Source organism: Gekko japonicus, unplaced genomic scaffold (genome assembly GCF_001447785.1).
Source record: "Gekko japonicus isolate JY-2015 unplaced genomic scaffold, Gekko_japonicus_V1.1 scaffold1167, whole genome shotgun sequence".
NCBI lineage: Eukaryota > Metazoa > Chordata > Lepidosauria > Squamata > Gekkonidae > Gekko > Gekko japonicus.
The window spans coordinates 263738-322023 of NW_015165272.1; the positions used below are offsets into that span (position 1 = coordinate 263738).

The following is a 58286-nucleotide window of genomic DNA, read 5'->3' on the forward strand; positions in this document are numbered from 1 at the left end:
GACCATTGGTCCATCTAGCTCAGTATAGTCTTCTCTGATTGGCAGCTATTCTCCAAATCTGCAGGCAGAAAAGTTCTTTTGCCATCTAGAGCCACAGATCCTCTGGGTGGAGCTGCCTGAACTTGGGACTTTTTCAATTGAAAGCAGATGTTCCATCGATGAGCTGCCCATCTTGAGCTATGGCCCCTTCCTTATATAATGATCTAGGGTTGCTAACTGTGGATTGGGAAATTTGTGGAGATTTGGGGCTAGAACCTGGGGAGAGGCAGAGTTTGGGGAGGGGAGGGAGCTCAGCAGGGATGCCCTATACCCCAATGGGACAGTTGCCATACGGTGCTCACCGAATCTGCTTTTCCCTCTTTCCCATACTAACCTGCCAAGGGATTGCTTATTTAGCAGGCCCACCACAGCCAATCTCCCTGTTATTTCCCTGACAGCAGTGCAAGGTAGGTGAAAACACCCCGCCCCCCACCCATGCCAACTGGAAGAGGGGTGAAAAATTCCAAAGCCTGCAGTACCTACGGATCAGGAGGGTGGGTCAAGCATGCAGGATAGAGGCTTGGCCGGGGGTGGAGCCAGCCTATATACTGGCTGGCTCCACCCCTGGCCCTAATGCCATAACACTCGCATCATGTCTCTGCCTTCTTCGGGGGGAGGCAAAGGGGGCCCTTGCCCGCAAGTGCCATCGGTGCTGTGGGGCAGCAGGAACCCAAAAGTCTACTGATTTGGGAGCCTTGCGAATCCAGCACCTTTTATGTGGATGGTGTCACCCCCTGCCTACACACATTTTAGTTGTGATTTAGTTAAATTCATTTTTAAAAACTTACACAATATGAGGGTGTTAGAAACAGAGCGGCTAAAATGATGGCCACAATACAACATAGATTTAACCTATTGGAATATCATGTTGAGAGTATAAAGTAGGCATATGTTGTATATAAATGTTTTTATACTTCCTTGGAGGGAGATCTGTGGCTCCAAATATATGAGGGTTTACAGCATCGTGGCCTCCATGCTGTAAGAACCTTTTTTTCCCTTTTCCAACAGAAGACATACCGGGCTATGTATGATTACATGGCGGCAGATGCAGATGAAGTCTCCTTCAAAGATGGTGATACAATCATGAATGTCCAGGCCATTGATGAAGGGTGGATGTATGGGACTGTGCAGAGAACAGGCAAAACAGGCATGCTGCCAGCCAACTATGTTGAAGCAGTGTAAGCCAAGAAGAGGAGGCTTTCCATAAAACATATCTACATGGACAATAAGAAGGCACTTCCAAAGCTCTCCTGAGTGCCTTATTGTTTTCCTTTGTGGATATGTACAAGGCATTGCCTATCAGGGAAAGATTTCAGCAAACATCTCTGGAAGATCTGAATGATTAAGATTCTAGTCAGATAACCACCTGGAAGTGTGATCCTAGTGACACCACTACAGAGCCTTGAATATCTGGACTTGCATATTCAACCCCCCTAAGTTTTCTTGTTTGAGTCACAGTTCCAAGAAGCTATCCTTTCTTCTCTGGAATCAAGCTGAATTTCCACACTCTTCATTTTTAAAAATGGAACATCTGTGTTGACTTTAATGGTTTTCTGATCAAGAGATGTAGTGTTCTCCTGTGGTATTATAAAAATAGGTGATTGTATTTATTTCCATCTTAAGTAAGCAACTATGTAAAGCTAACACCTCAAACCAGCAATTGAAACAAAAAGAACTTGAAAAGGCCTCTCCTCTTGTCTGCTTGCAGAACGCTGATGCATGCATTTTTCATCTGAGTGTTCTTGGGTCACAGTGCTGTTACTCCTTCTAAGTTGGTGACTAATAAATTTCACATTCAGCAACCTGATTATTGGCTTTATTTGTGTTAGCAGTAGGACAAACAAACAAAAGATGCAAACAGCAAAGCCTCACAATCAAGGGCTGAATCCTGCCGATCTGTTCCACCAACAATGGCAGTTTCCCTCAATGCAAGAAGCCTTCCCCTGATGCAGTTGGCTTGTCCCTAATCCCAAGAGCCTCTTTCATCAACAGGAAGTTCCTTGCACCAGAGGAAATAGGCACCATTGACAGAATGGATCCATGGGATTCAATCTTACTACGAAGAACGAAGAAGGTGGGCTTCTCTCACTTATAGCCAACGGCCCGCCCTGCCTCCAGTCATGGTATACAAATTCTAATGTTTTAAGTATTCCCATTAAAAGCCTGGTATTTTTAGCAGATTCATGGAACTTCACTTTCAATCTTCAGCTGATTTTACCGATGAGACAATACAGGAATATTCAACTTGTTGGACTTACTGAAGTGAACTCATTGACTGGGAACAGAAGCCCTGAATGTTTCAACAAAATAACGAATCATAAATCATTACAACTCTTTGAGGCATCTGTAGCAGAAATAAAATAGTTTTACAAACATCCACCACATCCTATAGAAGCTAGAGTAACAACCCAATTAATAGTATCAAAAGCCACATCAGGGTCTAATACAATCATGTACAATTTTCCCCTGTTTATCTCTACATGACGATCATAGACCAAACCATACTCACATTAAGCACCAGAATGAGCAGTGTTAAAGGAACTCTAGAGCACCCATATGCACTGGAATTTTCAGAATGGACCATCTACTCAATTCAAGAAGAGCACTAGGAAAGCTGGCAACAGAGAGAATTCTGTGGTGGGAGGTGTTTTTTTTTTTTTAAGAATGGGACAAAATGGTATCTTGATTAGCTCAGCTCAGTAGAAGACCTGCTGACTGGCTTTTGTTAGGCCAGTTCCTTGTCCACCCCAAACCTATTTACCTGCCTCTCACTTTGCGCACTATCATCTCCCAAGTATTCTTTTCCACATTATTTTCTGGTTAAGATTCTGTGACCATACTCAACTCCAAAGCACACAACTGTAGTGTGATCTTTGAGCCTTCACATCCTCTCCATCATCTATATCCACTCATTAAAAAAACCCCTAGTTCTTTAATTCTGTATCTCCTCTCAAAATGTTTACCTCAGCACAATCACCTGTATGCTTGACTGCTATAACTTCAGCCAGAGACTATTCAAAGTAGTTGTGTATTTCGTCTTCAGATCACTCCAGAAACGTTTGTCCTTCTGCCACCATCTCAGTTCTCTCTTTAAGCCGAGCTGCATCCAATACTGCATGTGAACTTCAAACTTTATTTTGAGGTGACCCATTTCTCTTTCTGTTTCATCTCTCCTCATATAACCTTACTGGACAATCCTTATGCCCTTCCCCTCCCATCTGCCCACAACACTCGCTGTATGAAATTTGTCAAACCATTTCCCATTCTTCAGTAAACCTACCCAGAAACGTAACCTAGCCTTACTTTAGGGGTTCTACTAAGAGCACCAAACCCCAGGATCACATTCTGTAATTTGTTCTCAAATTGACAGTGTCGACTGACTAATCAGCCACTCAGTTAAGAACACTCCATCCCCTTAAAAGGTGCCATTAATCAAGTAGAAATGTAATATTTTAAATAACACTTACAAAAATTATGTGACAGGTGCCAACAGTTTTCCTTTTCATATACTAAGGAATGGTTCGTCAGTGGCTACGTATCTTAAATCAAGCCATTTTTTTTTCTTCAGAACTGTTTTATTCACCCACAACATTAATATGTCATATAATTAAGCAGCTTTGATTTCTTAAATCTATTCCTAAATCACTTCTGTTTTTAAATTGGCCACTTCTACCCAGTACAGAACAATGACCAAGTGATTTAGGGCTTAACCCACTGCCAGTACAACAAAATCGGTAAACAGTAGTAGCAATCTTTGCAAGCATTTGAAATCTCAGCATTTGTTTCATTTCTACCGTCTCCCAGATCCTTGTCTAAGACTGACTCAGGGGGTCCCCAAACTTTTTGATCCTTTGGGAACCTCTGGAATTCTACAATGAGTGGTGGGTGAAGATACAAAATGGCTGTTGCAGGAGGCAGAGCCAACCACATGGAGCAAGCCCATGTGCAGGGGAAAGAAGGGCAATTTAAAAAATACAATGGGAAACAGTTGTGAGAAAGAATAAGGCCAACACTGTGATGGCAGCAGCCACTGAAATAAAATTACTTCAATTTGCATAGCCAATCAGATCTTCAGTGCCCAATCAGAAGCCCTGCTGGGCAAGAGCTCATGTGGCCCCACCCACTTTCTAAAATCACGTGGTGGGCACTAGAAAAGGTGTTAGCAAGCACCATGGTTCCCATGGGTGCCGTGCTGAGGACCCCTTGCTCTAATTAATACACCCAACTGGTACTCAATTATTTCAGCATCAGGACCAGAAACGTGAATGAAGATGTGTACAATGTTAGTACATAGATTGTTCAGAATCTTATGCCACATTACAAGTTTCTGTGTATGCATGTTAATATATTTACCAAGATCTCAGAGACTTTGTTCAAGGTTTAAATGAAAAACGCAACTCAAAATGATAAGAATCACATTTATTTATGACATTTACACACCTTTTCTTCCACTGAGGTCCCAAAGTGGCTTATATCGTTCTCTACTCCTCCATTTTATTCTCACAGAGCCCCCATGTGGTAGCTTAGGCTGAGAGATGGTTATTGGTTCAAGATCACCCAGCAAGCTTCCATAGCAGCTTGGAGATTTAAACCTGGGTCTGCCAGATCTTAGTTGGACACACTGTAACCCCTATGTCATACCAGTTCCCACACATGGAATAGTTCATAGTCCCCCCCCCCCCGCAGTAGAGTTTATTGCTAGATCATTTGTTGCATTTCTTCCTACTTGTTAACCTCCAGTGGTCCAGTAGAGCTTTTGTTTTCCTGGTGGACTCCTGTTTGTTCAACCAACAGTGGCCCACATCACTACGGAACAGATTTACATTCCAGAAATTGGAATGGGCTTACCTTGAATTAGGAGGCACCACCAACTCTTTCAAGAGGTGGCAAGCAGCTACAGTGAACAGTTGCAGGTTCCAGCTAGTCTACTCTTCTGGTTTTGCTAGTGGCAGTCTTTTCTGTGCTTGCAAGCCATGGTTGTTTGTTTTTACACACACACACACACACACACACACACACACGAAACCTATAGATTACTCAAGATAGGGTCAGCCTTTAATTTGAACTTCCCTCTACCCTTTTGCTTCGCTTGGGAGAAGACTATTGGGCTAAGTTTGTTTTTCTTCTTTTTTGGCCTTGTGATCCCACTGCTTTCTGTTTGCTCAAGTTTTACAGTGATAGTGTGGGAGCTAGGCCCAAACTATTAATAGTAGGATAGGGGGAAGTGTTTGTTCAATGCAGACAGTAGAATATATTAAGTCAATCCCCATGAGAGAACCAAACACAAGTCTGTCATTTGAAATTGCAACATTCATGATGGAATAAATGTTGTTCTTTAGGGTGCCACTGGACTTCTGGTTATGAGAATTAGTAGTCTCCTTTTGAAAGTTTTCTGTCTTCAGTAGTTTGCTATGCAACATGGTGGGGGGACTGCACTGGGAATATATTTGATATGTGGGTACATGGGGTGTTTTTTAACCCAGACTTTGTGCAAGCAGAAATCATATGCTACTTATGTGCAAGTCTGTTTCTCCACAATACACTGGAGGTATATTTAGCTTCCTGTTTCCCTTGTACACAACTTCATAAAATGATATACCAGTTATCATTCTTCAAATTTAACTTTACTTACTCACTGGTCTAACTCCCTCTAAAATGTATTTTCGTCATTCTCAATTAGTGCCAGAGCATCATTTTGTGTTCAGACAATAAGTGACTAAGTGCAGCCTGAGGTCACAGCCAAATAATCTATATCTGTATATGGGAGACTCATCCCATTGCCTGACAAGTAAACTACTTATAGCCTCTTGAAGACATGAAATATGCTATAGCAGAAGAGTCTCATCCACATGCAAACTTTTAGACTCACTGCCTCACAGCACAATAAAGACAAAATCCACTCAAATATGATTACAAATTAAAGAACTGTTCATTGTTTTATTTTTATATATATATATATATATAACATTCATAACAGCTGAATCGATCCCATTATCATCTCTGTTCATGCTGGTAAAACACTGTGTGCAGTATACAAACAAGATTTCTCACACCCAAGATGACAGTTCATTTTACATAGAGATAATTTATAATATCTGCAATTGTTAGATCTATATACAATGTACAAAGTTATTATGTCCAACCTATTTGTCGCCAGAGGAAGGGAGAGAACAGAGAGGTTGGCAGGCGAGGGGAAGAGTTCTTTTGCATATAAAATTCCAAGGACATGTGCTTGGATCCTGAGAATACTGCATCAATTGCGTAATAATATACTTTCCCTTTCTGTATACAAGGAATGCATGCAAAAACAGAACAGTGTAAAATTACTGATGACAAAAACATTTGGAAATATGGTTGCCCAAATTAAGCACTGCACGTCTTAATATGAAAGGCACCCTAGAAGGCCAGTGTTGGCCAAAGTACCAGCATCTGGGAGATCTTATTACTTTTGGCAAGTCAGAGTTAACACTTCAAGAGCAATGAGATCTGATCTTTTACACAGGAGTAAAAAAATACACATCTGAAAAAATATAGTTAAGGTACTACATATGTTAAGTTTCACAGTTTTTGCTATTGCACATCTTAACAAAATTATTTCAGAATCTGTGCACTGGAGCAAAAAACTCTAAATAATAAACATGAAGAACTAAAAATTTTTTTTACACCTTGATGCTTTAATATTTACAAAACCCCCATCTCACTAAAGTAACCCATAAGAGTTCAACTCAAAAATGCAGGATTTTAGATAAAAGTGTCCTGTAATTTAAGCCTATTCCTCAAATAATTAGCTTTTACGTACAAATTATTAAACCGTGCTTTCATGGGGTGGTGATTTCCAACGGGATTGCAGATTTTTCATAATACAGTTTGTCATGTTATACAGTTTCTCTTGCATTTCAAAAAGTTCACTGCCTGAATAGCTGTGAAGATTTTCTGAAGTAATCTGAGCAGCAAGCACATTGATCTGGGATAAGAGGTCTGAAGGCGACTGTGCATCTTCATTGGTGGTCATGGGCTCACTCAAGTCTACGAAGAAGAGAAAATTGCATCTATATGAGAAACAAAACCACGGTGTGTTCCAGCAGCAACACAGTTGCTGTCCTCTTGCATACAACTTTCGCCCATCACGGTGGTGGACAGTGCTGCCAAGTCACAGCAGACCTATTGCAACCCCGTAGAGTTTTCAAGGCAAGAGATATTCAGAGGTGGTTTACCACTGCCTGCCTCTGCATCGCAACCCTGGACTTCCTTGGTGGTCTCATAGCCAAATACTAACCAGCTAAGCTTCCGAGCTCGAACAGGCTAGACGGGGCTACTGTATTCATCATGCCAATCCCAAGAGGGTAGGAATCACTAGCTTATTGTGTAATGGTTTAAACAACATGGCTGGAAGAGGCATGTGGAACAGCTGCAGAAAAGGCAGCTGGGGGCAATGCATGCAGCAGGCTTGTGTTGGGATAAAATTATTTAGGTATATATTAACAATAGTAGGTTGGATCCAACAAAGTGTGAACTTTCTCTTCCTTACCTAACCAGCCTCCAAAGCACCCTGCTCCCAAGTTGTTCCTGAGGGTCAGGGCATTTGGGGGAACAAAGTGGGCTGTAGAATATGGGTGTGCGTTCAAATCTACCTGAGCTGAAAATATACCAGAAAATATTTCAGCTTCCCAAATGTAGCCGGGTTTTCTTGGGAAAATTGAAAAAAAACATTCCCCTCAAATCCCGGATATATTTGGGAATTACTGGGTAGATCTGAAAAGAGCAGAGTGCTCCCGCCTCTCAGCTGTTTATCAGGTTTCTACTGCAGTCTCTTTAGTTTAATGGCACCGCAGAAGACAGTCTGAGGAATCAGCTGTGCCAGCAAGGAGTAGACTGCTCCCGGTGACTCGGCTTAAGGCAGGCTTCCTGTGCACTGAGCTACGGGAGAAGCTTGCCCACCCAGGATCTGTGCGCCGCGGAGAGTGACCGGATTCCCATGGCACAGCAGATCCTGGAGCTGGCTTCTCCTGGAGAAGCCAAGCCAGCTCCAGGATAGTACTGGCTTTTTTTTTTTAACCAATATTTTTCTTCTTGGGTCTACTGACCCCCCAGACCTGAACAGAAAATACCCGTTTTTTAAAAAAATGGCACACCCCTGCTGTAGAACACAGAGTACAGCAAGAAAGGGAATAGTCAGAACTCCCTCCATTCTGCCGAAAGCTCTTGCTCAGTTCATGGAAGAGCTCACACAAGAAAGTGGTTTTCCTTTGGGCTGCATCCCCCAGAAATCCATCCCATAAGTTTATTCCATTCACAGTCACCTGAATCCAATCCAGTTTTATGAACTGCCTTACAACACAGATTCACAAGGCGAAGTTAATAAAAGCATCCAAACATACACACATCAACAAGAGTTACATGAGTAAAATAAAGTGTCCTAATACCTGGCGAAATAAGCATCTGAAAAGAGGCCAGGGATGATGACAACAAATGAAGACTTTCCCAGAGCTCTGCCGATTTTACAATGGGATAGAACCTAAGGAGGGCCTCACTGGCTCCACTGGGGACATTGGTGGGTAGGCCACAGAGGAGAAGGTGCTCAAGGGTCAGAACATGCTGGGCTTAACAGGCCAAAACCAGAGCCTTGAACTGGACTCAAAATCCCAGCAAGCATCCAATACAGATGCCTCAGAACAGGATACCATTCTTATAAGCTCACTCCTGTCAAACATGCAGTACCATTCTGCATCCACCAACACTTCCAGCTGCCAAAAATTTAACACCCCACAGAGTGCTTGACATTTGGCTGTACATATTACACTGTTTTCAAAAGTCCTTGCATAGACACCCTGTAACAACACTTAATATTTACCTGCTGCAACTTTCTCGTCATCTGAAGGAAAGGGTTTTTCATCTGTGTCACTGACTGGTTTCTCTGTGTCGTCCAGGTCAACTATTTCCTCAAATCCACGATATTTTAGCAGCTAATTTTAAAGACAAACAGTGTTTTTCTATTTCATTGTAACTTTTGCTGTTGGAATCTACCTCTAATATTACAGAGGATACATTTTAAATGCTCAAATTAAATAGCAAAAGACACTGCTGAGATGCAAATACTCTCCAGTCTTGAGTACTTATGCATTAATATCATTATATTAATTTCAAATTCCATCTGGTTCTAGTAGAACTTAAAACTCAAATCTAGCAGTAGTGTCTGCCTCCTCCCCCAAAATTTCGTTAAAAGATTTTTCTAAAGTTACAACACTACAAATAAGCTTACCTGTTGTTCATGATATCCTTTAAGAGCTCTTCTCACATTGGAGACCTTGGGAGAACGGATGGGAAGTGTTTTGATCTCGGCTGCTGTCAGAGAACTCAAGTCACCCACAGTTCGGATGTTCTTTGCTCGAATGAGCTGCCCCAACCCTCTCGCCCTTAAATGAGATAAAAGGAGAAGAGGGGGAAACGTTAGATGGGCTTTCCCCTCCTACCTTCTTTAGGCACTTAAAAATATTATGTAACAAGGTATGTGTAAGAATATAGTCTGATTCTTTGCTAAAAATGCTCACACCAGACTTTGCAGCTAATGAGCACTCTGCCGTCCTAAAAAGTCCCCCGCCACCTTTGGGAAATAAGAGGATTTAGAGGTGACACTGACCAACATGTAAATCAATGCCTGCTATTATCATGTACCACACACTGTGCTACAGAAGTTGGTGGGACTTCATCGTTGCAAGACTGCAGCCTAACACTAGTCAGAAATACCACGTCATTCCCCAAAGAAACAGGTTTTTGTTCCAAATAGTTTTTTGCCCATTAGAAAAACCAGAGGTCATTTCGGGGGGGATCGCAGTTCCCCCGGGTGAGGTACGGGGGGCGGGGCACATGATGAAGCCCCGCCCCCTGCTTCCGGCCACCCCACTTCCGGCCCTCATTCAGCCAGGAGGAGGCAGGAGAAGAGGGAGGGTAAGTTGCTTCCTCCCTGCCTCTCCCCACCCCTGCCTGCCTGGGGCCAGGGAGGGCCTTCGTGGGGCTTCCTTGCACTCCCGCCGGCCTTGCAGGTCCACCACCGGGCCCCTCATGGGGCTCGGCAGTGGAGCTGCAAGGTCGGCGGTGGCCGGGACCGTTGGGGGCGGGGTGTGTGGCCTTATGACACATCTCCAGAGATGTCAGGGGGTGTGGCCTTATGACACACTTCCGGTGATGTCAGGGGGTGTGGCATATGCTAATGAGTTATGCTAATGAGTTCCCCTAGCTCTTTTTCTATGAAACGACCCCTGAGAAAAACAATGCTCCCTACACCTGAGCTTAATTGGTTGGAGTTTCACAGCTCTCAGAAAAGAGAAACTGAACAGATTTCTCATTTGTACACAATTCTTCCCTGCTATGGAAAATGCCTGCGTGAGTATCTTCAGCTGGCCACTAAGCTCTCAGGTCAATTCTCTCTTAGGCGTGGAAATTATCACAGGTGGAGGGTTGGTTTTTTTTGGAAGGCTTGGACAGGGATTCCAAGCAATGTAAACCGAATCATGCCAAAGGAAGGGAAATTCCCTCCTTTCCACTGCAGCCTTCTGTGCCCTCAAAATTGTGCTTCTGTAAGTCAGTGGAACCCCAGGAACAGTGCAGAGGTTAAAGCGGCTGTAGAGACACCAGCAGAAATTGCCCTCACCATAGGAAATGCCCTTCAATTGGTGGTTTGGCAGTCATGCCAACACAAAGGCAATTTAGGATCCAAGCCTTGTTTTGCAACATTAGGAGGAGGAGATGAGCTTCCACAATCAGGACCACTATTCAGTATGGGGAATGTATGTCTTCTTTCTGCAGAGAGAAATAGGGATGTGCATTTCGGGATCCCGAACCGAAAAAAAGCCGAAAATAACGTTTTTCGGCTTTTTTCGGCTTTTGCAATCCCAAAATGGCTTCCTATGCATTTTTCCGAATCCCGAAAAAAAAAATCCCGAAAAATTCGGGTCCATTATAACCAATGGGGCCATTGAAGTCAATGGCAAAAAACCTCTTGAAACTTTGCGGGGGGCTGGGGGGGAGGGGGTAGAGCCTCCAAATTTGGACCGTGGCTGCTCAAGCCTCTCCCCGAAAGACCCCCAAAGTTTCGAGAAGATTGGTCCAGGGGGTCCGATTCCAGGGGCATCCAAAGAGGGTGCCCCCAGTCCCCCCAGATCAGCTTGCTGTATTCCCGGTTTGCCGCCGAAATTCGGCGGCAATGCATTTCAATGGGATTTTAACCTTCTGCTTTCCTTTTTGCAGACCCCTAGGGGGGGTTAGAGGGAGAGGCTCCAAACTTGGAGGGTGGTTACTGGAACCTCTCCCCAACATGCCCACCAAATATCAAGAAGATTGGACCAGGGGGTCCAATTCTATGGGCCCCCAAACAGGTTGCCCCCATCCCTCCATTGTTCTCTATGGTGGGAAAAAAAGTATTTTTTTTCCCACCATAGAGAACAATGGAGGGATGGGGGCAACCTGTTTGGGGGCCCATAGAATTGGACCCCCTGGTCCAATCTTCTTGATATTTGGTGGGCATGTTGGGGAGAGGTTCCAGTAACCACCCTCCAAGTTTGGAGCCTCTCCCTCTAACCCCCCCCAGGGGTCTGCAAAAAGGAAAGCAGAAGGTTAAAATCCCATTGAAATGCATTGCCGCCGAATTTCGGCGGCAAACCGGGAATACAGCAAGCTGATCTGGGGGGACTGGGGGCACCCTCTTTGGATGCCCCTGGAATCGGACCCCCTGGACCAATCTTCTCGAAACTTTGGGGGTCTTTCAGGGAGAGGCTTGAGCAGCCACGGTCCAAATTTGGAGGCTCTACCCCCTCCCCCCCAGCCCCCCGCAAAGTTTCAAGAGGTTTTTTGCCATTGACTTCAATGGCCCCATTGGTTATAATGGACGCGAATTTTTCGGGTTTTCCGAAAATTTTCGGATATCTATGGTTTACCGGTATAGAAATTCGGGTTTTTTCGGGTTTCCCGAAAAAATTCGGGTTCAATAAACCCGAATCCGAATATATTTTTTTTGCACACCCCTAGAGAGAAACAGTGTGCCCTAAAACACAGACAGCAGAATGAAATGTTGGAACCTACCTGAAGGTTTCTTCCTTTCAGTGAGGCGAAGTCATCCAGATTGGTTAGGTCGGGGCTATGCAAATTTTGGCAAGTCTCTCTTGGTTGGATCAGCTGATCCCACCAGTCTTAGTATAGGCCAGCTCTGAAAGTCTTTCAACATGTCTCTGTGCTCTCCTCTTTGGTCGGGAAGTGGATGACTTCACCCCACTGAAGAGAAGAAACCTTCAGGTAGGTTCCAGTGTTTCATTCTCCTTCAGTAGGGGACGTCATCCAGATTGGTTATGTGCCAAAGTGATCACCCAGGGATGGGTCATTCATTTGCCTTCTACTCCACAGCTTGTTGCAACACCCTTCCACTGAAGGACACTTCTGCAGAGTCTACCTGGTCAATCCGGTAGTGCTTGATGAAGATGGAGAATATTGACCACGTGGCAGCCCTACAAATCTCTTCCATCAGAGCCCTCATAGCAAAGGCTGCTGAAGAGGCTACTTTGGTGGAATGAGCAGTGACATTCCTAGAGACTGGAAGACCTTGCAGTTCATACACCCTAATGATGCATGATCTGAACAAAAAGGCAATAGACACTCTTCTCCCCAGTGACGGGTTGTTGTGTGGCATGAACACGGGATCAGAAAGCCTAAAATTCTTTGTTCTGTCCAGGTAGATATGCAGGGCTCTGTGCATGTCTAACTTGTGCCAAGCCTTCCCCTTAGGATATTTTGGCTTGAGACAAAAGGAAGGCAAAACCAGCTGTTGATTGATGTGGTATGGAGAAATGACCTTTGGTAAAAAAGAAGGATCCGTCCTCAAAATCACCAAGTCCTTACGAAAAATGCATAGTTCTTTCCTTATAGATAAGGCTGCTAACTCTGACACCCTTCGCACTGAAGTGCTGTTAGGAAGGCCAAGACAGAAATTTTAATTCAACAGTTTTCAGGGGCTCAAATGGTACCTTTGTAAGAGCTTGCAGGATCTTGCTCCATGTTGGGAATCTGTGTTTTACCAGTGAAGCCAATTGCGTTGCGCCCTTCAAGAAATGCCTGACATGCTTGTTTTTGATAGGTTTCTCAGTCTCCTGTGGCCCAGCACTGTTGCCAGAGCTGTGACTTGTCGTTTTAGGGTGTCTGGCCTCAGCCCTTATTTCCAGCCCTCATGCAGAAACACGATCACATCTTTATACGCAGAATTTACTGGTTCCAAACTCCTAGACTTTGCCCAATTTTAAAAGGTCCTCCATATGCAGCTATAAATTCGCCTCACAGCAGGTCTCCTCATCTGCACCATGATAGCTATTATCTCCAAAGAGAAACCTGATTTTTCTAGAACTTCCCGCTCAATTTCCACGCCGTCAGCTGTACCCAGCCTCGGCAGTGAACTGGACCTTGTACTAGCAAGTCCTGAACAACCATGAGTTTCCACAGGGAATCCACCAACAACCAGGGTTATCAGGTCTGGCAACCAGGGTTGTCTGGACCAGAAGGGAGCAATGAAGATCACCTCTACCTGTTCCCTCCTTATCCTGCTAATGATCTTGGAAATCAGTGTGGTTGGCGGAAAGGCATATAGGAGCCCCTTCAGCCACCTGTGGTACAGAGCACCGTCCCCTTCGAGATAACCTTATGGTTATCTTGACAGGAACCTGGTTGTTGTGGGAAGACACCAATAGGTCAATTTTCGGCATCCCGAACTGCCTGGTCAGCTGTTGAAAGACTTCCTGACTTCCATCCCGCTGGATCCAGGTCCCTTCTGCTCAACCAGTCTGCCTGTAAGTTGATCATACTCTTTAGGTATGCTTTTATTGGCATCAGGTACCTCTCTGCCCACTATAGCAAGAACTCAGCCTCATGTCTTGATCTCATGCCCCCTTGCCTGTTGAAGTTCACCATTTTTTTTTTGGTGCGCTAATACTTTTTTTGCCTTAAAGATGATCTTGGAAGGCCAAGTAAGGCTAGTCTGATAACTCTCAGATCCAGCCAATTTATGCTGACTGACTTCCGCCTGAGTCCACTTGCCTTGGACAACCTGTGCTTGACAATGGGCACCCCAGCCTCTTGTGCTGGCATTGGTCGTTACTGTCAGGTGGGACTGTAGTAGGAAGGTCACACCCTTCTTTAGATTCACTGGAGTAGTCCACCACCCCAGGGATACTTTTAACTTCCTGCCAAGGTGACCTGTTTGTGTGTCTTTCTTCTTTATATCTTTCTGGTAAGGAAGCAACTTCCACTGCATCTGTCTGGAATGGAACCTGAAACTAAATCTATTAGAGAAATAATCACGCCTAGGACAATAGATAAATGCATGAAGTTGATCAATCTCTATTTCTGGACCCTTTTTTACTATTTGTGTAATCCTCTTTTGTTTTTTCCCCTTGGTAGGAACATCATAGCCGACTCCATGTGAATTCTGGCCCCAAGATCAACTAAGCATCTGGATTCAGTGATCTGACTTTTCTGAATGTTTATCAGGAACCATGTACTGCAAACACCTCCATGGTGGTCCTGGTGTCCTTGTTTGCTGTGTTGGCATCTCTTGCCCTGATGAACTTTGCTGGAATCTGGATCAGTATCCTGAAGAGCAGGAGCCTCTGAAACCCTTGTTCTCCCTGCCTCGCATTGGTGCCCTTTACTTAGTAAAGGAATGAAATTATGTCACTCTACCATCCTTATCCTTGACGTTGATGGCATGGCCTTCCTATTCTCTTTGGTCTCTAAAATAACTTTTTCTAGGTCCCTATCACCAAACAGAAGTTCTCCGGAAAAACTTCTCAGCCAAAAGACTGGACTTAGAGAGTCAACTTGTTAACTGGCAGAGCGCCGCTCCTGTGCGCTCCTGCTCCAACTGAACCCTGCCCCTAGCCAATCTGGATGTCTTCCCCCACTGAAGGAGAATGTACCAACAGTCTACTTTCCATCCTCTTATGAAAACTGCAAGGCTAGACTCAAAATTCCATCTAGATAATACACCAAGAAAACTCTGGTGGGTTTTTTCTTCTTCTGTAAGTGTTCCGCAACAGAAGACATCATCTGGTACTAGTTCTTTTTGTGGCTCAAGAGTATAACCTTCCTGTGAATAAGTATGCTGTGAGCACCATGAGAAGAAATGGCAACACAATATTAGCCATAAACATTTGTGAATCAAACCTGGTGCTTGCTACTCACCAAATATTTGATGTAATCTGAGGCAAAATGGTGTCAACAGGTGCCTTACAACCCTGCAGCGCTGGATATATGCTTTCTGTAGGAGACGGTAGAGTTTCTTTGACCATTTCACTGATCTTGAACAACAGAGAAAATTATTAAATTTGATTAAGTTTTAAGAGCTGAATAAAGGAAAAAATAGAGAATACATAAAACTGAAACAAATCTTACTAAACACTTCTTTGAGCTCTTATATTTATGGCTACGAGATCCGGGGGAGAGGGGTCCTTTGGTTGGAGTGGTAATAGGCTGGATAGGAAAAGAGGAAAAAAAGGTCTCTCAGGATCATAGGAATAAGCTAAAAGCCTATGATTAATCTTACTGAAATCCTACAACTAAAGAGAGGTCTGCTAATTTAGAAACAGGGCAATGCCTAAGAGTTTAAAACAGAATCGGGCTCACGCCCGGTAGAAGCAGCAAGTATCTCTTGTTATGAACTAGCTCAGCAAACTATGTTTTTTTTACAAACTGCATATAGCTGTATGAATTTACCTCCATGAGTTTTTTGGATTAAGCCTATATACTTGGAACCAAAGATTGTTATATACTCAACTAAAAGCACTTCTGTACACATACAGTTGATCCTTCTTCCTCTTTGGGCCCCTCTCTGTGCTGTATCACACATCATTCTGGAACACCTGCACTTAGCATAGGAATTTTTTGGAGGACACTGGGATTTCTGGGAAAGAGAGGGGGTATCCACAAAAATGCCTTCTGCTGACACTTGAAGATCTTTAATTCTAAGCCTTAGCACTTGCTCATGACTGAAGAACTTCCCTTCCTCCAGTTAATCAGACACAAAGTTCTTGAACCATGGAGAGAGTATTTCTTCTGGAAAACTCCTTTGAATAAAGAGAGTCATTGGTATTACCTTGGTTTGATGATTAGAAGAAGGTTTAATGCTTCGGGAAGACGGAGACCCATTTGAAGAATGATTTCTAACGGCAGGGCTTCGCCTATCAATATCATCTGCCAATTCTTCCTGATAGATTGGATTGGCAAAGGAAACTCGCCGGCTCTGCCCAGAAAAGAAACAGATTTATTTATTTGACTTATATCCCGCCCTTCCACATGGGCTCAGGGCGGCGAACAAGAGGCAACTGCCATACACAACACTAAAACCAGATAAAACAATCAATTACATTTACATTTAAAATCGGTGCTCACAACAATATATCATCCAAGACGGAGACTCCAATGCAATGTTCCAGAGGTTCTACTGTCTCTTCTTGATCGGTCTGCACGATGTGCGTTCTTCATTCCCAAGGCCAGTTCGCATTGCCAAAAATGGCAGCGCGGTGGAGGTCAAAAGCCTGGGGGAAGAGCTCCGGCTTGCAGGCCCTGCAGAACTGCATAAGGTCCCGTAGGGCCCTGAGCTCCTCCGGGAGCTTGTTCCACCCGATAGGAGCCGCCACCGAAGAAGCCCTGGCCCTAGCTGCAGCATATTTAACATCTCTAGGGGCTGGGACAGCCAGATGTTTTGCCCCCGATCGTATTGCCCTTGGGGGAACATATGGGGAAAGGCAGTCCCTTAGGTAAGCTGGACCCTGGCCATATAGGGCTTTATAGGTAAGAACCAGCACTTTGAAGTGGACCTGGTATGCTATTGGCAGCCAGTGCAGCGCCTTCAGAACAGGCTGGATGTGGTCTCGCCTAGAGAGGCCCATCAACAGCCTGGCTGCTGCATTCTGCACCAGCTGCAGCTTCCGGATCTGTGACAAAGACAGCCCCATGTAGAGAGCATTGCAGTAGTCCAACCTCGAGGTGACCGTTGCGTGGATCACTGTGGACAAGTCATCGCGGTCAAGGTAGGGAGCCAACTGCTGTGCCAGCCGCAGATGGTAAAAGGCTGACTTGACAGTGGCTGCTACCTGGGCCTCCATCGTTAAGGAGGAGTCCAGGAGCACCCCCAAACTCCTAACCCTTGGTGCCGGCACCAAAGGCACCCCGTCAAAGGCCGGGAGAGGGAGCCCCAGCCCTGAACCGACCCGACTTAAGCCCAAGACTTCTGTCTTCGCCGGGTTTAGCTTCAGCCGACTCAGCCTGAGCCAACCAGCCACAGCATGCAATGCCCAGTGAAGGTCATCCGGGTCAGAATCTGACCGGCCGCCCAACATTACATAGAGCTGGGTGTCATCCGCGGATTGATGGCACCCTAGCCCGTAACTCCGAGCAATCTGGGCGAGGGGGTGCATATAGATGTTAAATAGTATTGGGGACAGCACTGCCCCCTGAGGCACCCCACACTCAAGAGGATGCCTCCGGGAGTGCTGATCCCCAATGGCCACCCTCTGTCCCCGACCTTGGAGAAAAGAGGCAAACCATTGAGGGGCAAGCCCCTGAATCCCCACGTCGGCAAGGTGGTGGGTCAGCAGCTGATGGTCGACTGTATCAAATGCGGCCGACAGATCTAACAGCAGCAATGCCACCACACCACCTTGATCCAGATGCCTTCGGAGATCATCTGTCAAGGCAACCAGAACAGTCTCCGTCCCGTGAGCCGGGCGAAAGCCGGACTGGAAAGGATCAAGGACTGAAGCGTCATCCAGAAAGCCCTGTAACTGTGTCGTCACCGCCCTCTCTATCAATTTGCCCAAATAGGGCAAGTTGGACACTGGCCGATAGTTGGCCAAATTGGCCGGTTCCAGAGATGGCTTTTTTAAGAGGGCGGACTATCGCCTCCTTGAGTTCTCCAGGGAATCGTCCCTCAATAAGGGACTTGTTGACAATCTCCCGCAGAGCACCTCAAAACCCCTCATGACCCGCCTTAATGAGCCAGGAGGGGCACAGATCAAGGTCGCATGTGGTTGGGCGCACAGAAACGAGCAATCTGTCAGCTTCGTCCAGGCTGAGTGAACTGAAGCACTCTAAACCCGGTACCGAAGACTCGCAAGGGGCCTCAAGTTCACTCACTGTCTCAATCGTGGCGGGGAGGTCACCGCGGAGCGTCAGGACTTTATCTGCCAAACAGCTCGCAAAAGCCTCACAGCCAATATCCATTTACCTATCATTTCGCCTGCCCTGTGGCAGGTCTGTCAAAGACCAAATCGTACTAAATAATTGGGCCGGGCGTGAGCTCGCAGATGCAATCTCAGCTGCAAAGAAATCCTTCTTAGCAGCCTTGGCTGCCATCTCATAGGATCTCATAAACGTCCTATAGGATGATCTTGACGCCTCGTCGCGAGCACAACGCCACCGTCTCGCTAGTTGCCTCAGTTCTCCCTTCATCAGCCACAGCTCCTGGGTATACCAAGGAGCCCGCCTCAGACAAGTCTGGAGAGGACACCTGGGAGCGATCTCGTCGATGGCTGCGGAGAGCCGGGCTTGCCAGTCCTCCAGCAGCTCATCCAACGAGCCACCTGGGGGCCTCGGATCCCACAGAGCCCTCTGAAACCGCAACGGGTCCGTCTGGCTTTGCGGGCGAGCATAAATTTGCTCACCGCCTACAACAGGTCGGGGTGGAACATTCAGATGGGCCTTCAGAGCCAGGTGGTCAGACCATGGCACTGCCTCAGCAGAAATCCAATCCTCCGCCACCCTCGCCGTAAAGATCAAATCGAGCATGTGACCATCCCGATGTGTGGGGGCCGATACAAACTGTGAGAGTCCCAGCGCCGCCATGGATGACACGAGGTCCGTAGCCCAGCTCGAGGTCGCGTCCTCGGCATGGACGTTGAAATCACCCAGGACAATCAGTCTAGGGTGGTCCAACGCCCAGCCTGATATGGCCTCCAGCAGGGACAGCAGGCTACTGGCCGGTGCATTAGGCGGCCGGTACACCAGCCAGATCGCCACACTCTCCACAGCCTCCAACATCACGCCGACACACTCTAAGCCCGCGATCTTCATGGCTGGGAGCACCCTGAAGGAGTAAACCTCCCGAATGAAAATAGCCACTCTTCCCCCCCCCCCGCCCCCTAGTCCGTGATTAGTGAAGGACCGAATAACCCGGGGGGCAAGCTGGATGAGAGCTACTGTCTCACCCTCCCTCACCCAGGTCTCGGCCACGCACGCCATGTCCGCCTGATGTTCCAACACAAAATCCTGAAGGGTTGTGGTTTTGTTGTTAATGGACCTGGCGTTGCACAACACCAATGACGAAGGGGGGTTATCAATCCTGGCCCCACTGCCACCCTTGGGATGAGCCATAGGCTGGAAGGACGCCAAGCCATTCGCAGTCTCCGCGTCCTTCCCTTAATATGATGAATTGCCTTTACTTTAATTAGACTGTTAAAAGCCACATGGACTACAACAGAAGATCACTCAATATAGGGTTGCAATTTTTTTCGCCAAACAGAAGGTAACATTGCAATCAGAATCTGAAACAGCCCAACTAATCTTAGATTCTATTGTCATAGTAGACTCCAGAATTATTAGAGAAAATAAAGGCAAAAGAAACTTTTTCATAGTTCAGCTCTCCATGGGCAGTCAAATACAATTATGTGCTATATGGTCTCAATTCTTCCCGCAGGAAATGAACAAATTCTTTCAGAATAGGGAATCCTTGAATAACGTCAAGTTAGCACCGCTGATGGTAAAACGTCCATCACAAAGGCTCATTGTAACTTGGGGACCATCAATGTGTATAAGTATTCTGGTATTTTATGCTGAAAAGGTAGTCCTATTGCAACAGGAGAACAAACTCGTCAGGCATGAAAACATACTATTATAGTCCAGTTTTACAATGCAATCCTTGATTATTTTATAAAGCTTGATACTGCCTTAATAATAGTACTGAGAATTAAAGGTCCACAGATCTAGAAATATTAACTTGCCTCCATGATGCCTCTTAAAATAAAGATACAGAAGTCAAAGTGCTTGTTTTAAGGGGCTAAGAGAAGAACATTTTATGCAAAGGTATTAAAATTTATGCTGAATCAAATAGTTCTCTATAGTTTCCATAAAAGACACAGATGCCTAGGTTGCTTCCACACGGAAGTTTAACTTCCTCAGCAGTGCTTTGGGGCTTCCACATGACATCATCATTCCCTTTCCAGGTTTTCCTTAGTTCTACTGTGAGTTTCCCCAGCCCTACATAGGTATGATCCTTCCTAGAAGATCACACGCAAAATGGGTTGGAGGGGAAGTATGGAGAAGATGGGGGAATTTTCACACACACCCTTGACACCAGGGTTTTGTTTTTTTAAATTAGCAGAAGGTATATTGTTATATACTGTGTACATCCACTACTTATTTAAAATGACCAACAGAAAGCCTGCCAGTGTTCATGAAGGCCAGGAGCTGAGAAATGGCAGGCATGAGGGAAAAGAATGGGGAATTATCCTGTGAGGAGGCTCCACTGCTGCTGTGAATTCCTATAGATTTACAGTGGCAATGTGACCAAAATGGTAGTCATGACCATGTGGAAGTGTTCACAGACTGAAAGAACTCATCATCATATTTGAAACTGTATGACAGATATTAGAAATGGTTCTCAAAAGGTGACTGTAACGATTCCATGTTTTATTGTGTGTGTGTCTTTAAAAGTGGTTTGTATGGATGTATGGCAGACTAGGATGCTGAACTCAGGCAAGTGATATGATTGGTGAGTGACAGAGAGGGGGAGGGGTTTTGGAATGAATGCTGTGTGGATGAACCGATATGTCAGTCAAGAGTAACAGTTAAGGATGACAGTTAGAGAGTTCTGAGTTAGGGAGTTGAGAAAAAACAGTTAAACAGATAAGAAGAGGCTTCCCTGTGTGGGTTGCTTAGTTCGGAGTTAAACAGTTAACCAGAGAGAGTCAGAGGAGAGTGTGCTGTGTAGGAGCAATATATATGAGAGTTGTCCTGAGGTCTCTGTGTGAGACGTTTCCTATGTGAAATACAAGAGTAAAGTCTCTGTGATATGAGTTACAATTGAAAGCTGAGAGTCTCTAAGAAAAATACCGTGAAATATTGTTACAAAGTGGCTTTATCCTCTCTGTCAGTAAAGGAGAGGCTTGTGAGAGACACCAAGCATATGATCAAATCATTCCCAGAACTGTTTACCTTGTTCACCCTCGTGTTTATACCTTCGTTAAATAAATCCTATTTACTTCAAGTTTACCAGCTAAGTAAAGAATTATTCCTGGGACCACATAGTACCACGAATGCCTAAGACCCAAGGTACACCTACCCTGTGGAAAATATTATAGGAAAAGGTTTGGGAAAACCTAGATTTCCCTGGTGGCAGCCCGAAAACCCTAAGAATAAAACATAAAGAACATTTTAAAGTAAAACTAGACCTCCCCAGATAAGAGGTCGTCACAGTGACATAGCGAGCATACTTCGGCAAAGGGGTAGGAATACATTAAAACACATAAGTATATGGGAAGATAGATCCTGGCATACTATTTGACACTGGGAATCAGAGAATCTTAGAGTTAGAAGGGATCTCCAAGGCCATCTAGTCCAACCCCAGCTGGATTAGACAGTTGTTTAAGTATGAAAGCCCCAAGTCATGAAAAACATGAGCACCCTGAACTGCACTTAGTACCTTAAATAACCAATGAAGAGATAGATACTGCACTATGTCCTGTACCAACTGAGGTTTCTGGACCATCTTCAAGTGTAGCTTGGAAGACCTTCAACTTCTGCCCCCTCTCATATAAGTGAGATAGTCATTAACAATGGCTAGAATCCAATGGATAGTTATTCACATTTAAGCCCCAATGAAGTCACCAGAAGTTAAATGCACATAACATTGAAAAGCATGAGAGACATTTACACACTTGGAAATTTAAACTCCTTCAAATTACAGTTCTCGGTGCTTCAGTATATAATATTGGGATTATGGAAATTACTGTCGATGTGATCTGAGCTTCTAGGTATTTCAGTACATTGTTCATGTAAACAGGTCACTCACATAAACTAACAAGAAGCTTCCCCCCCCCCAAGATTTTTAAAATGTTAAAGCAGCAAGCAAAAAGTGGATAGAAAGACCAGATCAGGCAAGCTGCAGTCCTGTGAGTATAAAACACAGTTAAAATATGAATAACTATGAACATGTTATGATAAACTATAAAAACAACTGCTAAAATACCTTGTTTGCAGGTGATGACGAATCCTCTTCCTCATGTCTTTTTACACCTCTCTTTAAAATACTGGTAGAGGGGGAAGCTGATGGAGACCACATACAACGTGATTGCACTCCATTAGGGCTTTCACTAATCTTGGTCAAAGTCAAAGCATCAAATTCCTTCAACTTAAGAGGGGAATCTATGTTGTTATTTTCTTTTACTTCATCTTGTATCAAGCCTGAAGTTTCAGGCCCTGTCAGTGCTACTGGTACATTGGTTTCTATGCTCTCCTCCTCATCCATATCAGTATCTTGAGCTTCTACAGGAGAGCCAACAGAACATTCCAGAGTCTTCTCCACACCATCCTGAACAACATCAGTTATTGGTTCACTGGACTTTGTTTTCTCAGCTTGGTTCACATCCACCTCCGTATGACTTCTGTCTTCTAGGTGGCCACTGTGATGAACAGCTCCCCCTATTGTAACAACAGGCTCTAGTTTGCTTTCTGAACCTTGACACGGGGCAATTAATTCCTTTGAAGTGGATTCGATTGAACTCAGCTCTGAAGTTTCTCCAGACGCATCAACACAATCTACAGTTTCCACACAAGATTTGAAACTGTTGCTTTTTGAGTCTGATGACTCCTTGGACTCGTCTTTTGAAGTGTAACTGCCTGGCAATTCCCCTGTAGCCTCTATGCTTCTGCTTAAATTTTCCGTGTCAGCAGGATCCCCAGTGAAACTCCGAGGCGTGCTTGTTGCGCAAGGCTCCATACTGAGCTTTTCTGCAGAATGGGACTCCTCTGCAGCAGGAAGGTATGAAGCCACCACTGCTGCTTTACTAGATGTCTTCTTAGGTTCTTTTGACTTTGGTTCTGGACTACTTGCTTTTTTCACTACTGTGGGCGACTTTTCCAACTGTGCAGTTGGCTTTTCACCACAGCAATCGCAGCCCTTTGATCTTCTCATCCGCTTGCTTCTTTTGTGCAGGCATTCAGGTGTTTCTGAACGATTTATGGATGCAGAAAAGCCATTAGGAACAGCAGGGCAGGCATCTCCTGAAAGCTCGGTAAGACCACTTTTGCTGCCGTGTGGAACAGCATCTTGTTGATCAAGACCTTTGGTTATCTGCTTTGTCTTTGAAGCTGACGCCAAAGTTGGCTTTGCCGCCACTTTTCCAACAGTTTGTTCTGCATCTGAATGGCCACCACAAATGGAAGCATCCACGGTTTCTTTACCTTCCAAATGGTCATTAGGTGAAGGAACATTCTTCTCTTTCTCTTCATTATTATCAGAAGGCAAAGCTATTTCCATGCACTCCTCATGGTTTATTATACCTTTATTTCCCACTAAAGAGGTTTGGAGTTCATTTGCAGTTTCTTGTGAATGAAGCTCCTGGCTTTGGCTTTCTAACTCTTCCTTCACTTGGCTTTCAAGAGAACTGCTTGTGACTTTCCATCTTCCTGACCTTTTCTTCTTGGTTCCATCTTCTCTCATCTCAGAGCTGTCAGACTCAGAGTTTTCTATACTGGAAAGCAGCCCTTGGGAAGCTCTTCTTGTCTGATACCGTGGAAGCCCTATTCGTTTCTCATGGGTGGTATCTGCACAGGGATCTTGCAAGTCATCCGTTTCAGGTGGATTACTGCCTTCAGATTTTCTAGTACTTATGTTAGTTTCCTCTGGAAGGTTTTTTGAAGCATGAGATTCCTTTGTACCTATAACTTCCATGGCACTGCTTGAATTTTCCAGGCCAGCAGGATCCCCAGTAACACTCTGAGGCATGCTTGTTGTGCAAGGCTCCATACAGAGCTTTTCTGCATGGCTTTCTTTTTTATTTACACTTCCTTGTATATCTGGGTTCTTTTCAGGAAGAGATTTCTGTTTGTGTGTGGAGTCCTCTTTACTTTGCAAAGACTTCTTTGGCAGAAGCTTTTCATCATCTTTACGCCTGTCCTTCTTCTGTTGGCTGTTCTCTTTGTCTTGACTGTCTGCAGATCCTTCAGTAGTTTCTGGCTTTCGTCTTAAAGAACGCCTTAATATTTTTTGATTAGGTGGTATTTGTGGAGTTTGACCTACAGATATTGCATCTCCCAGAACAGTCACCTCTGGAGGAGTATTCTCTTTTGAATCCAGGTTCAGTCCTGCTTTCATCTCTGCAACATTGTTCAAAACATGTTTTTTTTCCATGGTTGTACTTTCGATTATTTCCACATCAGAAGCTTGAGACTGAACATCTAACATACACTGTGGCTCTTGTGTTTCCCCAAGTAAGTCACATTCCCCTACCTCATCTTTGGAAGTGGATACTTGCATGTTTTTCTCTTGCTCCAATGCCATTAGCTTTGCTTTTTTGTCCTCTGAAAGCTCTATTTTGTTCTGCCTGAGACTTGATTTCTGTATCCCAAGAGCACTCTCAGATTGCAGTTTTGAAGCAGGCTTAGATTCTTCCTTTGCTTTTTTGGCTTTAGGGGAAGACTCCAAAGCATCTATGCTTTCTGGACATGACCTCTTAGAACTAGAGACAGTCTCTTCCATTTGGGGTTTGGAAGCACTCTTACTGGACTTTTCTTTGAAAGACAGTGTATCTGTGCCAATCATGTTTTCCTGACCATCTAATGAAGGGGTACTTTGAGATGGTCTAGACACATGGTTGAATTTTGAAGGGCTGAAAGGTCTGTTCTCTGAACTATCAAACTTCTCCAAAGTTATGAAGGACTGCCTTCTGCTTACAGGCTGTGGTGTTCCTGAAATGACATCACTAGAAGAGGAGCTGCTGCTGACACTTGAGCTGCTTTCATTGACAGACTGATCTAATACTGACGGCTCCTCTGGAACTGTTTTAGAAGTACACGATTCTGAATCCTCACAATTTAGATCTGGACTATGCTTTGCAGGTGGTTGAAACTGTCCAATAGCTGTAGATTCCGTTTTCTCCTGAAGTCCATTTGGCTTGCAGTTTTCAGCGCCAAGCAGAATGTTTCCCACTTTTTTAGCCTGCAGTCAAAATAATTTGCATTAGCTATTGTAGTGACTGTACTACTTTTATAATCATATTTAATATTCACATTTTCTGCAGGAAGTTCAAGAGCGCATTACCAGGTAGCCTCCCATATAGACACTGATGAGACCCAAGACCAAAACCTGTTTAACTTAAGGAACGTGCCTTTTTTAATTTATTTAGTGCATTTTTATTCTGCCCTTCCTCTCTAAGGAACTCAGGGCAGCACGTAACAACCCTGCCTGGAAGGTGCGGCCGAGAGGGTGTGACTGGCTCAAGTTCACCCAGACAGCTTCCATGGCAAAGGGTGGATTCAACCCTGGGTCTCCCAGCACGTTAACCACTACACCAACACCAAAACTCCGCTGCAGCAGTTTTCTTCGGACTAGCCTTGGCCCATCATAACAGAATCCCACAAAAGCAACATTAATTTTAGGGAGAAAAAGAAACTCTGCCACGATAAAAGCTTCTTCAAATATATTAGAACACTCCTCATTGTTAATTACAGTTCCTTATATTTTGTCCTGGCGACGTTCTGGAAAACAAGTGTTCCAAAACGAAACCCTTTTGCTGTAAATATCTACAGCTCCATAAACCAGGGGCTTGTTCCAATTTTAAACAATTCCCTCAAATATCAATTGGCAGTGGCAACAGACACACTCTACTACCGTCCCTAAGGAAGCAAGCTGGATCCTACCTTTACTCAGCTGCAGCTGGCCAGAACAGCCAGTGAACTTCATCAGTTCTTAAATGTTAACAGGCATGCTTTATACGAGATAGCACATGAACCAACTGTCAACATATGTGCCTCACCTTAGCAAAAGATTTCACATTCCCTTTCCCATAAATTCTCCAATAAGATAATCACACTCCTGAGTTTCTCTACCAATCCCCAAGGTAAGAAGAACACAGGAAGATACCTGGGATATCTCTTTGCCCTCTTCTTCCCCATCTTCTTCCTTCGTATCTACCAAGGTGGGTTTTACCCTAAAAAGAAGGCAACTCATTTCAGACAAAAGTTAAAATTGTTTAAAAGTTTACATTTCAAAGCTCTGCTGGCATCTCTGACTTACAAAGAAGCTTCCTGGTCTTGTGTATACTGGGAAAATAAGGCAGTATCTTGTGAAGCGTCCAGATTATTGTACATCGTAGGAATATCAACTCTGCAAAATAAATAATAAGAGGAACTAGCCAACAAACCAGTCAGATTTCAAACAGATTTCAAAATATGGTGAGGTTAAGCAAAGAATAGGAAAGACGAAAATGTAGCTAGTAAGTGATGGAAAGCAGAGCTCCAAGATGTCCTGTTGCCATGGATCAGGCAAGATCTGAAATGGGAGAGACTTCTTCCCACAGTAAGACTCTGCCCAATTTATACTGTAAGCAAACTGGAGAAGCAACCCACACCAAGATACTCTTTACCACCAACGGAGGTGGAGCAGTAAAGACTTTTAGGCAATCATGTTCCACCACACTGAAGAGAAGAAGAGATTGGATTTATACCCCGCCCTTCACTACCTAAAGGTGTCTCAGAGCGGCTTACAAACACTGTAGGAAGGGCCACAAAGTATACAAAATCTTTGTTCTAGGAGATTAGAGGCTTGTTCTGTGGCTAAGAGGGGCAAATTCAACTGAGAAGGGCCGGGAGACTGGGTTCTCGGTTACAGTCTAATGCATGTAGAGAAATTAGGAGTATATGTCTACACAGTCACAAAAAAGCCTCTTTAATAAAAGGCTGGCCCTTGTGTTTCAAGGATTGAAACTTCAAGCCCATTACAAAAAACAAACAAACCACTAAGTGGACTCTGATCCCCACTATAAAAGCCAAAAGATGTACAAGAAGGTTACCTTTTTGTTTGAAGAACTTCTTTTTGGTGCTCTGTCAACACCCTCTCTTTTGTTTCCGGTGGAATAAACACAAAGTCAACAGTATTTTCCTCTTCCAAAATCACATCTTTTCTATTTGTTTTTGGCAGTGAAAATTCCAGTTTTGTCTATTGCATAAGAAAGTAAAAAAGAAGGCTGGAGGAACTGCCACAAACTTGGACAACACACTAGGAAAAAGCCTTTAACTGTACAACAGGCTTATGCAATCAACTTTTATTATGTTTCAGAGTTTTTTGAGAAGTTAATTTTAAAAATTCACAGTTGGAGACTAGCCTTGCCCTTGAGAGAAAGAAAGGATTTAACTTCCCAAAAAAAGTCAGCTGTGAACTCAACCACAATTTTAGTTAGCCCTCCTTGTATAGGGGACTCCCCATTACTTAAGCCTCTTTAAATGAGGAGAAAACCCATGGTGGTTAGAACAGGAAAATTCCAAGAGAAGTAAGTAGTGATATAATATAGTCTCTATGCCTTACTTTTGCAGGTGGGACATGGCAATTAGTATTTTCTTCTTTTCGTTCACTGGACTGTGCTAGTAAGGAATCTCTTTTCCCACTAGAGTTTACTTCTATTCCACTTATCTTTGTATTCCATTGAGAATTCTCTGTCTGCTGTAAAAGTGGAGGGAAGAACATTTAAATACCAGTAAAACACTTGAACTCTTAGTGCCACCGATACAGACTTTCAACAAGGTTTCTTCAGAGATAGGCTATTTGCAGTCAACTTTCAAAAGGGGGTATCTGAAGTAAAAATTGTATAATTGTGCACTCAGGTTATTTATTCAGCTCAAGAGATGTGTTATTAAGCTTCACAAGTTCCAGCTTCACACTGCTAAAGATCGACAGCTGACTTTCTAAATCTTAATATAAGAGAGACTTACGGAGTCAGAATATGTCCCATTAGATTCTCCCATTATTTCAGTACTTTCAAAGCCAGGCAATAAGAGCAGAATTTTCTGTTTGGTTTGGCACAAAATGGATCTGTAAGGAAACATTCATGAAAACTGCAGCACTGAAAATGCAGGACACAAACTGATATTCAGAGAATCAAAAGTATTTAGCTTGTTTTGATAAGAAATCTTGTAAGTATAAGAACTGTGGCTACATGAACAGTGATGTGTGCAAGAACTGTGAGTACAAGTACAGTGTATACTAGATCTGCAGCCTAGTGTTTCACACTGTGCCATCCAAAAGTTAAAGTTCTTTCCTAGTTCTCAGTGTAGAACATTAAACCAAACCTGAAATTTTGGAGAAGACATTAAGATTATCCTCATGTAGTTCTACTGAACCGGTACTCCACACATTAACAAAGAGACCTATTATTCAAAGTCCTCTTACTTTAATTCTTCTGGATACACCAGCGTCGTTGCTTTGCCAAATGTTGCATTCCAGAACTGAGCAGCTTGACTGCGTATCTGCTTGTTTTTATTTGTGAACATTATACACAGCAGTGGAGAAAGCTCCTGCAGCAGTTGACTCTCAAAAGGTCCAGTATAGTGGGACTGCAAACAGCTAATGATTTCCACCCATAATTTTTCAAACTGCAAGATGAGCAGAGAAATGTTAATTAAATATATATATATATATAGCTGTAGGCAACACAAGCAGCTGGAAGTAGTCAAGAGGAGACCATTCAGCAATAGTCTCTTGCCTAAATGGCCAATACAGGTAGTACTAATTGGGGCTTGTTGAGTTCCTCAGAGGAGGTCAATGAAGGCTGGATTAGACTGCCTACCACAAAGCAAAGCTATACTACAGCCCACAAGCTTCCTCCAGTGTCTTTCCCCTCTGTGTTGGAGGATGAGGCAGTTCCTCAGATCTGCACGGGGTTTTTCATGCAATATTCAAGAACCCTGGTGTTTGAGCTAGCCTGACAAAGTAGCTTAAATGGGACACGCTAGTGTAGCCCTTATTACAGAATTACTAAGCAAGCTAGCCTTTATGACATGATATATACAGTGTATTGCACTAATTAATTAATTATCGTATGTCAGTGTGTGTAGTATAGCCCGAAGATCCTAAGATTGTCTGGCAGTCAGAAGTTCTAGCTCTTTTAGTGTTATGCACCACTAGGTGGCAAGTCAGACTTGCTTTTAAGGCAAGAGACGGTCCAGAGGTGGTTTGCCATTGCCTGCCTCTGTGTCACACTCCCAGTATTTCTTGGAAGTCACCTATCCAAATATTAGCCAGGGCCAACCCTACTCATTGCACTGGAGATGCGATATGGCAGTCCTCCCATTACAAATTAATTAATTACCTTATTGCTGAGAGTATTGTTTACTCTAGATCCATCGGCTAACCTGGTGACAAAAGACAACAGCATAAGAATAAAAAGAATTCATTCTGGTTTTCTAACTAAAGTAAAAAACAGGAATTTATTTTGCAGAAATTGCACAGTCCTGTTAAAAGGGTAGAACAGTAACTTGGCTAATCAGCAACCCTCATTTCTCAAAATATAATTACATATTACTGTATGTACTTGAAAATAAGATTTGTTTTAAAAATAGGCTCTAAAAAGAGGGGAAGTAGTCTTCAAGTCACATAACATTTAATGGTATGTAAAGCTGCACTCATTCAGTGAGCGTTTTTTTTTTGGGGGGGGAAGCTGTTACCCACAGAGCATGCAAAGAGAGGCAAGAGCTGGTTCCTACAGATTACAAGCACTGCCAGGTGCACTGTTTCCTTTGTGGTCGTGAGAAAGCACAGAGCACAGCCTGTCAACTGGGGAGGAAGCTGACGGCAGCCCATGCAACTCAGTTGCCCCATGTATGAAGAGGCCTTCCCTGGACTAGGTGGGTGGGAAGGTGAAGAATATTCTCCTCCACAAAGCACAGGTCAGCAGAAGCAAGTAAAAGCCTGTGGAAGCTACAGGCACAGGAGGAGGGAGTGAAGGGAAAAGCAAAAATGACTCTACCTCATACCCACACATTAACACCCTGGACAGCACACAAATACCAGCAGCCCAAAGAAGCACTAAACCCCACAAAGGCTCCTGTGCAAGCTCAGCTGGTCAATTCAGAGTCTTCTTCCTTTCATGGAAGCACAGTAACTATGTATATAAAAAGCCACTAGCTTCATACACCAGATTAGCTATTTAGACATGCCATGCAGCCTATACAATACACAAAGGAGATCACACAGCAAACAGGAGAAACCAAGGAAAGAGCTGTGCACAAAGATGCTGAAATAACAAATTGCTAATGTATTAATTAAACAAATCAGAAAGGTACAGACATCCTATATGTATAAACAAATTGTAAAGCTCCTAACTAAAAGTATATGAAAACATTAAATCTTCTAGTAGTAATATAAATTCTTCCAGTAGTGGCTCGTGTAAATTCTACAATGACAGTCCAACGAAGGTTCTGGATATTGATAACTTTGTTTCGATATTCTTTCTCAAGAGACAGTAAACTATTACATGTTTTATAGACATCTGAGATACTACTCCAGTGCATCATGCAGCTGATATTGCCTCAAATATCTACCTACTTAAGAGAAACTAAAGACTTTATCACAAAAGTTGAAGGCTTACTAGTGCCCAGTAATACTATACTAGCTACAATAGACGTAACATCACTTTATCACTTTATACCAATATTCCCCACAAGGAAGCTCGGCAATGCATTGCTGATGCTTTGCAACTCGAGAGACTCTCAGGAGGCCATACCAGCTTGTTGATGCATTGGAGTAGTTTCCCAGAAGAAAATTTTGACTGGTTGCCCGTTTATATGAACTGTATACCCCTTGTGTAGGAAACCTTTGATACATCTATATCTCAGATGTTTATGAAACATGTAATAGTTACTGCCTCTTGAGAAAGAATATCGAAATGAAGTTACCAATATCCGGAACCTTCACTGGACTGTCATTGTAGAATTTACACAAGTCACTACTGGAAGAAATTATATTACTACTGGAACAGTTTAACATTTTCATATACTTCATTTAGAAACTTTACTATTTGTTTATATATATAGGATGTCTATACCTTTCTGATTTGATTTATTAATACATGCATCCTATACAGACACATCCAAAAGATAAACACCACAATATTATTAGAAGTAATCTTCAGGAAGCAGTTAAGATCAGACTTCAACTCTTGTACTTTTGCTTCAAGTGACTCAGCAGTGCAAGAAGCCTATTATGAAGCGCATTGTAAGGAATTAAAAGTATACAGAGCAATGAGCTACAACAAAATATTACAGTAATGCTGTTTCACACGACAGTTTTACATCATCTAACAATTTTAATGATTCCAATTACAATTACAAATAGCAATTATCTCAGGCGATGAGCATTATTTCATGGTTCATTTTTTAAAATAATACTCCAGTTTAGTCACTGTGGAACAATATTCAAGTTTAGTACCATGCACCTTAAAAGACCAACAAAATTTTCCAGAATGTAAACTTTTGTGAGCCCTGACATGGATAGTCCAAGCTAGCCTGATCTCTTCAGATCGCAGAAGCTAAGCAGGGTTGGCCCTGGCCAGTATTTGGATGAGAGACCTCCAAGGAATACCAGGGTTGTGAAGCAGAGGCAGGCAATGGCAAACCACCTCTGAACGTCTCTTGCCTTGAAAGCTCTGCAGAGCTGCTGTAAGTCAGCTGTGGCTTGACAGCACTTCCCACCACCAAGCTTGTGAGTCAAAAATCACTTCATTGGGTATTTGAGCTTTACTTACGAAATTTATACCATGGAAAACTTTGTTGATCTGTACCTGAACTCAAATTTTATCCTACTACTACTACTACTACTACAGACTAACATGGCTACCCACTTGAACTTTAGACACTGTAGTAACTGATGATATTCCAAATGAAGTATTATTAAAGTATCTCTGGAAATTCATTGGGCTGTAGCTATTGTTTAAATACTTGAAAACCATAGGCTAGCTAGGATACTATAAACCAGGGGTGTCAAACATACGGTCAGTGGGCTGGAACTGGCCCACAGCTCTCTTCTCTCCCCCTGCCCCTGCCCCCACCTTTCCTCGCCCTTCTGAGCCGCCTCTGAGCGCAGAGAGCAGAGGGTGGGGTTGCCGAACTTCCCTCATCTTTGCTGGCTTCTCCTGTGCCCACGTGGGTCTGCTAGAGTTGTTTATTTGCTGAAGTTTGCTGGCTGAGGGGGAGGGGGCTTGGTTGCAAACAATGTGCTTCCCAGTGGAGTCTTTTCTCTTGTGTTCCTTAACCTCCAGTTAAAAGGACCAGGCTGTGGCTCATTATGAGAAAGACTTTAATCCGAGAGCCAGTCTGGTATAGTGGTTAAGTGCACAGACTCTACTCTGGGAGAACCGGGTTTGATTCCCCACTCCTCCACTTGCAGCTGCTGGAAGACCTTGGGCAAGCCATAGTTCTGTCAGAGTTGTTCTTGAAAGAGCAGTTCTTGGAAGAGCTCTCTCAGCCCCACCTACCTCACAGGGTGTCGGTTTTTTGGGGGGGGAAGGGAAAGGAGTTTGTAAGCCGCTCTGAGATTCCGACTGAAGGGCGGGGTATAAATCCAATCTCTTCTTCTTCTGAGACCCTGGAGAGCCATTGCCACTCTGAGTAGACCTTGGGGGAAGGGAAGCTTGCAATGCCCAGCCACTTCATGTTGTTTCCTGGGTCTTGGGCTCAGAGTACTCACCATGAGAGCAGGCTGGGGAAAGGGTACTGCCCCCAGACAGTACGGGGGCATCAGCCCAGTGCTGCACTGCATCTTTAATTGTGTTTGCCTGTGTCCTTTTATTTCTGCTATCTGATATTACATTTTATGACAAAAATGGCCTGACCAGACAAAGTCCCAATTATGTAAGATCCAGCTTTCATAACAAATGAGTTTGACACCCCTGCTATAAACAGTATACTTGTCATATTGAAATCTAGACAGTATTATCAATACACTTACCTGGCTTTTTCATAAAATACTGCTAGCGGCTTTGTAATAATTTCAAATACAGATCTGATGACAGAAGACAAAAAAATGTGGCCGATGATATTTTGAAGAATGCTGACAACTGAAGCAGCAACCGGGACCAGTTTTTCAGGACTGGGTTCCTTGGACCAGAGTATATGAGCAGAGCTTATTAGTACTGCCACAAGTCTGATTAAAGAAGACAACTTGCCAAGAGGATCTTTCTTCTTTTTTGACCAATCTGTAGGTGTCTGAGGGGCTAAAGAACAAATTTGTTATGAGGACAGTAAGACTTTTATACTGTTGTAAGACTTCTATATTGAGCAAAAATTGCCGAAGACCCCAGACTTATGGTTCAGTGCTTGTAATCATATGTGTTTTAAAAAAGCTGTCCTACAAAAAACCCGAGATGAGGTCTAAGGTAAATAATGAAGTTACCACCATTAAAACAATAAATAATCAGCAGCTGACAGCATAAAATTAAAATATATAAACCCCAGCATCTAACAGAGAAAAAAAAATAAACCAAGTTAGAGAGGCATGGAGAGGAAAAAAACACAAATGCAGAAATTCATGCAGCCCAACACAAATCAACTAAAAAGCTGAGAGAAGAAAAAAAAAGGTGACTGAAACCAAGTAAATTAAGTGCCAAGCATATCTGGGGAGAGAGTTCCAGAGTACTGAGGGAGCTACAGCAAAAAAGGTGCTATCATTCCCCTCACTTGGTGGGGCAGGGCTGACCCGGATGGCCTAAGCTAGCCTAATCTTGTCAGATCTTGGAAGCTAAGCAGGGTTGGCCCTGGTTTGCTTTGACATGGGAGACCAACAACAAAGCCCAGAGTTGCTACACAGATGCAGGTAATGGCAAGCCACCTCTGAACATCTCTTGCCTTTAAAACCCAATGGGTGACATAAGTTGGTTACAATTTGAGGGCATTTTCCACCATCATCACAGGGGCGGGGGGGAGGTACACATAGCAGGGCTTAACAGTTTTCGAAGGAGCGCATCACAGTTATTCAGTTTAGGTGCAGCTGGAGTATGAATAACTGTGGCCAAATCATGCTTATCCAGGATAAAGTCTGTTTCAGGCACTAGTGTTTAGTAACAAACTTTTGAAAGTCCGGGTGACAGCTGCTAGTAAAACTACCATGGCAATTTATCACAGAATACAGGCAACTGTTCTTCTCCACACTATCAGTAACAAATTATAACTTAGAACCATTTGGAATTATTCTTACATTTATTTGGTGGCTGAGATTTAGTACCGTAAGGTGCAAAGTTGATACAATCAACCATGATTGATGTAATGTGTGAAAGACCATCCAGCATGGACCGATTCTGGAAGGAATGAAGAAAAAGAAAATTGTTAAGTCAGTGAGGAAAGAATGAGGCAAGGGAAGAAACGTTGCCAACAGCACCATCTCATATTTGTTTATACTTACAATTTGTGTTTTGTCTAATTCAGATATTATTTTGGCACAGAGTTCTTCACAGCATAGATTATCTTCTGCAGTAGCCACAAGAGATGCACAACGAGCAAATGCTTTATAGAGCTCTGACCATGAACGCAGTAATGATTTCATTGTGGGCTGTAGCAAAAGAAGTTCATATACATAAAAGACTTTTTCTAAATGATAATCACCACTATATATACTGTTAAAAAATGAAATCATTTCATCAGTTCCTTACCTGTGGAAATTCACAAGCTGGGAAAATGTGACTTACAGGAAGCAACAACATACTGTAAATAGCACTGAAGTTGTGTTCTAACGCATCACCTTGATTTACTTCATTTGTCTAAGGAAAAAGTAGTAAAAAGTGGAAAGCTGAGAATTTGGGAACAAAATTATGAAATTTCAATTTTGTGTAATTGATAACACATTATAGCTTAATTCCTATTTTTAAAGGACAAGTGCAACAATTTTTTTACTCTGCCAACACACGAGTTTATATCAGTCAATACAAAGTTCAATGAACTATAGCCAAGTGTACTAGTAAAATAGAAATGCAATGTGTCAGTAATTTTCCTGTAACTAGTTGGTGATCTTCCCTTAATAAGCTGAACATTTAATTTAGGCTCGGATAAAAAAGACAGTTCCAATAAACTGTATATACAGCAATCTCAAATACCACTTTTCAAAATCCTCATGCAGCACAAGGTCACTGGTATGCTAGAAGTCCAAGTCAACCAAGGAGCATAGTGCTAGTGTGACGGACCCCTGCTGCATCTTTTCTGTGAGGCAGATTTTCCTGCCAAAATGCTAAATAACTGTTCTTCACTCTGTATGAGCAGCCCCTTGGTAGCGTGTGGTAATAAATGGTTTATGACTTTCTGAGTGTCCCACCCTGTGGTAGAGAAAATATTTAGCTTTTGTTCAGGCCAGAGATTTATTATAGATAAGCAGGAGCCCACATTATTTCCTTTGTAAATGGCACTTGACTCAAAGTAAAGCTCAAACAGGAATGATGATTTTATTAAACAGGCACAGTTGGGTTAGGACTAGGCAAGGGATGAAAAAACTGAGGTAAATTTTGTTATATTTACAATGATATATTGAACAGGTTACAAAGTATTGTTGAAGCTTAGTTTCTTAGAGACTCTAGTTCTTAACAGTAAGAGGCTTGTCTTGGAGATTTCTTAACAGCAACAATGTGTCTTAATAAAGATTCATACAACTATCTTAGTTTCCTGGAGATTAGTACTTTCTTCCTGTACGCCCTGTGGGATTACAGCTTTCCCTGCGACTAGAGGAGTCTAAAACTGTTTTCCTTTTTCACCCAATCCAGGGGTCTCTTCAGAACTGAACCCACTGAATAACTGAGAAGGAAATATTCTCCTTTTCCTATATGCAATATTTCTTTTTCCTGTTTGGCTAGACTGGCAGCTTCAACCTACTGACCAATCCCTGCTGCCAAAACTGACTCTCAGTTCTTGACCCAGTGAAAGAAACAGTTTTTAGCTTGGCTGATGCTTAGACTAAAGTTCTTATTTGGAACTTTTCCTCAGATTTGATAGCACACAGTAAGGGCAAAGAGTTGTGTCCCTTCACTTCAGAAGTGAACTTGTCTGTTTCCCTCTGACACACACTAATTCTTTCTGTCTGGCCAGAGATGAAGCAAAAAGACCCTTTTCCTCAGCACTCAGCTGTTCTTACAAGCTCTCTTCAGCCAGTGTTGACCAAACAGAGTGAAAGGGGGTGCACTCAGGCAGCAGCCTATCAACCAACCTGTGCTTCACAGTGAAGAGAGGTATTAACCCTAATCTCCTAGCTCTCTGAATTCGATACATTAAGTATCCTGCTTTTGGAGGTCTGTATGTCACAGCTGGCTACATGACTTTTTTCGATTCTGGCTTAAATATTTTAATGAAGCTTTATAAAAGACATGCTCGATTTTCATAAGTGATGCCTATCAGTGTTATGTTTCTGCAGCTTCTGCATGAATTGATCTTTGGAAATCCGCAGTAATAACCAATAATAATCAGTTTAATAATCAAAAAGAAGCACAAATCATTCAAGACAATGGCTTGGATCCAGCAATGTACAAACAGAAACATGATGTTGTGCAACACCTAGCACTTCCCTCCTTATATATTATAGTAGCCAGAAATTGATTGTGCACAATATCTTGCACAAGTGGAAATGCATGCAGGGATACAATAAGTCTGATTTAGAGCAGGTGGCTATTGAGGTCTTTTTTTGTGTTTCCACAAATGCTCCCTCAAAGCTGTGAAGTCTTGTAAGCAAAAATTCTACTTTGTGAGCTACTGGCATTAAAGTTGTGAGTGAGCAATTTGGCTACTGCATAAATTAGTTTGCTCTGGAGCCCTCCTTCCTGAGCTAAGACAAAAATGTATGAGCTGGAGGCTAAAAAACTGTGAGCTAGCTCAAACTAACTCAGCTTAGAGGGAACACTGGTTTTCACTTGCACAAGACCTCTAAGAAAAAGTGAAAATTTTCTGCTGTTTCCAACCCAGTGCCCTTTTTCATAAAGCTAGTGAATGTGAAAAGCTGTCAACAATGTGTTCAGTTTTATTTGTTACATATACATTCAGTCAAGGATTGTATTGCCTTATGTAAACATTTAACCTGATCAAATGAGTTCAGAAATTCAACACTGTACCTGGTTGATCCATTCAGTCAGGGGGTTAACTACAATACTCCATATTCTCCAAAGATGTTCCTTGTTTTCCAGGTATGTTGCACTTTGATTAACAACAATGAATACAGACTCACTAAAAGCCAGAGGAGATATAGGGCCAGACAATACAGAACTCACGAGAGACTCATAGTTCAGGAAAAACCTGATCAAGAAAATAAACAAGGCACTTAGAAACTGGTGTCAAAGCCAGATGGATTCAGTAGTTGCATCAGTCAACAGTCACAACAAATAAGAGAATGGAAACTCTTTAATCTGGAGTATCTACCTTTCATCTTGAACAAAGCATTCCAACAGATCTTTATGGAAAGAAAGCTGAATTAAGAACAGTGCTGGAGTCCCCTGTTAAGAAGAAGGTAACCTCATTAGCCTGCATGTTTGATGTACATTTCACAATATATATGGCTGTACATTCTACCTTACTTATCCTCCCCTAGACAGCTTTCAAGTTGATTACATATTCAGTATTCATTGTAAGAAAGTTGCTGTTCAAATAAGTAGCTAGACAGAGCAAATAAGATGACCTTAGTTTTGCTAAGCACTGCAAATAGGTATCTGGATAGAAACTAACCATGTTCTCCTACACCCTTGTATACTAAGCTGTGTGCCAGGAGAATTTATGGAGATACTGAACCATGCTTTCACATTTGGTAAGAGTTGGCCCTATCCAGAATTGCACATCGTACCACATGCACACTCAAACACAAGTGCTGGAATACCATATTCACCAGGGTGTGGTATCTCCCTAAGAGCTGTTCACAGGACATGTTGGTATCCCACATTAGGATAGACAGAATGATGAAGGAGATGCTTTGTACTGATGAGCAAAGAACTTCTATTTGATCAGTTAGCTGAAGTTTTGTACAAAACTTTAAATGCTACTCCTCCTTATACTGCGTTCAGAAAATGAAGTCCAAGTTTCACTGGCTTCACTTTTTATGTTTTAGGTGAAGACCTGCATCCCTAAAAATACTTTGGGCTGGTGTCTACGATTCTCACTTTTCATCACTTCTCTAGCATTCCTAAGGGCATCACATGTCCTCCATCCTATTACATTTTACACACTCTAATGGCTAGGCGGAAAAAAATTACGTTTCTGCTCACATAAAGAGAAAGACTTTTTAAAAAACCACTTACATTCAGGAGATCCATGTTAGCAACCTGATAAGCTGGTGATCCCAGTACTTTCGAAGGCAGTTCTTTAATTGTGATTTCCATCAGGGACTAGAAAATTTTTTAATAAAAATTAATGTACGGTAAATGGAAAAGAAGAATTACCTGGTATGTATGCACCATTGTATGAGAAAGTGTTTATGTTAATTTACAGTTAGCAACATACAAGAAAACCAGATTTGTTTACAACAGCTGTCGCCAGCATGGAAAAAGGCATTACCACACACACCACCTTGACAAACTTCAGATCAGCCTATTTAGCCGTCTATGCAGTTTAGAAACAGTTTAATGTATTTAGTCCAGCATTAAGCTACAGTGATGCTGACCCAGAAATATATTAAATGGGGTCTTCTCTGGGTTCAAATCTATGTACATACACATCCTCATACAATAATTTAAGAGCTGATAACATATGCTTGACTATAACACTTACTAGTGACTTTAACACAGGCAGCTCATTTGACATGACAATGGTTTTTAATGCTTGCAACAACATTGTGAGTACTTCTGAACTTTGCCGCTCTTTCTTGCTGCCTAAAAACAAGTGATACAAAGCTATTACAACAAAGAAACATTACGTAACACTGCATTGTAGCTGTATGAAACCTCTCACCAAGCCTTTTATATAGCTTTGAAAATGAAAAGACAGAACAAGTGATGGCTGGACAACGCCACAAAGAATCTGGATTGAAGTGGAATTGATTGGACCTGGTTTCAGACCTGGTTATCGGACTGAAACAGCCTTGGTTGCCCTGCTGGATTTCCTGTGCCAGGAGATGAGCAGTGCAACTCTGCTGATTCTCCTGGACCTCTTAGTGCCACTGATCGTGGCATCATTCTGGACCACCTTTCAGGTTTGGTACACCTGGAGCTACTGCTTTGTGATGGGTTCCAGGTTTCAGAAGGTGATGCCAAGGGACTGCTGCTTGGCTCAGTCTTGTCCCTCATGCTTTTTGTGGGGTGAGGTCTTGGTGAGATCATCCAGAGATCTGGGCTGGGCTCTCACCAACAAGTGGACGACCCTGCTGTCTGAACATACTCCAAAGCACAAGTTTCCAAATCGCAATCATGAGGCCGGATCCAGTCTAAACTGGCAGTTTCTACCAATTCCCTCTTCCCACTGCAGCCCCCTCTTGTGCTGTTCCTGAGGGTCACCCAGAAGCATTATTTTGTGGAGATCATTAGGAGGGAGGAAGAAGGAAAGTTCTGCTAATGAAAAATTTAGTGTGGATCCAACCTATAGTAGCTTTTAATAGCCTTTTCAAGGAAGGGGAGGAGTATGCCCGTACATACCGCAAGAGAAGAAAGAGAAGTTAAAGAGTCCCAAAATTAGTTACAAAATGAAAGAATGCCAAAGAATAACACAGCTACACCTTAGCCACTTTGTAAAAGTATACAATGTAAGAAACTATGCAGAGAACAATTCAGGGATCTGGGTAGGTTGCAAGGAGCAGGTAATTATTTTAACAACATTTATGTCATGTTTATCCTCCTACATGCAGTCATTTAAAATCTAAGACTCGGCAATCCCAACATTGTGAAGCTCTGGTTTACCTCTAACATACATTGCACAAAATTACTACACAACAGCTATTGACAGGAATGTGAAAAAGCATTTTTACAGCGTTTCAACCGGCAATACCAAAACAGAAGTCTTATTACCTGATTCAACTGCAGCTCTCACAAAACCAATCATTCCTTTCCAGATAGCATTCAGAACAATATCTGTAAGATTAAAGAGTGAACAAAAACAAGTCACTTAAAACAGAAGAGAAACAGAGACTAGATGCATGTTAATTCACATTCAACTGGATCCAGAAAAGTATATGCAAAGTGCAGCTCATGAAAGGCAATTCTGAAGACTCGAGCGGGTCATGCAAGATGGGAGTGTGTGATTTTCACCAATTCCCCTTTCTAACTGCACCCTCCGTGTTGCATTCCATTTAATTTCCTAGGGACTTCTGATCCAAAAGGTTTTTTTAAAAAAAAGGAGACAACAAGAGGTTTTAGAAGGAAAGGCAGCTATGGTCTCTGCTTGTTGTAGGGTTGGAACCAACTTTGGCAGAACCAGAGAAAACATGCTTTGATTACTACACAGCAACCCCTGTCATAGCACATGTAACTTATTTACAAACCATACAATATAGAACATTTTTTTGCAAAAAACATCTTACCAGAAACGTCTTTTCCAACTGCAATGAAATCATCCTGGATTGCATTTATAAACGTATTGGCATGTTTACAGAAGAAAGAAGGACTAGTGATCACCGAATACTGAAGAGGTTCTAGAGGTGGGAACAGAGACCACAAATTCTATATATCTGAAAAGACAGTGCATCAGCAGTTTCTAAAAAGGCAATGCAAACTTATATTCTGATAATTTAATTTAGGAGAAGCCTCCAAAAAGAAAGTATAGCATTACCTAAACTAAGTACAACTTTGTTTTCCTTGGCAAAAGTCACGACTTCGGGCCCCAGAAAGAAGTGAAGCAGCATTTCAATTCCTAAGAGCTGAATGGCAGGAATTACTCCACCTCCTCCTGTGCTAGAATTCAGGGTCATTCTTGGAGTGACAGGGGTTCCAAAAGGGAAAGCTCCTAAGAGAGAAAGTTACACAATATTTCTGATATCATTTTAACCAAACAAACAGTTTGTACATCAGATGTATGAAAAGAATATCTAATGAAACAGGGCAGCTAATTTTATTTATGCTAACAGCTATGCATTTTATTTATCCACACATTTTACAGTTTTAAAAGCTTTAGTGGATATGCTTGAATTCAGAACTTTTCACTCCTCTCCTGAGTAACTGGAAGGAGATATTCCATTTTCAAAGGCATTTACTTTCTTCCAACTGTGTGTAGGATTGCAGCTGCAGAATTCTAAATTTTAGGACCATATGTATTTAAAATACCTATACAATGACCTTTCTACCCATAAGAGTTGTCAAGGCAGCTAACAAATCCAATTTAAAATATAACCAACCAAAATTAAAATGGACCACATAAACCAAATATCATAAAACAGCCATGAAGGCGTTAAATCAATTCATAGTAAAACCTAAAATACCATATCAAACACCACCCAATTCAATTAACTGCATTCAAAGGCCTTCTGGAATAAGAGTCTTCAAGTTGCTCTGGAAGGCGTATGAAGAGAGTGTTAACCTCACCTCATTGGAGGTAAATTTTTGTGACAGCAGCTGAAAAAGCCATCCTGTTGGTTCAAGCCAGTCCATCGTTAGCCAAACCGATTCCCACAGGAAAGTACTATACACTGATCTCAGGAATTGGAAAGGCTGAGGCAGTTCCTGGACCCAAACCAAGGCTTTAAAGGTCAAAATCAACATACCGGTAATCAGCTGAGCCTGGAAACAAAGGCTGGGTTCATACCAAAAAACATACTGGAGGCAGTAAAGCTTCCATCCATAGAGTACAACTTTCTCACCTCCACTCTCCTGCTGCAATCCCAAATGCCCCTCGAAATGCTCCACCTGGGAGTAGGGGTACTCCCCGGAACATCACGAGGGGAGAGATGGAAGGCTACTGCAGTGGATTGGCTGAGGGTTGGTGAAAACAGCACCTCCACACATGCAGTTCTGTTCAGTGAGAACCCAACCGAGATTGGGTTTTTGGCTTGTTTAGTACATCCAGTCAGGAGGACTCATGCAGCCACATTCTGTAACAGCAGTTTCTAAAACATCTTCAAGGGCATTCCCACATACAACACTACAGTTAACGTTTGCAATGAGTATATAATCTTAGCAGGGATCAGATTTCAGCTACTTCATATTAAAAAAAAAATCAGGACAGGGATCTGCTAAAAGTAGCCACGACAGAGCTTTATAAAATTGCATATGGGATGGAGAAAGTAGATAGAGGGACCTTTTTCTCCCTCTCCCATAATATGAGAACTTAGAGACACCCAATGAAGTTGTTGGGACATAGGTTTGGAGCTGACAAAAGGAAACACTTATTTACTCAATGAATAATCAAACTGAACTCACTGACAGTGATGACCATGAACATTGATAGCTTTAAAGGGGGGGGGAGACGGACTATCAAGGGTTAAAGACTAACAGCCTTAGAATCTTTGAGTGACAGGCTGTTCAAATGGAATTCTGGTGACAGAGTCAGTTAAGGAATAAAGGCTGAGAACTGACGGTTGAAGAAGAGACAGTTAAGCATGGACTGTGGACTGGGAAGGAGGCTAAGAGATTGAGTGGATCAAGGACGATTCTCTTTCAAGCCAAAAAGAGGAAAACAGCTTCTAGTAAAGAGAAGTGAGCCCTCGTCTCTGTATAAAAAAGGATTTTGGAAACGTGGTTGTATGCTCCTGCCTTCCCCCCTGTGCCAGGTGTTGCGGCTGCTGGTGCCCCAGAGGAGAGAGGAATTCTGGCTGCTTACTAGGTCCCAAATATGGGGAACTCGTCCGGCACAACTCATCCTGCCCACCCTTTCCTCCATGTGGATGGCAATTGAGCACAAGTGGCCAAAGATCCGTTGTGAGTGGCGGGAAGCCTTTTCCAGGGGGCAGCAATGGATGGAGGGGCTGGCAGCGTCTGTGACAGTGCCTGCCAAGAACCTGCAAGAGCTTCTTGCCATTGCGAGGGACATGGGTGAGAGACAGGAGAGAACAGGAGTGGCTGCTGGGGGACCACTTGTAGGCTCTCTGGGCCCCTGGCAGCCCCCTCCTGCTTGTCCTTCAGTAGGAGTTGCACAGGGAGACCTGTTGTCCCCATGGGGTGGGTGGTTGACACTCCCCTCCCCACTGACAAGAGGCTGGGGCTTTTGGTGGGAGCTGGTCTCTTAAAGGGTGTGTGTGCGCTGCAGGTTCCTGTAGCCGGCCCCTCTCCGCCCCTTGCCAGTAACAGACACTTGACTCAGCCCCATCAACTCATGGCTCCCAGTGGTCCTGCCTAGCAACAATGTTGGGACAGAACACTGTGGCGGAAACCCCTGGCGCCATCACAGTAGTGTCTGCCAACACTGACGGAGCACTCCCCCCCCCCCCAATTCAGCTGCTGTGTAACTTTCCCCTTAGGGAGGTGTCTAGCGGCACCAGTGTTGAGCTGCTGCAGCACAACAGAGATTTGCTATGTTCATAAATGAGTTAACAGTGAAGCTCATATCTTGTTTCCCAACCTAGAAATTGTTACTAGATCTCATACCTGATTTCTGTGCAGAACCTGGGGTCGCTAAACTCTGGTTAGTAGATAGCCGTGAAGAATTTCCTTGTAACAGAGAGGCATCCGAGCCTAAAGTGCTCTGAATTAATGGTACACAAACCTTCAAAGACAGTGCATAACACATCACTGCACATACAATGTACAAGAAACACAAATATACTTTGCAAATTTGGTCTCAGTTGCATTGTTCTATTGATGGTCATGTGCATGAACCTACTGAACACAGTAAAGTCTATGCCTACTAAAGGGGGTAATGTTATTAACTATTATTGTAAACTTTATTTACCTTACATATATCCCGCCTTTCTCCAAAGCAATCCAAAGCAGCTTACATTGTTCTCCTCTCCTCCACTTTATTCTCGCAACAACACTGTCAGATAGTTTAGGCTGAGAGTGTGTGGCTGGCCCAAGCCCACCCAGCAAGCTTCCATGGCAGAGGGGGGATTCGATGCGTCACCCAGATCCTAATCCCACACTCTTAATCAACACACTGTGCTGGCTCAAATGGCTTTGAACCATGAGAAAAGGCGGGATATAAGTGATTTCATAAATAACTATACAACGCATGCAAAAGAAAGCCAATCACCCCAGTGCCATCATCACAGAAAACATACTTAAGACACTACAGAATGAAGCATCCAGGCACTACTGAACTTTTATCCATAAACCACACCATCCACAACAATTTAATCTGAGTTTATCCCACTCACTTAGCTCAGAATTCTCTGGATTAAACTGGACTTCCTTTCAATGGCTCTGTAGCATTAGCTTAAAGTTCCTCATTTCTGATTATCTGGAAACTCTGCTTCCATTAATACCAAATATCTGGGTTTAAAAAGGTAAAGGTTCCCTTGCTCGAAAGCCAGTCAAATCCGACTCTAGGGTTGCGGTGCTCATCTCCGTTTCAACGCCGAAGAGCCAGTGCTGTCCGAAGACATTTCCGTGGTCATATGGCCGGCATGACTAGACGCCGAGGCACACAGAACGCTGTTACCTTCCCACAGAGGTGGTACCTATTTATCTACTTGCAATTTCTTGCTTTCGAACTGCTAGGTTGGCAGGAGCTGGAACTAGAGACGGGAGCTCACTCCATCAAGCAGCACACTCAGGTCTCGAACTGCTGAACTACCGACCTTCCACAGCCTGCAGTTCAGCATCTTAACCACTTGAGCCACCGCAGCTCCATCTGGGTTTACTCCAGACTAAATTCCATCACTGGAATTGAATTTTTCTGCCTTCTCTCTCCGGCTACAGACCATTAACACTTCTCAAAATGCTGCTTGAGATTCAACCTTCAAATAACAGAGATCCAAGTGATGAGGAAAGGGATTCATAGTAAGCTCCAGGGATGGTGATATGTGAGAATTGGCTACCTGTTCAAAGTGGGCTGGGAGTTGAGGCCCCAGCCTCATCAGCAGATACCACCAGACCTCCAGCTTGGTCAGTGCCAGAGCTTCAGTCCTCACATGGATGGAGCTCAACGGCTGCATTAGCAATTTCAGCCTCTTTGCACTGCATAAGATTTCTTGGGAAACAAAAATATTAAAACATAATTTCTCTGCTCTCTAGAGTGAAGCCAAAACTCAGCTCGTCCCTTCTGACCTATATGAGCTGGCACGCCTCAGACACAAAGCAGCAAACAGTCAAATTAGAACTTTCCAAAGCTTCAGTGATTTACCTACAGAAGTTTAGATTAGAGATGCAAATCGGAAATTTAGAAACCTGTCCTTTCCCCCAAATGCCTAAAAAATCCAACCACAACAATGTGGAAATTATACCATTTACAAAATTCCCATTCTTCATCAATTAAAAATGCATTTATCAGCTCATTTTGCAAATAACTGCAAACAATCACTTGTAGGAAGAGTCCAGAGAACAGCATCCTAAAACAAACATTTCTGAAATTGTATTGTAAGCAGTTAATACTGCTGTTGTATATGTGAAATACTCAAAGAGAAAAAAATCTATATAACCCAGGCCCTTTGAGCAACCTATTCCTGTTTTGATTTCAAATGGCAACACCTAAGTGCATGTAAATGTGGCAAATCGTTTTAATGATCAGGATACATATTAAACTTTCAAGAATGCTTCTCAACTTGTTTAAATCTCTGCTCCCCAGCACAGAGCTGAAAGACACCCTCATATACAGAGAAAGGTTATTTGCCACTTCGGACAGAACTCACAAATGCATCCTAAACACTACTTTTTAAAAAAAGTCTGTATGTTTGACTTGTGCACATAAAACTCTACTAGATTTTAGCTGTGATCCACAGCATGCTAAATTAGAACTGATTTCTAAGAGCAAGGTGACTTGCTTCCAAATGTATACATGAAAAACGCAACACATCATTTTCAGCTTAATGCGAAATAGGCCAAAAATTGCTTATTATGTTAACTCACCCGGATTTAGAGCAAAGTTATCTATCAGACTCTTCCATGCAATGAAAGCTATTTTCTTTACCACTAGTGACCCACTTCGAAATCCAAGTTCTTCTAACTGCAGCAGCGAGTTGATAAAGCTTCCACTTCGATGCAGGGTCTGGAAAAGTAAGTCACTTCATGATTAAGACATCCATTCAATCAAAACTTACATTCGTTAAAAATGAATCCTTGTCCAACTTACTTTCCCAAGCAGCTTAACAAACAGAGGCCACAGTTTCAAAACATATGTATCATTTTTTGATGAAAATAGTTTCTGAAGTTCTGGAATTACTTTCTGCAAAGAAAATATATACGGAAAAACAAAATCAATAAATATGTCCTATAGTCAAACAACTTGGATTATTTTGGAAAGTTAATTTTAAATTAGACCTTAAAAAAACTTGCACAGTGGCTACAGAACTGAACATACATGCTCCTGTGGCCAGGTTGATCCAAACCAATCCCACCCACCCCCATCACCTAAGAATGCTTAAGAATAAAAAGTTAATGTCATATCTCAATTCTTAGCAATATTTCATTCTGAAAGTCATACTGTAAGACAGTCATAAGCAGATAACCAAGTATTCAACAGATGGTTGTTACAGTCAATGTTTTATTAATTAAAAATTACAATTCACATGTCAGCTTAATATTAGAGCATCAGATAGTGGATGTTTCAGCACATGAGAGAAATTTTACATCCCCAAATACTTCTATAAAGTTCTAAATAAGAATGTTGTTTTTTAAAAAACTTACAGTAGTCATGAGTTCTTCAGTGACTGCTGCTACTTCCTGCTGTTTCTGAAGTAAAAGTGGCATTCCCATCTCCAATGCAGTAGCGCCTCTTAACTGTACTTTATGTGCCGAATGGACAACCAAAGGAACGATGAGCTTGGCCCATCTGACAGCTTGTTCCTCCATGCAGGACGGAGCCTGTTCTATGAGCCTAAGTTCAAAAATACAAGGGCCAATACTAAGAACATAACCATGTTAGCTGCTGAAAAAGACTGTCAGAAACATTTGTGAATGCTTACAGATTATGGGTTGGATCCAAGTATCATCTTTGTCCAATTTTACACAATGCCCTGACCCACACAGCTTCTATCCATGCAGCTCATATGATCCTCCCAAAACATCTGTGGTGGTCAAAAGGGACTCCCTCTTCTTTGTCACCAGAAGCAAAGTTTACTGGATTATTTTAAACTTACTAACAGTGGGTAGATTGTTTTTTGCAAAGTTATGGAAGCAAGAAAATTCTTCCAAAGAAACAAGAGTGGTTTATCAAAACAAAAGAGGTACATCCCTTAGATCTCTGCTGTACATGGAAGTTAGGTATCTATATGGAATTAGCTGAGGGGAAAGTGTGAAGGAATTTACAGGCTGTTAACAGTGCAATAATAGAAACCTGGCACTTTCATTTTCTGAAAATGTCTGCAACAATTATATTTGGTTTGCAAATAGATAACATGAAATGTCCGTGTTATTCCTGAGGTATGCATATTTAAAACTGGGAACTATGTATTTTTCACCACTTGTGTTTTTCTTTATGATAGAAATAAAAAAGAAATAATTTAGATGTGCATATATAACACAGAGATTGTTAAACCACTGGTTTAGTAGTATTCCAGGAAACCCGGGGGTTTTTTAAAACCATTTTGACAGATTTCTTCCCCATACATACCGTATGATAACATTCAGGGCTTCATATTCAACCACCATCGAAAGTAAGTCTCCTTTATTAAGTATTGTTTCTAGCATTGTAATAATACTGGGCACCTGAAAAACAAGCGAGATGTAGGTAAACCAGAATTTTTTAAAAATTCGGTTTCGAGGAAATGAACAAAAGACACTCACCATTTCTCCAACAACATCTGGAGGAAAGGACTGCTTAGAGATTACCCAAAGTGCTCTAGTGCGAATGTTCTTGTCAGATGCCTTTACAGCAACACTGCTCACTATTGAAAGCAATTCCTGTATTTCTGTTTCTGTAAGTGAACAAAACTGATTTTCTATTACTCTGAAGACTTATCACAGAGTTTGCCTACCCTATTCAAGAACACAAAGGGGGAAAAAACTGCTTAGAATGACCAAGAGGAAACACAGTCCCTCTCCTTCTTTGCCCATCTGCTCATGACTATCAGCCTCTTAGCTCCGAATAGCCCTTCAAAGTCATTCTTGCTTCACTCAAGTTTTACATGCCTGTTGACCCAAGAGAGAGCTTTCAGAACCACTGAACTGATAAGCAAATTACAGGTATTTTCTCAGCTCGAGACTTGCATCCAGGGTACAGCAGCACTACTGATTACTCTGACGATTCAGGCTCACCGGGCCAGAATGAATAGAGAAATGCACGCCGTGATATGAACAGCATTTTGGTGCAAAACCACGAATTGGATCCAACAGGATTCTTCAAAGAAAAAGTTCACAGGATGGGGTACCTACAGCAATAAGGTCAGTGGGATCTGATATCATTGCCTCCCTTTGCTGATGCAAGCCACAAGCAGGAGAGGGAGAACAGGGTAGTTTTATCAGGTGTGTGTCCACCACCACCCCGCATATTTTGCTTGTGAGGATTCCTGATCCTCAGAAAGAAGTTTCAAGTCTAAACAGTGGCTGCTTGGACAATATGGAGAAAGATCTGCATCATCATCATCGTCGTCGACGACGATAATAATTCAATTTATACCCTGCCCTATCCCATGTGGGCTCAGGGCAGCTTACAGCATACAACAACTTCCCTGAAAACCCCATCACTTATTTTCAATAATCAACAGAATAAATTAGGATGAGTTAATTATTCCATTCATAATGAAGCTAAGTACTGAGTAGTCTTCAAATCTAGAGCCAGATTTGGATTACATACATGCAAGCAATTTTTGAAATGGAGATAAAAAGGTTTTTACCACATAATTGAGAAGCAATCTTTGCATTAAATACACAGAATCCCAATGCCTGTAAGGCTGCACTGCTCAAGTCTGAGTTTTCAGTAGGTATGTGTGTCTACAAAAAAGGGGGAGAAAAACATATTTGAACTCATGTGACATATTACCCAGTTAAATTATATGTGTTGTTCTGGACTTCAGACTGATGGCATAAAACAGGTAGTTATAAACAGGTCATATATTATTCTTGTTTTTAAATATCTCGTTACATGCTGCGCTCCCAGTTAGCTTCTTTATAAACCACTCCTCTGACTGCACATCAGAATCCAGATATGTTACACTCAACAGCATTCTTACTACTGTGAAACCTTTGAACTCAAGAAATGCATTAATGCACAAAAAACCCAGTCACAATTTCAAGTCCCTTTGGTCTTGCATGAATGATTTCGCTTGTAACTAGATGTGAACAACAGCCCCTTAGAATTCTTTTCCCAGCAACAGCTCCACTGCACAACATTAAAAGCTGTTTTTCCACCGCCCCCCCCCATCTGAGTTTCAGAAGCAGCTTTATGATACGGATGAGCTATTGAGGAAAATTCTATTAACATTGCAATCTTATGCAGAGTTACTCCAGTCTAAATCCATTTAAAACTAGTGGCTTAGACTGGACTAACTCTGCAAATCATTGTACTGTAGAGTGCGAGTGTAAGATGGCACTACAAATACTATGAGAGACCATAGATACTGAGACCAGTCAGGTAACAGCTACCAGAAAAGTGAAGAAAGTTGTGGGAACAAGAGTGATTGCAGAGGGGGTGGGGTAGCCTTGATACGGCCTGTGGAACTGGGCCGGGTACAGCAAACTGGGCCACAGAAAATAAATGGAGAAGTTTAAATGCACACCTTAAATATCTTGTAGAGTTGTGGAAAGTATTTTCCAACTTCTGCTGAAAACTCTTTTCCTTCCTCACCAGTTAGACGACTAAAATAGAAAATACACAAATCAGTATTTGTTAGCCAGTTTCACATAAATAACCAAGCTTAACCAGGCAATAAAATTGCATGTTTTAAAGCATAGCTGAATACGATTTTTTTGGCTTCAACCCTTTGAAATTAAAACATTACGTTTAAGAAAGTGAAACACACAAGGCTCGAAAAGATATTGCGTTACTTTACGAAACATTAGCAGTGCAATCCTATGCAGAATTACTTCAATCTAAACTACTAGAACGAACAGGCTTAAACTGGAGTAGCTTTGCCCGGTACTGCACAGACTTTGTGTGATGGCAATCAGTTGCTAATATTTGGCTCAAGCCAAACACCACTGTGGAGAAAGACTGTAATTTTCCTAGGTAGAGGCTGTGGGGGAGGGGTGTGGAGACGGAAAGCTGAAGACAGGGAGGCAGATAAAGGTAGGTTGGCTGTTGGGTGGGAAGGAAATTGTGTTGCCAACTCCAGGTTGGGAAATTCCTGGACATTTGAGGGGTGGAGCCTGGGGAGGCTGGGATTTGAGAAGGGGAAGAACTACAGATCAGTATAATGCCATAGACTTCACCCTCCAAACCATACATGGAGGAGAGAGAGAGGAGGAAGCAAAGGTGTGAGGAATAGGATAACCATCTCGCACGTTTCTTGCGGATATCCACTTGTCTATATATCTAATAGCCAAGGTGCACATCGGGGGCACCTAGGGGGCAAAGAGATTTTCCTGCACATTTGGGGCAATCCCCAGATGTGCAGGAAAATCTGAAATCTATAAAAAACTATAGTTTAAAAGAGCATACGCAGGAAATGCTGAGAACTGCCTCACTGCCACCGCCGCTGGGGGGGGGAAGGCTTGGCGGGCCAGCGGCTATGAGCCGCTCAGCTCTCACTGTTGCCGCCACTGGGGGGGGGGGAGGCGGGCCCGGGGGAGAAGGAGAAAAGGCTCACCTGTGGCAGCTCCCTCCTCTGCGTGGAGCTCCCCCCCCTGCGAATATTGCGGGTTGCCACTTCTTGTTCATTCATAATGAAGATGTTCAGTATGGTAGTACATCCATCCCACTACAAACAGTTCCCAGTTTATAGCCACATTCTCAAAAACCTAGGATCATATTGTACTCTAGCATTCCACCAGATGAAGCAGTGTGGCTTTCTTAGTTCTCTATAGTGAATGCTGTATTAAACAGCATGTAGTATGGGATATAGCTAAGAGCAGACAAAACATACCCATCACTCAAGGCAGCTATTCATTCTTATAGCACTCAGGAACAGCTTTTATGCATGGTTAAAACCTATTCTTTACGCATAACAGTAGATGACAGGAACTTTATGGGAGTATAAATAGGGGTGTATGTGTATTTCTTTGGGGTGTCTGCAATATAATAGGCTCACCTTTCCACAGTCTGTCCACCATACCTATTGACATGCAACAATACAGCAGAACTTATTTTAAATATAAATCTATTCATATATGGAAAATATAAAGTTGATTACAAAATGTCTATGGATTATATTGGGGAGTAAATGCCTTTTAAGCAGGGGTCATTTCGTAGAAAAAGAGCTAGGGGGACTCATTAGCATAACTCATTAGCATATGCCACACCCCCTGACATCACCGGAAGTGTGTCCTCCCCACAGCCGGCGGCGACCTCCAGCGGGCACCAGCAGGGAGCTCCAGGCCTCACCCTCCCACACCTCACCCGGGGGGATGGCGTCCCCCCGCGTCCCCCCCCCAAATGACCCCTGCTTTTAAGTATGATCTATCACCAGGAGTGCAGTTAATGAGAACTTAAAAATAGAACCCTTTTCAGTCTGCTGGGAATGATCTACTTGCTTAGTGGCTGCAGTGGATTTCTCTGATAGTTTCAAACAGCAAATAGAAGAAGAAGAGGTTGGATTTATACTCCACCCTTCACTACCCGAAGAAGTCTCAGAGCAGCTTACAATCTCCTTTTCTTTCCCCCTCCCCACAACAGACACCCTGTGAGGCAGGTGGGGCTGAGAGAGCTCTTTTGAGAACTTTCGGAGAGAACAGCTCCGAAAGAACTTGTCACTGACCCAAGGTCACACCAGCAGCTGCATGCGTAGGAGTGGGGAATCAAACCCAGTTCTCCCAGATTACACTCTGCACTCCTAACCACTACATCAAACTGGCTGTAAAGAAGCCTTTACTGCTAACAGATCCATCTATACACACCACTTTAGGAGCAGACTGAGGAGGGATACGTATCTATGCCTGTTCAGACATCAACCAAATCTTGAGGGGATTCCACCTAGGATCTATTTCAAAGAGCATCTCAGGAAACATGTTGGTGCAAATGTATCTTTAGAAACATAAAAGGCAAATAAAAGCCAATCATGATAGAACAGTTAAATGAGGAAAACAGAACATCCATGAAATTGATATGCTAATCCTAAAACTAACAATTCTACTCACTCAGTGAAATCAGCAGTGATAAACACATAGTACACTTAGATAGTAGGATCTAGTTTATGACATTTGCAGACCTTAGTCAATAACACTGCCTTAAAGTAATACAACATCTAGTTTGAACATGGACACTGGTACCAGAGCCTACAATAAACCCAGACGTCAAATTTGCTGTCACATAAACCCAGACAACACAACCACTGAACCTAACAGCATGAACCACACCATCTCAAGCTTATTCACTTGCTCATCTTCTAGCACTGTATATGCTATTAAATGCCAACAATTCCCCTCAGTTTTCTACTTAGGACCAACAGGTCAAACACTAGGCCAAAGAATAAATGGACACAAATCTGATATCAGGAATCACGAAACTGAGTAACCTGTAGGGGAACATTTCAACCTCCAAGGGCACTCAATGGGGGACTTCAATTACACTTTCAGAATTTCAGAAATAGATTGGAACATGAAACTGCTGAATTACAAGTTATTACAGTACTCAGGACAATGAAACCCCCAGGGCTTAAAAGAGATATCAGTTTTTTAATAGAGATATCAGTTTTTTCTCTCACTATACATGCTAGGTCACTCAGTTCTCACTTCTACCCGAAAATTACACTTTGTGGGTCTTAAAGGTGCCACTGGACTCAAACTTAGTTCTCACATCTGTTGTTTACGCCTTTATTATCTGTATGCCGATTTGCTGCTATTTACAGGTCTTACCAAACATGTTATTCCAATCTGTATTTATCGCTCAGTTACTTATGTATCTTGACTCTAATTAGCTCTTCCTGGCAACTAACCCTCTCCCACAGTTATATGCAATATTTGAGGAAATCTGTTTCAATGTATCTGAAGGAGTGTGCATCCGCACATACTAAGTTTCTCCGTTCTTGCTTATAACCAGAATTGAACTTTGTTGGTCTTGAAGGTATTGTTGGACTTATGACTCTATCTAGGCCTTCCTTGCAACTAACCTTTCCTATATGTAATGGTTGGGGAAATTCTGTTTCACTGTATCTGAAAAACTGTGCTTACACACAAAAGCTTGTACCTTGATTAAAACTTAGTTGGTCTTAAAGGTGCAACTGGACTCAAACTTTGTATTGCTGATTCAGACCAACATGGCTACCCCACCTGAATCTAACTTAAATAAATGATACTGCAGCTCTCCCAATCTCTAGTGTTCAGACTATTTGCATAGAGGTAATTTCCCCAATTCACATTTCACAGAAAACAGCCTCCACCCTGCCCTTCCTGATCTTCTCCTAAAGAGAGGAGCAAGGTTATAGCCCAAATTTTGAGTGGGAAGGATCCAGCAGAAATTCAACAGGCAAACTATTCTTTATAGTCCAAACAGGGCATATTTCAGATGTTGAATAAGGATTTATTTATGCACCGGTTTACTTCCATGTGCTGCAGAAAGTTAAAGTGATTTACAACACACCAGACCGAAAAGAACCATTGTGCTGTCATTTTAAAAAGTCACTGGCAAATGAAAGTCGTGTATAAACAGACAATCTACATATTGAATTGACTTAAACTACACAACTACAAGAAAACGAGTATGTGTATAAACAAACACACCCACACATCAGGGTGCTTTTTGCTGCTGTTCGCAATTGCAAAGTACTAAAAAAAGACACAACTCCTGGTAATCTGAAGGGGTGTGTGTGTCAAAGTAGGAGCCCCACAACCCTCAAGACAAACCGGAAGAGCAAACGGCCCGAGTCCAACCGCAGACTCACGAAAGCGGGCCGCTCAAGCAGGAGCACTCTGCACGTGGTCAGAGACTTTCTCCTTTCCCATCACTTCACGCTCCCAAAACAGGGACAGGAAAAGGACCCAAGCGCTGGCTCAAATTGAAACCTGGTTTGTGTTTGTTTCCCTGCTACGCAGGCGGGGCACTCACTTGGTGAGGGTCAGCAGCGCGTCCGTTAACGACCCCGGCGAAGCGGCGTCGTCCTGCAGGGTCTCCAGCAGCGGCAAGAGGCGGCTGGAACTGGGGCCGGGCCCAGTCGTCGAATCAGGGCAGCTCATGGCGTGGAGGGAAAGCGAGCGCGAGGCCCCGCGCGTCCTCTTCTCACACTCCCGCCACAGCTCCTGTGAACCACCCGCACGCCGGAATATTCCCGCGCTCCCAACTCCTTTTCTCCCGGGCTAAGATGGCGAAGCGCGGGACTCTCGGCTCCAGGGGAACCGCTCGCCCAATCAGCAGGCGAAGACTACCGGGGATAGGCGGGGTTTGCAACGGAGTGTCGATGAGATCGAACGGCAGCTTGACTGGCGGTTGCTCCGATTCCTGGAACGCCGCGTCGCTGTTCTGCGAGCTCCTTGTTTCCTCCCTCCTCTCAACGGTGAGTAGAATGCTGAATAATCGTTCTATTTCCTATTCCGAAACCGGGGGCGGGGGCCCCATTGATGCTGGACCATAGAATAAACAGGAGTCTTTGGCACCTGAAAGAGCAGCAATGTTTTATTCCGGTATAAATTTTTTTGTGGCGTAAAGTGCATTTCTTTGGATGCTGTGAGGATCCACTCATTGCATTTGAAGAAGTGGAACTGTAACCCATGAAAGTTTAGATCCAGGTAGTTAGCCTGTTGGTCTGAAGCAGTAGAACAAATTTAGAGTCCAGTGGCACCTTTAAGACAGTGGCACACTTTTTCAAATACGATGGAATGGGAGGCAAGGTTGAAACTTCTAGACAGGGCTGAGCAGCAAATTAACATGTAACATGTAACATAGATGTTTTAAGAAATGCAAAAACAGAATTAAATAACAAGCTAAGGTTATACGGTCAACAGTTGTAAAGCAGTAAATTTGTCAAAATAAATCTGAGACTCTCCATTCACTCCCAGAGCATGGAAATCACCTAACAGCATTTTTACTTTCTCTTGAGGTGGGAGCAGTGTATGTCATTCCTTGTATTACGTTCAGTATTTTAATATACTATTCTGAAAAAGAAATACACTAAAATACAGAGAATGTATAGTCCCCCTGTATGAGAATACATATGTGAGGACTGAATGAGTTAGCATATGTAATGAGATAAGAAACCAATATCCCTGTTGAGTCCTGGGGAGGTTTTTGTTCCAAGTGTTGCAATAACTTATAATTCAGGAATTTCCCTTTCCATTCTGTTTCTGAAGTTCCTTTGTAATAAAACAGCTACCTTGAGGTCACCCAGTGAATGTCCTGGAAGGCTGGAGTGTTCTCTTACAGGTTTCTCAGTCTTGTGATTCCTGGTGTTAACTTTGTGTCCATTTATCCTTTGGTGTTGGGTTTGTCCTATGTAGAGAACCGAAGAGCATTTTCATTTGCATGGAAGTTTATCCTGGGATAAAGTGTTGCTTGTTTTGCAGGTGTCACAAGACTGCTGTTTATTTTTGCTGCAACAGACTAGCAAGGCTATCCTCCTGCAAGCAACCATTAATCGGACCAAGAACTGCTGTCTGTCTCTCTCCTCTTCTGAGGCCTGTTTCACATACTGAACTGTTGGAAGATAAGGACTGTATGCTGTTCAGAGGGGGCTACAATAGTGAGAGAGATAGATGGGCTCAGGACACTGAGCATCCTTTCTTTCTCTCTCTGATACTATCCCTTTGAAGATAGATTGCTATTCTTAGGGGGAAAGACCTCCTTCCTTCTCTTCTGACACCTGTCACACGCACACACTTTGCCAGATCTCTCCATCTTGACATCATGGATGCAGGACATGCATCCTGCATCTGCATCCACCCTAGTTAGTGATATTAATGTTAAATAAATAAAATAAAATTAGACTAGTATCCTGTCTCTACTCTTTCCTCTCTATAATGGAGTTCTACAAATAAAGGTACTCTTATTCATTTGCGAATATAAAAGAGGCTCCGTGTAACTCTGTTTCTTATCAGCACACACACAGAGACTGAAAACACTTTGCTGCATGGTAAGCCTTGTGCAGTCTGCTAAACTTGTTCACGATTCTTGGCTATACCAAACCAGAGACTCTGACATGAACGTACTCTCGGTGTTCTGTGTGGTCAATCTCCACATTTTGGAATTGGCTTGGAATCCAGTGTTCTGCACTTTGTCTTTTTCCCCATAGTATTAATTTGTTGTTTTTCTGCTTGCACTGGGTCACAATCCAGTTTTAAAATTCAAGGGCAGCAGATATCAGTGGTGTCATCATCACTGCCATCAGATCACCTTCCCTCTTTTTTAATTTGTGCAAGTGCACCAGCAATATTGTGCATTAGTGTTAAATTGAGATTGATCACCCAAGACGTCACTCGTTTAAAGAAAAGACCATTACAACACAGCTACTGATTATGTGTTATCCTGCGCCATTTTGAGTAATACACCAATGAAAGTCCATTGCAGTAAACACAAATAAGAGTGAATTGTACAGAAAAACAATTTTCCAGCTACCAAAAATTATATATCACCCTGGGCGAAGGGGACAGTAAATATAGCCCAGAGTGAATGGGATTACTAAAACCAAAGGCAGGAAAAGATGGGGAGGGGGATGAAATTGTGCTGCTGAATAAATTAGCAAACTGGCAGTAAAGTAGGAACTTACTGATCATATCATGGTTGGGAACATTAGCCAACATTGATGTCATTTGTATGAGGCAAGCAAAGGGATGACTTGGGCAGGCCCAGAGTTTACAGGAAAATAATCGAAGGCTGTGGTCACATACGCTAAATAATCCACTTTCAGTGCACTTTCTAGCTGGATTTTACTGTGTGAACTGGCAAAATCCAGTTGGAAAGTGGATTATTTAGTGTGTGTGACCACATTCAAAGTAATCCATTGTCGCATCACGATGTAGCACAGTTACACTTGACGGCATGGAGGATCCAGCCGTAGAGCGCTTCTTCTCCCAAGGGGTATGGGATATCTGGCTTCAAGCCCATAAACCTTTGTGGAGAAACGCCATTTTATGTATATGTTTAAATTGGTGTGGGCCAGATAGGAGGGGACCATCAAACCCGAGGTAGGCCTTGGCCTAGTCTCCTCCTCATCCCCCCCCCCCGTCTCCAACCAGTAGTCTGAAGGCAGCTCCCTAGAGAGGACAGGAAGTCCATCAAGGCTGTGAGGAGATCTGCCCCAGAATGCTGCAGGAGGGAGAGGCACTTCCTGGTCGGGAAGGGCTGTTTGATATAGGGGAGTTTTTGGGTGGGAAGCCAGTTTATGAGAATTGGAGCCAGTCAGGCTGTTGGCTGGAGTCTGCAGGAGGCAGAGGCCATGTTGGGAGTTGTGTTAATCTAACTTCCTCCAGTGAAAGCAAGTCATGTGCCTGCCCTGCAGACCATCTAGACAGGGTATGTGTAGTGAAGGGAGAGATGGAGCGATTTATTATCCACCTTGATTTTGATTCTTCAGTTCACTGTTAATATGCCTGTATATAGTTGAGTGGTTTCAAAATAAATCCTTTTATTGTTGACACTGAGAAGTCCCTCTGTACCGCATAGTTCCCCCAGCCGCTTGGACACGCTAGAAGTGGGTTGGGGACTCCCTAAGGAGGAGAACAAGGGCAAAATGGCCAGTTGCCAACTCTCCAGGGGAGCCCCAAAGATTGCCAGGAAGCCCCGAGGTGGGTTCCTAGCAACAGCAGAGGGAGGTTAGGAGGCTGTCGCGCCTAACCAGAGCCCAAGACAGGGACAGTGGTGGCAGCAATACCCAGAGGCAGTGGTGAAAAACTGCCCCTTCAAGTGCCAGGTCAGGCAAAGGAGGGGTGGGCAGAGCGAGGTCTGCCAGCTGACGCGGGCCCGTTCCGCCACAACCTTCAACCAGATATTTTAATGACAGGAAGTGGACTTGATTTGAGTCCTGGATGTCTGCTAGAGGTGAATGCCCTTTTACTTGCCCGCTATCATCAGTTTTGGAATACCTGTGGTCATTGACACAGACCCGTTTAGTGGTGTCTTCACTGAAGATCCACCCAGCGGCCACTGCTGCTTTTCACGAGGAGGTGCAGGGAAGTACTGTTTTTGCT

General features: G+C 43.0%; 2 protein-coding genes across 2 annotated transcripts in view; one reads left to right on the forward strand and one right to left on the reverse strand.

Annotated features, from left to right (window-relative positions):
• NEB (nebulin) overlaps window positions 1-1841 on the forward strand; it is a 242927-nt gene extending 241086 nt beyond the window's left edge. The window contains exon 150 of the mRNA XM_015410229.1: window positions 1048-1841. Within this exon, the coding sequence (XP_015265715.1) occupies window positions 1048-1221 (174 nt within the window). The 3' untranslated portion in view covers window positions 1222-1841. The remainder of the gene's footprint in view (window positions 1-1047) is intronic.
• A 4960-nt stretch (window positions 1842-6801) lies between these two features.
• On the reverse strand, window positions 6802-54446 carry RIF1 (replication timing regulatory factor 1). The gene is made up of 35 exons (XM_015410228.1): window positions 54217-54446; window positions 49796-49874; window positions 48914-49010; window positions 47865-47995; window positions 47692-47786; window positions 46767-46956; window positions 46213-46305; window positions 45990-46128; window positions 44963-45114; window positions 43572-43689; window positions 40825-40998; window positions 40577-40687; window positions 40065-40127; window positions 38836-38936; window positions 38367-38453; window positions 37498-37571; window positions 37194-37374; window positions 34761-34868; window positions 34514-34660; window positions 34310-34409; window positions 33065-33329; window positions 29430-29472; window positions 28511-28713; window positions 28054-28153; window positions 27650-27781; window positions 27138-27283; window positions 26363-26452; window positions 26210-26276; window positions 22316-25285; window positions 16166-16312; window positions 15466-15543; window positions 15256-15371; window positions 9299-9452; window positions 8891-9002; window positions 6802-7065 (listed from the first exon to the last, which is right to left on the reverse strand). Exons 1-35 carry the CDS (start codon window positions 54342-54344, stop codon window positions 6845-6847), a joined length of 7212 nt encoding a protein of 2403 aa, XP_015265714.1. The 5' UTR covers window positions 54345-54446; the 3' UTR covers window positions 6802-6844.
• Between the last annotated feature and the right edge of the window lie 3840 nt (window positions 54447-58286).

Coding starts and splice junctions, on each gene's coding strand:
- RIF1 (XM_015410228.1), bottom strand. CDS start 54,344: ATGAGCTGCCCTGATTCGACGACTGGGCCCGGCCCCAGTTCCAGCCGC. Junction 40,688..40,824: donor CAAAGTTGTACTTAGTTTAG/GTAATGCTATAC, acceptor TCCCACCTCTAG/AACCTCTTCAGTATTCGGTG. Junction 9,003..9,298: donor AAGGATATCATGAACAACAG/GTAAGCTTATTT, acceptor CTTTAAAATTAG/CTGCTAAAATATCGTGGATT.